Below are 72,089 nucleotides of genomic sequence, written 5' to 3'. Positions count from 1 at the left end.
GCTCAAAGACCTTGGACCACTATCCTACTTTCTTGGCATTGAAGTAGTGCCAAACCACAATGGCCTCCATCTAAATCAATCTAAATACATTTATGATCTACTTACAAAATACAAGTTTATCGACGCCAAACCAATCAACACACCTATGGCTACCTCTCCGCCTCTTACTCGGGAAGACCATCACTCCATTCATGATCACGCCACCTACCGTGCCATAGTTGGCAGCCTGCAATATCTGTCACTAACTCGGCCTGACATTGCATTCACCATAAACCGTCTTGCTCAATTTCTTCATCACCCTACCGTCACTCACTGGACTGCACTTAAAAGGCTCCTTCGCTACTTGCAAGGAACACAAACCTTTGGGATTCAATTATATCGCAACTCACCCTCCTGTCTTCATGCTTTTTGTGATGCAGATCATGCGCAGCGACAAAGACTCCTACATGTCAACCATCACTACATCATCTATCTTGGTCGAAATCCCATCTCGTGGTCGTCCAAAAAGCAACAAGGTCTCGCGCTCTCTACAACCGAGGTGAATTCCCGGCCGTCGATCTGTCACAACCGAGACACTCTGGCTTCGCAATCTACTAACCGAGCTTCATATCACTGTCACCAAACCTCCAGCTATCTTTTGTGATAATATCTCGGCAACTCTTTATGCTAAAAACCCCGTCTTTCACTCACGCATGAAACACATGGCCTTATCCTTCCACTTCGTCAAAGAACAACTGCAGCATGGTCAAGTACGAATTCAACACGTCGCAAGTAAAGATCAACTAGCAGATATCCTCACTAAACCGTTACACAAAGCTCAACATTTCGAATTAAGGTCCAAGATTGGTCTCACCTCACGGACGTCCATCTTGCGGGGGCGTATCAACCATATCTCTTCATCTAAAGAAAATAATATTCCACTCTCCAAGACATAATCTCATATCTACCCTTCCCTCCTATGCAAGTTATTGATCTCATAAATATTGTAATTATAGAAAAGATAGTTTGTAAATCAAAGTAAATATTCTAGGTCTCTCTTGTATGTAATGCTATATATATGCTTTCCCATATCAATGTAAAAACACAATTCATCAATACAATAAACCAAGTCTTATAGAATAGTCCATATCAACCACCCCTTGGGCCACATTTGGCCGTGTGTCCCCTCGGCATGTGTGCCATTGTTTGGTTCATTTATCTCATTTGTCCTTTTTAATTATTGCCGTTTTATTTCATTTGTAATTGTAATTTAATCGTATTGTAATTTTCACAATTATTTTAAGTCGTTGTAATTTATGCTTAAGAGTCAAGTTTGTCTTTTTTAGCTTATGTCAAAATGATTTTATAAAACCTTTGCTTTAGCTAGTTAAATTGAAGTATTTAACAAGTTAAATCGAAGCAAGTGCGCAAAATGATGAAGAGGCCAAGAATGAAGCTCATGTGAGCCGTGGCCCCTCCATTAGCATGGTTTTCTAAGCCTAGAATAGGCGTGTGTGTAAAGTGAGTCGTGTTTCATAGTTTAGTAATCGTAATTAGATCGAGTTGTATCTTTAATTCAATTGTTTGCACAACGAATCGACGATAATCGCAGGTTGTAATAGGTAGTTCCCCAATTGCTTCCCCTTCCCCCTAAGCCATGTCGTGAATGCTTGTTTAGTATATTTTCAAATCAACCTCACATGCTAAAACAACTTGGACAAAGTAGTTGTTTGAAGGGACAAAGCATCTCTGAAGACTTGAATATTGAACAAATAAGACCATAAGTTATCAGTTGAAGATTATAAGACCAATAACTAGTTTTATCCACTAATAAGGTTGCGTTTGGATCTGTTTTCACACTATGTTGGTTTAAATTGCATTGCAGAAGATGAACTGAAACCCTGTAGGGTTACTATTTTCAGCTATTAAACCAGATGAAATGAACTTCAGGGTTTGTCATGTAAAGAGAAGTTATATCAAATAAGATCTAAAGGCCTCCAAACCGGTATTGCTATGGCTGCTGTCCGTAATCCCTCTGCCAAAAGAACAATGCTTTCTATCCCAACTGAGATAATAACTGATGAGATCTTACCCAAATTACCCGTCAAATCACTTGCTCGCTTCAAATGCGTTTCCAAATCCTTCCACACTTTGATATCATCCCATGAATTCATCAACATTCACCTTCAACAATCCCTCTCGTCAAGCACGAACCGCCTGCTTATTCTTACTGGAAAAGGTGGCAGTGATCTCTACTCGTTCGACATAGACTCACCAGATTTCGACACCACTGTCATTAACATCCCTTTACCGCATACCCTAGACTATTGGTTGGACAATGGCGTTGTTTCCATTGTGGGTTCAGTTAATGGCTTGCTTTGCGTTGGAATACTACGTTACATTGACGGACCTGATGAATTTAAGCAAGTCGTCATCAACCCGTCTACAAGAGTATTTCGAGAAGTTCCGTACATAGACATACCTATATTGGGAAACGCGATTCGGGTTAGCTTTGGGTTTGGGTATGATGACATAAACGACGATTATAAAGTTGTCAGGGTTGTGGAAAATGCTATCCAATATGACCCTTATCAAGGGGACGAGTTATACAACCGGGAGGTGATGGTGTATAGTCTAAACAACAATACCTGGAAGTTGGTTGAGGATGTACATCGACCTATATATTCATTGCAGGTGTGTCATAATGGTGTTCTTATGAAGAATCATTTACTTCATTGGATTTTTTGGTGTTTAGATATGTACTACATTTATTGTTTTGATGTTCGATCTGATAAATGGGTTGACGAGGTGCCTTTGATGGACTTATTCACTGATCCCATGGCTGATTTTATCGAGGATAACGAACATGAGAGGGTTCATGTGGTAAACCTCGGTGTTCTTGATGGTTGTTTATGTATTACTGTAACACGCGCAATGTCTAATTTGTCTGATGTTGTATGGATGATGAAAGAGTATGGAGTGAAGGAGTCGTGGATTAAATTGTTTGAAATTTCTCGTTGTTCTCCTTGTTGTTGTAAACCTTGTTGTTACTACTTCGATGGCCCTTATGGTTTCCGCCGTGGCTCAAAACAAGAGGTTTTGGTTCGCAGACCACCTAAGATTGCTGGACTATTTTGGTTCAATATAGGATCCGAAGGCTATGGTAAAACTGAAGAAATAAGTGGGATTCCTGTTTTCGATCAAGCGTGTTTTTTTACTAGTAGTCTTGTTCCGATTCCTGGTAGTTTGCCGATTATATCGCCAGCTGATTAACAAGCAACGCCACGGTAAATGTTTCATGATTTATTCAGTTTTTTTTAATTTTATTTTCCTAATTTAGTTTGCTCAAGATTGAATCATCTAGATTGATTCATGACTGTCTTTATTGGCCGGACTTATAATCTGGCCTAACGTTTACTTGACTCGCTTTTGTCTTACTAGTCCTGCACCTGTACAGTTACATTCGTACTGTATGATTAAAGTAGAACATTCTGCTATAATGTAATGTGAGCCGATTAAAATCGACTTGTCTGAAGGAATACTTGAGATTTAACTAGTGCAGGATTATGGCGATTGTAATTTGGGTGAGATTGTTGTCAAAAGATTAAGCTAAAGCCATTCAAACCAAAAACCAAATAATATTTTCAATAGATTTTGAATTTATTTTGTAACATAAACCCCTTGCCATAAAATTTGGAGAGACGGTTTCTCACTAAGTTATTAAGAGACCATTTTGATCGTATACAAAATAGAGGTGTGATTGCATTAAAATTGAGTGCAAAGAGTTCCCTCCCTGTAAAGACATTTGTACAAGAGATCGGAACTGAAACATATCCATTTGGTCTTGGAGGCCACCACGTGCCTTTTATTTGGAAAAAAAGCTATCTGGAGTAATTTATTTTCTTATTTTTCTAGATAAATACTTAAATAGGTTGTACTCCGAAGCTTGGAGGATATAACAAGTTTCGATCCCGTCTTACTGAGTCTTTTACATACACAAAAGTAAGTAAGTAGTCTTCTCTATATTCCGACTTCGTCTCAATTGTTGAGAACGTTGTTTTATTTACTGGTGTCACAGGGTGAATACATTAGAAACTCTGTATTTCTGAGGTGAAGAAAAATATTATCCGCTCATAAAGTATGTACTCCTTTTGTCCGGTCATTTGTTGTCCTTTTTTATATTGGGGTGTCTTAGTGAGTTGTTGTACTTTCTATTTTAAGAATGTACTTGATGAATAATTTGATTATTCACACTCAATTTGTTTCACTTGTCATTTAGTAATTGGTCTCTTACTCTTTTCTTAGTCTTCGTGCCAAAATCAAGGGACAACAATTGACCGGGACGGAGGGAGTTTTTCAGTATCCCTTTTACAAGTTTTTAAATGTGACAGGTTTCACAAGGACCGGATTTTTGACTTCTAAGTTCTATGAGGTACTACAGTCCTTTTTGAGGGTTTAGATCCGTTTTACACTATACTGCTGTAAAACCGCCTTATACTGGATTAATTGAAATCTCTTACTACTACTACTTTCAGGGTTTGTCACATAAAGAGAAGTTATGGCTGCTGTTCGTAATCCTTGTACCAAAACAATAACGGTTTCCCTCCCAACTGAGATAATAACTGATGAGATTTTACCCAAATTACCCGCCAAATCACTCGTTCGCTTCAAATGTGTTTCCAAATCCTTCAACACTTTGATATCATCACCCGACTTCATCAACCTTCACCTTCAACAATCCCTCTCGTCAGGCGCAAATCGCCTTCTTATTCTCGCTAAAGAAGACAGCAGTGATCTGTACTCGTTCGACATAGACTCGTCTGACAGCAACACCACCGCCGTTAAAATCCCTTTACCGAGTACCCTAGACTATTGGTTGGAATATGGCATTGTTTCCATTGTTGGCTCATTCAATGGCTTGCTTTGCGTTGGACTAAAATGCGACATTGACGAAATTGAGGAATATAAGCAAGTTGTGATCAACCCGTCTACGGGAGTATTTCGGGAAGTTCCTTACAAATACACACCTTTGTTTGGAAACGAGTTTCGGGTTAGTTTTGGGTTTGGGTATGATGACATAAACGACGATTATAAACTTGTTAGGGTTGCGGAAAATGCTATCCACTATCACCCTTATCAAGGAGACGACTTATACAACCGAGAGGTGATGGTGTACATCGACCGTCAGATTCCTTGCAGTCGCGAGACGGTGTTGTTATGAATAATCATTTACTTCATTGGATTTTTTGGGGTTCATGGTGGGAGTACAGTATTTATTGTTTCGATCTTCGATCTGACAAATGGGCTGACCCGGTACCTTTGGTGGACTTATTTACTGATCCAATGGCCGACTTCAACGAGGAAGAGAAAAATATGAGGTTTATAGTGAGAAGTCTTGGTGTTCTTGATGGGTGTTTGTGTTTTACCGCGAGATCTAAGGTGTCTAATGTTGTATGGATGATGAAAGAGTATGGAGTGAAGGAGTCGTGGATTAAATTGGTTGAAATTTCTAGTTGTTTACAGTGCTGTCATAGTCCGCGTTGTTATTACTTCGATGGCAATTATGGTTTTCGTCAAGGCTCAAAACAAGAGGTTTTGGTTCGAAGACCGGGTAATATTGCTGCTGGTCTGTTTTGGCGCAATATTGGATCCGAAGCAAATGGCAAAACTGAAGAAATACGTGGGATTCCTGTTTTTGACCAAGCTTGTTTTTTTACTGGAAGTCTTGTTCCGATTCCTGGTAGTAAGCCTATTATGTCACCAGCGGATTAACAAGCAGCGTCCCGGTAAATGTTTGGTTATTTTCATAATGAGTAAAGTTTGCTTAAGGTTGAGATGTTGAATCATCTTAGATTAATCAAGTCTCTGTTTACAATATTACCAAATACTCCCTCCTATTCTAAATAACTCTCCCTATTTCTTTTTTCGTCTATTCACAATACTCTCCATATTTCCTTATTTGCCAAACGTTTATACTTATTTTAATTACCCCACCCCACCCCACAACAATACCCCACAATACTCACACTTTATCTTATTTTAATCACCTTACCCCACAACAATACTTATTTTAATCACCTTACCCCACAACAATACTTATTTTAATCACACAATACATTTCCTCTCTCCAATCTCCTACCCCACTACAATACTTTACCATATAATATTCCCTCCCTTAATTCCCGTGCCCTCCATAAAAGGGGAGGGTTATTAAGAATAGGAGGGACTATATAGTTTCCTAATCCCAGTATGGGAGACGGTCTCTCAAAGACTTACTGTTTCCGAACATTACCAAATATATAGTTTCCTAATCCCAATATAGGAGACGGTCTCCCAGATGACTTATTGTTTCCTTATAGCATTGAATCTCATATATAAGGAAAATGAACTTTGTTGACTAAACTTTGAGGTACGTCTCTTATACACCCATCATACACCAATGTCTTCCCTACCACAAGACATTATAACTCATGAGATCTTCTCCAAATTACCCGTCAAATCGTTACTACGCTTCAAGTGTGTTTCCAAATCCTTCTACGCCTTAATATCATCTCCCGCCGAAATTCACGTTCGTGAATCCCGCTCCTCGGACGAAAACCGCCATCTTATTCTCGCTGGTAAAGATTGTCGCAATCTCTATTCAATTGACATAGACTCGCCTGACTCGGTCACCACAATTCCCTTACCACGTACCCCAGATGAGTCGAAGCCACGCGATATTATAATTGTGGGCTCAATCGACGGCTTAATTTGCGTTGGACTAAGAGGAGGCGGAGGGACTTTTCCTACGTCTAAGCATGTCCTCATCAACCCTTCTACAAGGGTATTTCGGGAAATTCCTTACAAGCGTACAGCTAAGGTTCCATTCTTTGGGCATATTAGTGTCAGTTTTGGGTTCGGATTTGATGATTTAAACCGTGATTTTAAACTTGTCAGGATTACGGACGTACATGACAACAATGGACCATTAGGTACTGTCATTAAGCTTAGGGAGGTGATAGTTTATAGTTTAAATGAGAATACCTGGAAATTGGTAGAGATTGTAAAAAACCGTATCGATGAAATATTTATGGCAAGACCAAACGGTCTAAGGGAGAGACAAAACGGTGTTCTCGTAAAAAATCATCTACTACATTGGGTGTTTTTGGTTTCAAATAACTACTATCGAATTGGTTGTTTTGATACTCGGTCCGACAATTGGACTAGGGACGTTCCTTTGCCGAAGGAGTTATGTAAAGCTTGTAACAAGTTTGTTATGCGAAGCTTAGGAGTTATTAATGGGTGTTTGTGTTTCTCCATAGCTAATTCTCCATTGGAAGAAGTATGGATGATGAAAGACTATGAAGCAATGGAATCTTGGGTTAAGTTGTTTCATATTACTGATTATAATTACTCTTGTTTTTATCAATTCACCCAACCTTTTTTTTGTTTTCGTAGAGAATCAAAAGACGAGGTTTTGGGTACGAATATGAACGGGAAAGGACTATTCTGGTACGACATTGGACCAATAACATACAGTAAGAAAGAAAAAATTAAAAAAATTCCAGATTTTTTCGAAGGGTGCTTTTTTACGGGAAGCCTTGTTGAGATTCCAGGTGGTTGTCATATAAGTCGAGATAAGCTAAATGATTTATTTTATGAATTCTATTAATTAAACTCTGATGTTAAGATTATGGTAGAGATATCAAGATCAGTACTTGCTAGTGCAGGATTATTGTGATTATTGTAATTTAGGTGAGATTATTGTTGTCGGAAAATAAGGACATATCTTACGGATGAAGCCATTCAATCCAAGAACCGAACCAAACTTGTCACAATTTTTTACTTGATCGTTTTGTAACCGGGATATTTATATTAAGTGCTTACAGTACATCTCCCTGTTAGCAATTTAGCATATGTGACAATGTGAGTGCTAGTTGACAATCCTCATTAGTGTGGAAATATCACTCCAAATGACATTCTAACTAGGGGTGGGCACAATCCGGTCCGTACCGAAAAAATGGACCAGTCCGGTCACCGGAATTATAAATTCCAGTCCAAATGACATTCTAATTGTGAAACATGAAGTATTGCACACTGAAATGATAGGTGTGCAGGTTTATTTCATAATGAAATGATTTGATTGTACTTGTGACCTATTACATGCTTGTGTAATCTGAGTGAAATAAAATAGGCAAGATGAGGAAACTAGCCCTGACGGAGACAAATGGAGACCGGAGTTATATTCAGCATGTGTCATGTGGTTGACTAATCTCGTTACATTCAATGATCTCATTGCATGTTACAAAATATAACCGGTAATTATTAACAAATGTCGTCAATGATTTTTATACTGGTCCGTAAATTACTAACCGAACCGATTTCCTAGTTTAAACTCAGTAATGATTTTTTCACTTCTCATTCGGCTCACTTCAGCCCATTTTAGTTCAGTTTGGCCAAAGAGGGATTCTCATTACACCGCTACTTTCTTTCTTTCTTTTTATACCGGTCCGTAAATTACAAAATGGAGACTTCGCTGTAACCACCGCAGTCGCCTCCGACACCTACTGACCGCCACTCACCTCCGCCGCAGCGCCGGACCTGCCGATCCTCATTTCTTTAATTCTTCTTTCTGTCAAATTGAAGGTATGGCATTCAAATTGTTTTTTATTTTTCAATTTTGTTGTTTAAATTACTATATCTTTTGTTATTTACTAGATAGTTTTGAAATTTTTGAAGTTAGGGTTTGTGTAAATTGGGGATTTGTTGTAAAATTCGCAATTGAAGAAGATAAACAAATCAAATGGCTAGTGCAATCATCATGTTATCAAACAATTGATCTTGCTTAAAACCGTCTGAATTTAAAACCTCTCAGAACCTCCTTCTATTTCAATTCTACTTTAATCGGATGTAAGAGCCGTCTTAAGTTAAGACAGTCTTAAACAAGAAATGTGTTTAGTTGCTGTTAGTTTATTTTGCTCCAAAACTTGGTTTATTTAGCGGGAGAGAATTCGTATACACATAATTTCGTTGCTGTTAGTTTGATCACTTTATGCTAAATCTATCATTTTGTAAGTCAACAATTTACGAATTATTAAAAGGATGTGTTGTGTTTATTCTTCATTTCTTCTAGGTAGGAAATGTGTTTTGTTTATTCTTCTAGTTGGGAATTACTTAAGCTTTGTTTTACTTGGTCTTTGACTCAAAATGGTAGGGGAATGAATGTATTCTTGTAGCAGCTGTTCGTAATCAATGTACAAAAACCAATTTGTCACAAGTTTACCCTAAAACGGGTTTCAAATAATTAGTTTTATCCATTAATAAGGGCTGTGTTTGGTTCCGTTGCACAGATCAACTGAAAAATGAAAGACTGAGAGCCCGTAGGAATACTATTTTCAGTTTTTCACCCAGAACTGTACTCGGGGGTTTGTCTTTTTTTTTTTGGAAAGGAAGTGCATAAAATAAAGAGAAACGGTCAAAGTTCAGTTACATCACGGGGGCGGGTCGGGGGGAAGCGGCTCGATGGCCGACAGGAAGTCACTAGTACAAAGTTGTAATACAAAGGAAGGAGCAAAGTCCCAATTAAAACAACCATTACAATGAGTAGTATCCTTTAAAGCAGCTTTTGCAAGTGCATCGGCTACTCCATTTGCGGATCTTTTCTCAAACTGTAGCTTCACCGGGGGGAGGTCTCCAAAAGGTGCCTACACTCAAGGATAAGGTTAGCAAATTGACCACAGGGGGGGACCGTGCTCAAAATAGAGGTGATCGCATGTAAACAATCAGAAGCAATGATAAAGAAATCTATGGACTCAATACAAACCAAAAGACAATCCCTAATAGCAAGGACCTCACTAATAAGGGGATTAGGGGCAAGAAAAACGACGTGACCAACCCCGGACCCAAGAACCAATGTCATTCCTAACCACACACCCAAAACTAGCAAGAGAGGAGGAGGGGGAGAAAGCCGCGTCAACGTTGGCTTTGAGCCAACCAAGCGGGGGAAGGGCCCAACTACCGGGGTAGTGAGAGGCAGAGGGTGAGGTGATACCGGGGGGCAGTGGAGGAGGACAGTTGGCCGAGGCCCAGGAGGAGGCTTGACAGGAGATAGAATCGCAAAAAAGAGCGGAGGAGTTATGAGTAGCATTAGTGAAGGTAGTATCGCAACGCTGAGTCCAGAGCCGCCAAAGGGTGAAGGTGAAAAGAGATGACCAAGAGGGCTTAGAGGAGGAGCAATTCTCATGGATCCAAGGTTGGAGGTCAAGGGCAAAAAAAGAAGCATCAACGCCAAATTGAACCCAGACATCAGTGGCAAACCCACAGTCCCGGAGAATGTGGAGAGCGGTTTCATTGAGGGAGGGGTTAAAGCAAATGAGGCAGGAAGGAGAGGGGAGGATGGATCTCTTGAACAGGGTAAAATTATGGGGCAACTTGTCCCACCAGGCCAGCCAAAGGAAGGTTTTGATTTGGGGGGGGGGGGGGGGGGTAGGGAGGTCCCAAAGCCACTCCAAGGAGGGGGAAGGGGCCAGGTCCCGGTTGGGGTGGTCAAGGAGGGAGGAGTAGGCAGATCCAATCGAGAATTTGTTTTTAGGGGCGAGAGAGGTAGAAAGGATATCGGGTGAACAGGTGGAAGGGAGTGGGATGGTCAGGATAGTGGTTAGGATGTCATCGGGAAGAACGAAGTCCAGATTGTCAAGGGCCCAGCGGCCATTGGAAATGATAGAATTCAGCTTAGCATTATGAGATGTCGCATTGAGGGGCCCACAGATAAGCTCTCTGAGTGGGCCAAGAGTGGACCAACGATCGGTCCAGAGCCAGATGGAAGCACCGTCACCAATGGACCAAATGATGTGCGGCTGGAGCAGGGGAAGGCCGATACCAACATTTTTCCAAATGTGGGAGCCCTTGCGGAAGGAGGAGGTGTGAGGGGTCTTGTTGAGGGTCGGGTACTTGCTCAAAATTGCAAGAGAGGCAGGAGAGTTCTTGTTGAGGAAAATGTTCCAGCTCAACTTAGAAGAGTAGGCATCGTTAAGAGAGCGGGCGGCTTTGATGCCTAGGCCACCAAGGGACATAGGTTTTGTGACAAGGTTCCAGTTGGAGAGATGGAGCTTCTTTGAAGAAGAGCCCGACCTCAGGAAGGATCTAGTGGTCTTATCAATTTCCTCAAGAATGGAGGCAGGGAGCCGAATGCATTGCATAGAGTGGGAGGGGATAGCATTAAGAGTGGACTTGATAAGACAAAGTCTTCCTGCCATCGAAAGGAATTTGGTTTTCCAGTTAGACAATTTGGACTGGAGGGCATCAATAATGTGGCGGAGATCCGCTTTCTTGGGTTTGGTTCCCTTAAGGGGGAACCCAAGATAAGTACCAAGGTTAGAGGTGGCCTTAATATCTAGGGCACTCTCGAACATGTGGATGTTCTCAATGGAGGTGTTTTTGGAGAAGGAGATCTTGCTTTTTGAGAAGTTGACTTTTTGTCCCGAGGAAGAACAAAAATTGAAGAGGATGTCTTGGAGAGTACACAGGTTGCGTTCAGTTGCTCGTCCAAACAGAAGAATGTCATCAGCGAAAAGGAGATGGGAGAAAGAGGCACCACCTTTACCCAGGGGAAAGGGAGCCCAGTCGAGATCAAGGCAAGACTGATGGATGAGAGTGGAGAGGGCTTCCATACAGATAATGAAGAGGTAGGGGGATAGGGGGTCACCTTGTCGGATTCCTCTTGAAGGGGAGAAACTCTGAAGGAGGGTTCCATTTAGAGCTACTCTGGTGGTAGAGGAGGAGATACACTCCATGATGAGAGAGATGGTGTCAGAATCAACTTTGGCGTGAGAGAGACAGAGGTGGATGAAGTCCCATTCCAGGCGATCGAACGCCTTTTCTAAGTCGAGTTTGAGAGCAAACCATCCAGTTTTGCATTTGGAGGTATGCATAGAGTGGAGAATCTCGGAAGCAATAATGTAATTGCTATCAGTGTCACGCCCGGGGATCAAGCTACCTTGGTTGGGGGAGATCATGTGATGCATAAGAGGTTTAAGCCGGTTGACAATGATTTTAGTGATGATCTTGTAAGAGGTATTACAAAGGCTAATGGGGCGAAAGTTTTTAATGGTTTGAGGGGATGGGATCTTTGGAATGAGGGAGATGGCAGTTTGATTGATGCGTTCGGGGATGTGCTTGGTATGGAAGATGTTTTGAATGAAGGGGATAGTGTCTTTTTTGACAATGTGCCAGCACTTCTTGAAGAAGCCGGCATGGAAGCCGTCCGGTCCAGGGGCTTTTTTGGACCCTAGAGAGAACAAAGCTAGACGAATTTCATCTTCAGAAGGAATTGTAAAAAAAGTGATGGGAGGGTGAGGGTTGCGAGTGGCCCAAGTTGTAATACTCCGTATTTATGGTCTTGGGGGTACTCTATCGAGTAGCCCTTACTCTGTCGAGTAAGGGTATGTTGCAGAATAAAATAGTTTCTGACCTGTTGGGCACTCGATCGAGTAGCTCGGGCACTCGATCGAGTAGGGGGGTACTCGATCGAGTACCTTGGGTACTCGATCGAGCGCCCGGTTTTACGGGGGAGTTTTCGCGGGTTTTGTTAATTATGCGATTAGGGTATTTAAACCAATTCGTCTTTGTTTTAAAACACTTTTACCAAAACCTAAAACTTGTTTAAGAGAGAAAGCAGCAGTTCTTCTTCCTAATCGCATCCTTAACGATTCCCGGAGTTCAGACGGTCGATTCTCGTTGTTTTTGGTGTTGTTGGATTCCTTGCGTCGAGGGTAAGCTTCTAGCATAATTTTTATAATGTTTTGCTAGTTTTGGTCAAACCCTAATTTGGGGTTTGGGGATTTTATGAGTAGGAATTGAATGGTAGTCTTTATGTGTTATGTATGATAGGAGGAGAGTTCGTAGAGGAGCCGTTTTGAGACAGCTGTTTAGATCGTCTGCGTGTTTGCTTTCCAGGTAGGATTTCCTACTCGGTATTAGTCCCATAATGGGATATTGGTGATGTGCTGTAATTAGCTGATTGATATGATGATTGTAATTGTGATTGTGTTTGTGGTTGTGTTCGTTGATGGCTCTCGAGATGCGTTCTCGGCTGAGTGGGGTCACTTGCGGGAGTGATCTCACGCCCTAGTTTCGCCTTCTGTGGAACCCGCCACAGAAGGGATGTGCACATTAATGATACAAGGTTATCGCTCGTACGATGAGCGGGGCTTAGGTGGGAACGGCTGCGGTCCCCCAGCGGCGGCTGGTCCGGTGGACGATCGATGATTGAGACGGTTGGTTGGTGTGTGTGTGTGTGTGTGCGGTTCAAATTTGTCTGTTTGCCTTATTACTGTTGTCTATATTGATTGTGTGATTAGTACTGACCCCGGTGTTGTTTTGTAAAACCTGCGGGGATCCATTCGGGGATGGTGAGCAGATATTGAGCAGGTATAGAGATGGTACTGGATAGCTGGGGATGGCCACGACATGACGATAGAGTCTTCCGCTGTAGTTTAGTCTTTATTTACATTTCGATTGAGAAACAGGAGCAGTTTGAATAATGTATTGCACTTTCAGTTTGGTTTCGAGGATTGTATTCTTTCATTAAACTATTATAATAAATGTTGTTTCTATTTTGTCTATTTGATTATCATACCTCGGGCAACCGAGATGGTGATGTCTCCATACCTGAGTGGTCCTGGTAAGGCACTTGGAGTATGGGGTGTTACAAATGGTATCGGAGCGACGATCCCGAAACCCGTAACCAATGAACTTAATGAACATAGGGAGTCAATTAAAATGAACCCGGGGTAAAAGTTGTAGGAGCTAGTGCAAAGGCTTGGGAGACGTCCTAAAGTCGCTGGGGTCGCCCTACAAACTTTGAACCGGTCACATGGGGGAAATGTGTGTTGAGTCATGTGTGTGCTTAGTAACTTGTGCAACAAGGTGATGAAGTATGTTGATTGTTTGGTGTTGAAAATAGGAGGTTGAGCATGTGAAAGAAAATGATTATATGTTGAAACATGTTAATGAGATGATAACATGTTGAATGATTTATGATGTGGCTCTAATAACATGATGATTTGATTTTATTGATAAGTAGAATAGATGCGTAGCATATTGATTATGATATCATGCGATTTTTATAAAGTTAGCAATGCTAGTATGTGACGTAATATGCGGGTAGCCATTACGTATTAGTGGTACTTGATCGAGTAAGACTGACTCGATCGGATAGGTTTTTGGCGAAATTGAGTCCAGAATCGCGTTTTGGGGCACTCGATCGAGTAACTAGGGGTACTCGATCGAGTAGGGGGTCACTCGATCGAGTAGCCTATATACTCGATCGAGTGGGTTAGAGATCAGAAGGTCTGTTTGGTTCTGGAGTTTGGGTACTCGATCGAGTACATAGGGGCACTCGATCGAGTAACCCGTCACTCGATCGAGTGGGTTTGGATACTCGATCGAGTAGGTTCTGGGCAGCGAGTTTTCGTGTTTTGAAGTTTAGTACGCATGTTCATGTTTACCCTTTCTTGTATACGTATAGTTTCAAGATGCCGCCCAAGAAAAATGCCTTGTACGCTAGAGCAGAGCTTATGACTATGGATGACATCGTTAAGATGTTAGAGCACCAGGACGCTCTTCACGAGACCCAAGAAAGTGAACGAGGACAAGAATAAGGAAAAGGAGAAGGAAGTTGACCATGCTAAAGTCAGCCTTTATATTGCAAGGTTCAACCCAAAAGAGTACAAGGGAGTTGAGGAGCCTAACCTTCTCGATAGTTGGGTGAGGAGATGGAAAACATACTGGACTTAGTCCATTGTCCGGATGAGATGAGAGTGGACCAGCTGCATTTTATCCGAGGGAGGCAACAAGCAAGTGGTGGGATTCGGTGAAGGTGAGTGCTAAGGAGTTGTATACCAACCAAGGATTACCTGCTATACCTTGGGAGGAGTTTCGTAGGGCTGTGAGGAAGGAGTTCGTACCAGAACATGTGAGGAGTAAGTTGAGGGAGGAGTTCGACAAGTTTAAGATGACTTCGAGATGTCTGTGGCTGAATACTACGAGACAGTTCAATGAGAAATCTAGATATCTTGAGGACATGGGTTTGAGTGACGAGAATTTGGCTTTGAGGTTTGAGAGTGGACTAACCACGAAGATTATGGATAAGTTACCCGTGGGAGTCCTCACCGATGTGAAGGAGGCATATGAGAGGGCTGGGAGAGCCGAGAGACTAGTGGAGATGGCTCAGGAGAGGTCCGGTGGTGAGAAGAGGAAGTCGGAGAGCGAGGGTGGTGGCCAATCTAATTACAAGAAGGGCAACCACAATCGATCTAAGGGGTTTTCTTCTCGGATCCGGGTTTAGTCTTTGGAACTTCCTTTGGGAGAGGTCGTGGGAGTGTGAGCAACAAACGGGGAGTGACTCGCTTTAGTTGTGGTGGCGTAGGCCACAAGAGACATGAGTGCACGAGTGCACCGGATCTTTCCGGAGACTGCGCAGAGCTTTGCGAGCAACAGACCGGCGGGATCATGGCCAAACCGGGAAGTCGAGCTACCAGAGTGGAGGCAACCGCAACGGCGGTAATTCTTATCAGAAGACACCGATGAACAACAACAACAATCAAGGGTCGGTGCTAAGCCGACCGCATCAGCTAGTCTTGTCCGGGAGGTGGGCGGAAGACCGATGGCAAGTTGTTCATGATGGAGAAGAAGGCGGTGAGGAGGATGCGCACGTTATCACCGGTACATTCCTTGTTAATGGTATTCCTACGTTTGTTTTGTTTGATTCGGGGGCTTCTCAATCGTTTGTGTCTTCGAGTCATGTAAAGCAGTTGGGTTTGGGAGTATATGAGTCTGTTAAAGAGCAAGTATTCATACCTTCGGGTGAGTCTGTATCGTGTGGGAGGTTGTTTAGAGATGTATCTTTAATAGTTGGGCAAGACGATTTCCCTGTAGACTTGCTAGAGTTTCCTTTTAATGGTTTTGAGGTGATAGTTGGGATGGATTGGTTAGGAAAGTATAAGGCTAAGATAGACTGTCATCAAAAGAAAGTGTCCCTAAGAGGTCCTAAGGGTGTAAGTGTGTCTTATCGTGGGTTTCTAGTCAAACCCAAAGTTAAGTTGATTGCAATTGTCACCTTGAAGTCGTATCTGAGGAAGGGATGTCCTCTGATTTTGTGCCATGTGAGAGATGACCGGATAGAGAGCCCTGAGTTGACGAGATACCAAAGTGGTGGGAGAGTTTGCGAGATGTTTTTCCGAGGAGATTCCGGGGTTGCCACCGAAGAGGGAGATAGATTTCACCGTTGAGTTGAAGCCGGGGACGGGGCCAATCTCTAAGGCACCGTACCGTATGGGTCCTAAGGAGATGGAGGAGCTTAGGAAGCGAGTTGGATGATCGATAGATAAGGGATACATTAGGCCAAGTGTATCGCCTTGGGGAGCACCAGTTCTGTTCGTAAAGAAGAAAGATGGGAGTATGAGGCTGTGCATAGATTACCGGGAGTTGAACCGTGTGACGATAAAGAACAAGTATCCTTTGCCAAGGATAGATGACCTGTTTGATCAGTTGAGTGGTGCAACGGTCTTTTCTAAGATCGATTTGAGGTCGGGGTACCATCGAGGTAAAGATTAGAGATGTGGACATACCGAAGACAACTTTCACGTCGAGGTATGGCCATTATGAGTATGTGGTGATGCCATTTGGGTTGTCTAATGCGCCGGCGGTGTTTATGGACTTGATGAATAGGATCTTGACGCTTCTTGGATCGATTCGTAGTGGTGTTTATAGATGATATCCTAGTCTACTCTAAGACTAAGGAGGAGCATGAGGAGCATCTGAGGATCGTGTTGCAGACTTTGAGAGATCATGAGTTGTATGCTAAGTCGTCTAAGTGTGAGTTTTGGTTGGAGGAAGTTGCTTTTCCGGGCATGTAATTTCTAAAGATGGAGTAGTCATGGATCCTGCGAAGATTGAGGCAGTGACAAAATGGGAAGCACCAAAGAATGTTGCGGAGGTTAGAAGTTTCTTGGGTTTAGCTGGATACTACAGGCGGTTCGTGAAAGATTTCTCCAAGATAGCTAGACCGATGACAGCGTTGATGAGGAAAGAGAACAGGTTTCGTTGGGATGAGGGTTGTGAGACGGCGTTCCAAACATTAAAGGAGCGTTTGACCACGCTCTCTGTCTTAGCATTGCCTGAAGGAAGCGAGAATTTTGAGGTTTATACCGATGCCTCGAAGAATGGGTTGGGATGTGTGTTGATGCAGAATGGTAAAGTGATTGCCTATGCTTCTAGGCAGTTGAAGCCTTATGAGGAGAACTACCCTACTCATGACCTGGAGTTGGGTGCTGTGGTGTTTGCTCTCAAGATTTGGAGACATTACCTGTATGGAGCAATCTTTAAGGTATTTTCGGATCACAAGAGTCTCAAGTACATCTTCACGCAGAAGGAGTTGAACATGAGACAGAGGAGGTGGATGGAGTTGATTGGCGACTACGACATGGAAATCATCTACCATGAAGGGAAGGCCAATGTAGTTGCTGATGCTTTGAGTAGAAAGAGTGTACATTCCTTGTGTACAGCTCTATCTTTGATGAGGCTGAGGGATGAGGTAGCGAGCTTTGGGATTCATATGATGCAGAAAGGAGATGCTATGGGAGATATGACAGTGCACATGGAGTTTTATGATGATATTCGAGGTAAACAGGCTTTGGATCCTAAGATGGTGGAGTGGAGAGCTGGGGTGGAGAAAGGGACAGTGTCCCGCTTTTCCATTCATACAGATGGTAGCTTGAGGTTTGATGGTAGGTGGTGTGTCCCTAATGACGAGGAATTGAAAAAGACAATCATGACAGAAGCGCATTGCACACCATATTCAGTTCATCCGGGTGGAGACAAGCTTTACAAGGATTTGAAGAAAACGTTTTGGTGGCCTGGGATGAAGAAAGAGATTGCTGAGTTTGTGTCCCGTTGTTTGACATGCCAAAGGGTTAAAGGGGAACAGAGAAGACCACAAGGTAAGGTTCAGTCTTTGGAGGTGCCTGAGTGGAAGTGGGAATCCATTTCCATGGATTTCATTGTGGGTTTACCTAAGAGTCAACAAGGTAACAATATGATTTGGGTGATAGTGGATCGTTTGACCAAGTCAGCTCACTTTGTTCCAATGAAAGATACATGGACTAAGGCACAATTGGCTTTGGCCTATCGAAAGAACGTGCTGAAGTTACATGGAGTCCCTAAGGACATAGTGTCTGACAGAGATGCGAGGTTTATATCGAGGTTTTGGAAGGAGTTGCAGGAATCGTTGGGAACAGCTTTGAAGATGAGTACAGCATTTCATCCTGCGACAGATGGGCAGACTGAGAGAACAATCAAGACTTTGGAGGACATGTTGAGAGCTTGTGTGATGGATTTTGGTGGTAGCTGGGAGCAGAGGTTGGACTTGATAGAGTTTTCTTACAACAACATTATCACACCAAAGATAGGTATGGCACCGTTTGAGGCGTTGTATGGGAGGAGATGTAGGAGTCCGATCTGTTGGGACGATAGTCTTTGAGGCAGTGGTTTTAGGACCAGAGATGGTACATGAGATGGTAGAACAGATTAAGATGATCGAGAACGGATGAGAAGCGGCCAGGATCGACGAAGAGTTATGCGGATCTACATCGTCGGGACATCGAGTTTCGTGTTGGGGACAAGGTTCTTACGAAAGTGTCCCCTATGCGTGGAGTTATGAGGTTTGGGAAGAAAGGCAAGTTAAGTCAGAAGTTTATAGGGCCTTATGAGATCTTAGAGCGAGTTGGGGAAGTGGCTTATCGGTTGGCTTTACCGGCTGCATTGGAGAGGGTGCATAATGTGTTTCATGTATCGCAGCTGCGGAAGTATGTGAGTGACCCGTCACATGTTTTAGAGGCAGAGAGCTTAGAGCTGGATGAGTCTTTATCATATCTTGAGGTACCTAAGCAGATCCTAGACCGAAAAGTTAGAAAGACTAGGAGTGGTGAGACAGTTTTGCTTAAGATCCTGTGGTCCAACCACGAGACCGAGGAAGCTACATGGGAGGCCGAGGACATAATGAAAGAGCGCTACCCTTTCCTTTTTGATCAGGTATGTATGGTTACGGGGACGTAACCTTGTTTCTTTTAGGGGGGTAGGAGATGATCGCGAGAGTTTTTAGGATTCTATACACCTTTTATATGTTGTGTCGGGATGTTTGGCCTGGGGTTTGTATCATGTTTTTGTTTGATGGTTGAGTCGGGAATGTTGAGGGAGTACCTTTGTTTTTGTTGTGGTTTGAACTTCGGGGACGAAGTTCCTTTTAAGGAGGGAAGACTGTAATACTCCGTATTTATGGTCTTGGGGGTACTCTATCGAGTAGCCCTTACTCTGTCGAGTAAGGGTATGTTGCAGAATAAAATAGTTTCTGACCTGTTGGGCACTCGATCGAGTAGCTCGGGCACTCGATCGAGTAGGGAAATACTGATCGAGTACCTTGGGTACTCGATCGAGCGCCCGGTTTTTTACGGGGAGTTTTCGCGGGTTTTGTTAATTATGCGATTAGGGTATTTAAACCAATTCGTCTTTGTTTTAAAACACTTTTACCAAAACCTAAAACTTGTTTAAGAGAGAAAGCAGCAGTTCTTCTTCCTAATCGCATCCTTAACGATTCCCGGAGTTCAGACGGTCGATTCTCGTTGTTTTTCGTGTTGTTGGATTCCTTGCGTCGAGGGTAAGCTTCTAGCATAATTTTTATAATGTTTTGCTAGTTTTGGTCAAACCCTAATTTGGGGTTTGGGGATTTTATGAGTAGGAATTGAATGGTAGTCTTTATGTGTTATGTATGATAGGAGGAGAGTTCGTAGAGGAGCCGTTTTGAGACAGCTGTTTAGATCGTCTGCGTGTTTGCTTTCCAGGTAGGATTTCCTACTCGGTATTAGTCCCATAATGGGATATTGGTGATGTGCTGTAATTAGCTGATTGATATGATGATTGTAATTGTGATTGTGTTTGTGGTTGTGTTCGTTGATGGCTCTCGAGATGCGTTCTCGGCTGAGTGGGGTCACTTGCGGGAGTGATCTCACGCCCTAGTTTCGCCTTCATGGAACCCGCCACGAAGGGATGTGCACATTAATGATACAGGGTTATCGCTCGTACGATGAGCGGGGCTTAGGTGGGAACGGCTACGGTCCCCCATCGGCGGGCCGGTCCAAAGGACGGTCGTGATTGAGACGGTTGGTTGGTGTGTGTGTGTGTGTGTGGCGGTTCAAATTGTCTGTTTGCCTTATTACTTGTTGTCTATATTGATTGTGTGATTAGTACGACCCGGTGTTGTTTTGTAAACCTGCGGGGATCCATTCGGGGATGGTGAGCAGATATTGAGCGGTATAGAGATGGTACTGATAGTCAGGGATGGCCACGACATGACGATAGAGTCTTCCGCTGTAGTTTAGTCTTTATTTACATTTCATTGAGAAATGCATGGCAGTTTGAATAATGTATTGCACTTTCAGTTTGGTTTCGAGGATTGTATTCTTTCATTAAACTATTATAATAAATGTTGTTTCTATTTTGTCTATTTGATTATCATACCTCGGGCAACCGAGATGGTGATGTCTCCATACCTGAGTGGTCCTGGTAAGGCACTTGGAGTATGGGGGTGTTACACAAGTACCCGAGAGTTTCTCAGTGGAATAAAGTTTGGTAAAGAAGTTGGTAATATGGTTCGCAAGATTCTCGTGGCCGGTAATGGTCTGACCCACATCATCCACAAGAGAGATAATGCGATTGAAACTACGTCTCATAGTAACGGATTTCTGAAAGAAGGAAGTTATAACAAATGAGATCCGAAGGCCTCCAAACCATAGCTGCTATGGCTGCTGGTTCGTAATCCTTGTACCAAAACAACAGTTGTTTCTATCCCAACTGAGATTATAGATTTTAAAGTAGGAATACTATTTAAAGTAGTTTCCTAATCCGAGGAATACTATTTAAAGTAGTTTCTTAATCCGAGTAATACTAATTTCCTTATATAAAGAAAGTCTTGAACCTTGTCGACTAAACTTTGAGGCAGTCTCTGTTTACAATATTACCAAATATATAGTTTCCTAATCCCAGCATGGGAGACGGTCTCTCAGAAGACTTACAGTTTCCTTATAGCATTGAATCTCAATTCTCATATATAAAGAAAATCTTGAACCTTGTTGACTATTCTTTGAGGTACGTCTTTTATTCACCCATCATACAGCAATGTCTTCGCTACCAAAAGACATTATAATTCATGAGATCTTCTCCAAATTACCCGTCAAATCTTTACTACGCTTCAAGTGTGTTTCCAAATCCTTCTACGCCTTAATATCATCTCCTGAATTCGTCGAAATTCACCTTCGTGAATCCCGCTCCCCGGACGCAAATCGCCTTCTTATTCTCGCTGGTAAAGATTGTCGCAATCTCTATTCAATTGACATAGATTCGCCTGACTCGGTCACCACAATTCCCTTACCATGTACCCCAGACGAGTCGAGTCCACGTGAGGTTTCAATTGTGGGCTCAATCGACGGCTTAATTTGCGTAGGACTCAGACGAGGCAGATATAGTTTTCCTATGTCTAAGCATATCCTCATCAACCCTTCTACAAGGGTATTTCGAGAAATTCCTTACAAGCGTACACCTAAGGTTCCAATCTCTGGGAGTATTCAAGTCAATTTTGGGTTCGGGTTTGATGATTTAAACCGTGATTTTAAACTTGTCAAGATTACGGACGTACATGAAACACATGGACCATTAGGTACTGTCGTTAAGCTTAGGGAGGTGATAGTCTATAGTTTAAATGAGAATACCTGGAAATTGGTAGAGATTGTAAATGGCGGTATCGATTCATTATTTATGGAGAGACAAAACGGTGTTCTCATAAAAAATCATCTATTACATTGGGTGTTTTTGGATTCAAATCACAACTATCGAGTTGGTTGTTTTGATACTCGGTCCGACAATTGGGCTAAGGACGTTCCTTTGCCGAAGGAGTTATCTAAAGCTAGTAACAAGTTTCTTGCGCAAAGCTTAGGAGTTATTAATGGGTGTTTGTGTTTCTCACAAGCTAATTCTTCATTGGAAGAAGTATGGATGATGAAAGACTATGAAGCAAAGGAATCTTGGGTTAAGTTGTTTCATATTACTGATTATAATTACACTTGTTATTATCAATTCACCCAACCTTTTTTTTGTTTTCGTAGAGAATCAAAAGACGAGGTTTTGTGTAAGAATTTGGACGGAAAAGGACTATTTTGGTACGACATTGGACCAATAACATACGGTAAAAAAGAAAAAATTAAAGGAATTCCAGCTTTTTTCGAAGGGTGCTTTTTTACGGGAAGTCTTGTTGAAATTCCAGGTGGTTGTCATATCAGTCGAGATAAGTTAAATGATTATCCTTTATTTTTATGAATGCTATTAATTAAACTCTGATGTTATGTATCAAGATCCAATGTACTTCAAGACTTGCTAGAAAGGGGATTATTGCCATTGTAATTTAGATGAGATTGTTATTGTTGGAAAATAAAGGACATATCTTACGGATGAAGCCATTCAATCCAAGAACCGAACCAATCTTGTCACAATTTTTTACTTCGTCGTTTTGTAACCGGAATATTTATATTACGTGCTTACAGTTCATCTCCCTGTTAACAATTTAGCATATGTGACAATGTGAGTGCTAGTTGACAATCCTCATTAGTGTGGAAATACCACTCCAAATGACATTCTAACTAGGGGTGGGCATAATCCGGTCCGGAACAGAAAAATGAACCGGTCTGGTCATCGGAATTAAAAATTCCAGTCCGGTCACCGGTCCAATATTTCTAAAGATTCTGGTTTCCGGTCCGGTTCGGTCTCGGCCGGTTGCCCAGCCCTAATACTAACCTGTTGGTCCATGGAAAGGCATATTAAGCAATCCCTCTTTAAATGATCGGATTCAGTTTAATCGACCGGATACGAGTATCCGGTGACCGGTTCTATGCGAATTAACTCCTCAACTTCACGTTTTGTCGGCGGATGTAGGGGAGGGGGTAGCAGTGTAGCAGGGGCACTCCCCCATCCGTTGGCCAATGAAAATTCCGATATTTTGTTTTCTTTCTATTTTATGATTGCATTTGATGAGCAATTTTATTTTCACATCCAATTTGGTCCACTTGTCATCTTATAATTGTACCCCTCCTCTTTTCTTGGTCTTTGTGTCAAGGTTGTTGGACTCTTCTTGGTCATACCTCGCATATTAATGGCAAGCTTTATGTAGTTTCAAGAATAACGTCAGATTAACGTTCTACATCGTCACATCGATGATAGAGACCAAATGTATCACGGCCACATGAAGGACATTGTTTACAAAGAAGTTTTCATAATTTACCAAATTAAGATGTCGTATTATATATTTTGCATGGAGTTTTTAAGGATAAGTAGTCAAAGACTATTTCGGTAAAAAAATAGATGGTGCTAAAACAATAAGAACGGTAACTCTATAATCCAACTATATCTCTGAATGTTAGTATACAACTGACATAGTTAAATAACAAATGCCACAACGCTTTCGTTGCGTTTTTATTATAGGAACTCATGATTAATCTGTCTTCATCTAAATCAACCCCCGAAATTTTGGTTGCTTCCATTTTTAGCATAGTTTGACTTTTTGTTAAATTTAATAGTTTTCTATTACCAGACCATGGTAATGTATATAATAACGTTTCTGCGGTGCTATAAAATATATACTACTAACTGACATTATTATACTAACTTGGTAACCCAACTATTTTAAAAAATGACATAAACTACTAACTGATGTTGTCACAATAATACTACTAGGTGCTCGTGCATTCTATGTAATAGAATGAGAGATATTGGGTGATGTTTATAATGAGCAAATACTCTTAAGCGTAAATAGTCAAGGTATAATTATGTTGTAAGAGATCTACTATTTCCTCTCAACGCACTAAATATATATAATTATGATACCTGCTGTTTTTTGTAACATCATTCAGTTTTACGTAGTTGTAAAATAATTTGCAAAACTCATAAAGATATGTCTCCGTTATTAAGGATTCATATTGATGAGCTCTACCATGTTTATAGAGAAAGCGTTTTGTATTTAATTAAAAATTGGTTGTGCCTGTAAAAATTTAAAAGCTAGCGACATGCTATAACTATGTCACTTGATGTTATACTAATCGTTGGCAAAACGTTTATGCTAAAATCACTAATAATTCATTTGTTATCATCTATACCAAATTACCAATCACGAATTTTGTTTCCATCAATGATAACATAGTATGACTTTTTTTATCAACTTAAGAATATATTTTTACAGATAATCCTAATGGGAGTCCCGTGCATCGCACGGGCTTTCCAACTAGTTAAATATTAATAAAGGAGATGAGTGAAGTTTTGTTATTGAAGAGAGGTAGGAATAATTATGATTAAATATTAATAAAGGATATGGTGGGGTTTGATGATTAGAGAGAGGTATGAGTATAATATTAATAAAAAATTTCCCAAAAAGGAAAGGAGAAGAAAATCTGAATAATCGTTTTAGAAAATCAATATATATATATATATATAAAAGAGGCTTTTTTCAGGCAATTTTAGAGACTCAAACTTTTCTAAAACACTTGAAATAAAATATACATAAATAAAAAAAAGTCACTAAATAAAAAATCAAAGGATAATTTTAGTATATATTCGGTATGAATTTTATTGGAACCTAAACTCAAAAAAGTAATAATATATGATTAATACTCAATATCTATCTATATCTACCTAGGAAAAAAAGATAATATATATAATATTTCTACATAAAAATAGATTAAAAAAATGCAAATAAAACAAGATAGAGTTTACGACTTTATGAGAAAATAAACGTGATATAGAAGTCTAATATGATTAAATATCTGTCTTATAAATTACACCAATCTCTAATGCTATATATATAGTTATATACACGTCTTCATCAATGTTTCACTTAATTTTTATTTTCTTCTGCTCATGATATTTTTCCTGATTGAATTATTTGGTTTTACTTTTTTGCAGCACAATTACGTTTAATTACATAGTGTGGACTAAGTGCATTCTGATGATTGTGTAGTCTCTTTACGAATTAAAGGTAACAATTATCATTATCATTTACCTTTCTTAAAACATATATAGAGGTTTAATATTGCTTGACAATATTAGGTTATTAATATGTCTAAAGTTAATGCTCAGCCAGAATTCTCAAGGTGGAAAGCAAAGGACTCTGCTGCTAAATCCACGACATCTTGAATCCTAAGCCGAGTGCCCTGTTGCCCAACAACTACTGCTGCTAATGTTCCCACGTCTTTCAAATCTGATACTCCTCGTAATATTCCATACAAAAACCCACAAGCATAGGCATCTCCTGCTTCACAGGTGTCTACTGGTACACAAGGTGATGGAGGGATATATATATATAGCTTCCCCTCTAACTCCAATGTAGGAGCCACTGGGCCCATCCGTCACAGACACGAGAGGGACAAAATGGCTGTTTTTCAGTCATACTTTAGGCACTCGCTTGGTCATGAGAATCGTTTAGTTAGGGTGAATCCTAGGGAAGATGAGCACTGTTAACTCGATCATATTCCAGATGCTATTTCTTCATGTCCCCATTGATACTATAGCTCATATTGATACATTGCAAACTTAGAGGCTATCATGGTTAAGAGGTCAATAATTTATTATTATGAATGGTCTATGAGAACTATAATCAGTGTCCAAGTATGTTCATATCACAAAATAATATTATAATATTGTTACAATTTCCACAAGAGTACAATGATAGATGAAATAAACAAGTATCGAGTTGTATTAGAAATCAAAGCTTCTTAATCCCATGCCGCCTTTTGCTAACAAAGTGATTTATAAGTTGCGCTGCTATATTGATATGACAATAACTTAAAAAAACACAAATTCTCATTTAAGATAGGTATATTCGTCTCAAGTTTAAGACGGATCAAATAATATGAATAAGATAATATTAAACAGAATGCATAGAAAAAACAACAAATTTTTCTTATATACAAAAGTGGGATGATATTTACAGCACTCACAATAGACTCTCTTCTAAAAGGACATCCTCTCTATTGTGAAAATTAAATTATATTGTATGTCCTCTTACTTAGAAGAAGATGGGTCTTTCTCTAATCTATATATCTATCTATATTAATAAAGGAAGCTTTTTTCGAGTGATTTCGTAGACTCCAACTTTTTAAAACTACCTAAACTAATTATTAATAAAATTATAACTATAGATAATAATTCAATATGTAAAATTGATTATGTATATCAAAAAAGAAATATTTTTATCATCACGGGTTAATATATCATTGTCATTATCCAACCATATAGTAATTGTACAGCTTATCAAATTCTATTATTATTTTTTTAATTTAAAAACGTATTTGATTAGAACTAGAAATAATAGTGTATATAAACCCCATGAATGTATGCTTTTTAATGTCCTCCATCCACCCCGTCCCCATAACTTAATTGTGCGTGACCTTATTTTTTGTTTTAACGTATTCCGTTTGCTTTGTTACACCGTATATTTTTATGTTGTGAGATCTAATTTTGTGCTTTTTAAAATTTTACAGAAAACTGCGAAGGTTAAACAATGAGAATTGAATCATTTTACTCCGTTGTATCGTATTGATGTTATTGACGGATTTGACGGTAAGCCAATAATTATATATACCATATATACCTTTTTAGAACATCTTTATAATTTCATTAACTTATTTATTACAGAGTACATGTTATCATGCATGTGAAGAACTTCCCACCATTCCGTTAAAATACTATGTACTGAGTAATAAATATTTGACGTTAGATAAGAATTTTATCATTGATTTTGACCATCTCACATTATAAGACTGTTTTAAACAATAATTATTGATAGTATATTTGTGTGAGTCAGGTTAATCGATGATAATGCTGACGATAATTTCTCCATTGAAGTTTGATTTTCCATTATAGAGACCTTAGTTATTTGTACATATAAAGAGAAATTGAAATATAATAGACCATCATAGATTTATACGAGGAGTATAATATAGGTAAGAGTTTGGCTAAACATATTTATTAATATAACACCAAATAATGCGTTCGTTTCAAATAACTATGCCCACGCTCACAAAGTCACAACAAAATACTCCGTATGATCTACGCACTAACCAACTGTATATTAGAGTCTAATAAATACTTTGACAATTTGATCATATGTTTTGATGTTTTTGACAATATTTACACCAAATGTATTGCATCTCATGCCAATATAAGATGTCTCAAACTTAATAGGCCAAAATACGTACTACGAAAATCAAAACCCAATTTAATAGGCCAAAAATACACTCTTTGTCAGTATATGCAAAATAACACAAAAGAAAAAACTCAAAAAAAATATGAAGTGATCTAAATTATAAATAAGGATGTATCCCTCCATCCACTTTTATTATCCTACTTTTCCTTTTAAGAAGGATTGACAAATAGGATAAAATTACTACTTCACCTCTTTAATTAAGAAGAAGAGGGACAATATAATTTTGATAGGGTGAATGGTATTTAAAAACTTAGGGGTATTAGTAGTAAAAAAAAAAAAAAGAGGACAATAAAAATAGGATAAAGGGAGTATAAAGTAAGTCGGTATTTTCGTTTTGAAGAAGCACATTTCTTTTACCAGGTCAAAATTGTTTATGCCTTCTATATCTAAGCGTACAATTGTACAAATAAATAGGGTAGACAAATGCTAAAAAACGAGTTATGGTGCAACATCATATAAATTATGCTGTTATAGAAACAATGGGATTTTGTTTGATTTTGTAAGGGGTGCGGCTTATAGGCATTTAATAGTGGTCGATTAGGGATGAAAATCGGCCTTAGTGCTTCTACGGTGCCGATAATGTCGTCCGTATGTATATGTGTCAATGGTGCCAGATTATCAATAATTTTGGATATGTAAATAATTTATTTGGATTTTCTCCATTATAGTTGCGATCATGAAAAATTGAAAACACGTTTTTAGATACTACAGTATATATATTTATACTTGACAGAGCATTACAAATTGGCCCGTGCATCGCACGGGCATTAAATCTAGTCTATCTATATTAATAAAGGAAGCTTTTTCCGAGCGATTACGGAGAGTCCAACTTTCTAAAACTACCTAAATTAATTATTAATGCAATTATACTTAGAGAGAATAATTAGATATATAATAATTATATACCAATCGTAGAAGCACTCAAATACGGAAGGTGCTACGGTTACACTTGGTGTATAGAATCTTCTATACACCACCAATTAAAATGTAACATGTAGAGGAATCTATTTGTAATTAGGGAGGGAATTGTGTAGATGTTTGGATGGAAAAATTTCATCATGGAGGGAAGATGAAAAAGATGGAGGGAAACTAAGAGGGAAAATAGTTAAGAATTTTATTAATTTTGGTAATGTGAATAATAATTATATTTGCTATGATTAAATAATATTATATCTTAACAAAATATTTTTCCATATCTTTTAAAAATTCACTCTAACAATCAATTACGTAAAATTTTATCAGATTAATTTTTCATGAAATGACATTATATAATCTATTTTTGAACAATAATTTTGTCAGTTTAGTTTCGCATTACGAATTAATCATTTCCGTTTACTGTAATCCATCAAATTAATGCTTTATTTCAATTTCTTTAGATTTTAATTAGGGGTCAGGTTTTTCGTGGTTGTTTCGTGGTGGCAAAACCGTTGCTTTGGGTCATCCACGGTCGATTCTGACCGAAGGGCAACGTGATAGTCGTAACCAGGCTAAAGCCTTCGGCATGATAGATCGTCGGCGCCGGAGATGTTAACGGCAGAGAGGTGTTCACGGAATCACGACAGGTAGTTGAAGGCTTGAAGCTAGGCATGGATGAATGATGTTAGAGATAATGGAAAAAAAGGAATTAATTAGACAATAAAAATAATAATATTTACCAAATTTGTTAAAAAAATTCATAATAAATTTTAAAAGTTCAAATTTCAAATTTTAATTGACTCCCAAAATGTACAAAATAAAAGTTAAAAAAGATTCTATCTCAATCCTCACAGTTGCCACATGTCACGATGTTATACGCAGTGTATAGAAGATTTTATACACTGAGTGTAACCGTAGCCTTTTCGCTCAAATACGTATTAATACATTCCTAACAATACTAAAATTTTCAAATTTGAAGGATTATAAATATAGCAAGTTTAGAATTACCCAAACTCTACAGCTAATGTTTATCCACCCGCATAGAAATTGTATACATAATGAAATTCTCTTATTATCTTTTATATATTATATGTAAGGTTAGTTGATGGGAACTACACAATGATTAGTGTATATAAGCTGTCGGACCATTAAACTTTGAACGTCCCCCATCCCTAAAACTTGAGCATGACCCTAATTTTTAATGTAATGCATCAGGTAGTTTTTGTCATCCAGAATATATTTTACTGTAAGATCTAATTTTTGTAATTTTTTTGATTTTTCAGGAAATAATGAAGGTAGTCATTTGAACATCAAAATTGAATCAATGCGACATCGTCAACAATAAGATTGGTATTTTTTTCTCTCTATTACCATGTTGTCCCCCTACCTTTTAATTTTACGGTGTTGATCTGTGAGATTATCTAATACTCTTTTTATCTTATCCATGTAGGTAATGGTGATGACAAGATTAATTATGAAGTTACTGATGCAACTCTTCAATCCCGATGATTGATAGGTCGTAAAATACCAAAACACGTGAGATTATTAAGATGGAGAAAATCACACTTGGTATGTAGATATATGATGATGATGATGATGATAAGCAATTTTTGATAGGTTGGATTTCTTGGTAATTTATTCACTCTACTCTATTACGTAAACATATACATTAGAGAAATAATTTCATTATCTTTTAACCTAAAACATTGTCCATCATATTCAACGCCTGCCCAAAATAGGTGATGATTAGCGTTTTCAACAATAGCATATTGTTGAAGGACCAAAAATTGATGAGTAGAGATCATCTGTCTCACTTTTATGTCTCATCTTATGTCTCATTCTCTTAAGATCGTGACACATCACACTTGAAATAATAAAAGTGGTAATATTATATCTGCACACTTGAAATAATAAAAGTGGTAATATTATATCTGTAAGTCCTAACGTGTCATTAGGAGAAGTAATGGGACACAAGATGAGATATAAAATAGGACAGAGGATCTGCTCTGAAAATTGATGATAATAGCCAGAGAAGGCCAGGTGAGACTTTGCAAATGCAGGGGGAAGCAATAACTGAACACTAATCCTTGCAAATTAAACAGATTTACGGAGTAAAATGGAGTAACGCTTTTACAGGAAGTCTTGGTAGGATGTCATTTACTATTAGGTGATCAGGAATTACTGCGAGTCTTGCAACCTTATATGGTCGAACCATTATTATGATACAGGATGCACTATTCAAGGCCTAAATACAATGGGATTAGCTCACAAACTAATAAAAAACTCAACTTTGAATTTGAGTACAAGACGGAATCAACATGCAGTACTCCGATTTTAAATGGGATTAGCTCACAAACTAAAAAGAGCAACTTTGAATTTGAGTATAAGACGGAACCAACATGAAATATTCCGATTTTAAATGAGATTAGCAGTTTTAAATGAGATTAGCAGTTAGCTCATAAACTAATAAGAGCTACTTTGAATTTGAGTATAAGACGGAACCAACATGAAATATTCCGATTTTAAACGAGATTAGCAGTTAGCTCACAAACTAATAAGAGCTACTTTGAATTTGACTATAAGACGGAACCAACATGCAATATTTAAGATCAGAGTTAGCTCACAAGGATTTTTTATTTTGGTAAAAGTGTATTAAGGATTGAGATACCAAGATGTCATTTTTTTCTTTAGTTTTCATTGTATTTTTATAATGGTTTTTAACAAGTATTGTGTAATGGTTCTTATGTATGAATCTTCTTTGAGAACAAGAGTTAGCTCAAGCGATAAGTGCTCTCTTACCGAAGTTTGGGGTTCGTTTCTAATCCGCGACATTGTACGCTTATTTGAACCACAAAAAAAAAAAAAATCTATAAACCCTGTTTTTTAGGAAAAAGTAAAAAATAAAATCATAATAAACAAGCTAATATTTATAAAATGAGTTCGCATTGCACAAGTACACTTCTAAAAATCTTAACCAAGTGACATCTAATCTTAACCAAGTGACGGATACGTGCCGTCTTCAATGAGATTTTGTGTTTCATTTAATGTTTTAAGATGTTAGGCAAGTTTGAAAGAAGGTGATCGCCATATGGATGTGGAATATATGCTCATCAAATTTAAATGCATCTATTCTTAAAAAAAGAGTGGTGTTAGAGGATATACTTTAGTCACTAAGCAATTTAGTACTTTAAAATTTGAATCTCATACGTGAGGGTACTCACTTACCACATACTCCCTCTATCCCGGTCAATTGTGATACAAAGACCAAGAAAATAGGTGGGAGTCAATTACTAAATGACAAATGCAACAAATTGTATGTCAATGATCAAATTGCTCATCAAATTCATTCTCAAAATAGAAAAGACAACAATTGACTGAGATACCCTCAAAATATAAAAGGATAACAAATGACCGGCATAGAGGGAGTAAATTTTATATCCATGTGTTTGTAAATAATAAAATAGTTATCTCAATTCCACTTGAATACTCACTTCCAATAACTATACTTTGAGATTATTTGATTTTGATAATATTACAGAAGCGAAGTTACACTCGAGAACAAGTGAAGATTCCAAACACCCACACTTATGGAAGTATAAGAGTTTAAAAAAAGTCTTCGTAAAGACTCGAAAACTTGAGTCTTACCTTGAAAAGTGGGTTAGCATGCTATCAGAAGCCGTAAATATATGTGGTTTGAAGCCAAATAAATTATGGACTTTCTATATCTTACAATATCGATGAATTAAACATATGAAATTGTTTAATTACATACAGTGGCGAAGCTAAACTCGATAACAAGTGAGGTCACAATTATGTAAATAAGTCTCTGTAAATATTCAAACTCGGACCTTCACTTTGAAAAGTGGGACGATTACTAATCAAAATTTTGAAATAGATTTGTTTCGAGCAAAAACATTATGGAGTAATTCTTTTAGTTTAAAGCATGATTTTTTTTTAAAAAAATGCAAATCACCAAGCAATCATTTTTTTTATAATATATTATGATGCTAGACTTAAAGAAAAATTAAATAAAAGGATATTATTTCTAGGCCCGTGCATCGCACGGGCATTAAATCTAGTATATATATAAAAGAGAGTTTTTTCGAGCGATCTGAGAGCGTCCACATCATCAAAAATCAATTTAGGAAAGTATAATTTTTGATGTAAAAAATAAAGTGGAAAATCTTTTAATTATTATAATATGTATATTTCCTAAATTATATTCAAGTGATATTTCCAATTTTTATATCAAACTTTTACATTTCATTTGGCAAAAAAATATCGTTAAAAAAATTATGAAAATAATATAATTAGCTTTGTGTTAAAAAATGCTATCATTAGAGTATAAATTTCATATTATTTGCACATGTTAAAGATGGTGTACTTCTTAATACGTAAAATTGTATAATTTTTAGTATGTTTTGTCCCACATTGGAAAATAAGTAGCTGTGGTGAATATACTACATATAAATAGTAGAATTGTCCCACATCGAAAGATTAGTATAAGGTGATGTGATCCTATGATTATAAATAGGATGCATATTTGGAACTTATGTATCCATCAAAATTTGTTGAGTCTCATAAATAATGTTTTAAAGAGCTCTTAAGATTTTCTATCGTTATCTACGATATGATATAAAAATAAAGTGGAAATCGTTGGGAATTACTCGGGAAAGAGTTAAGAATATGAACAAGAAAATCAAAAAATAACTAAAGGTTGAACAAGAAAATCAAAAAATAAAAGGTTTTACTAATGGTTGTCTTCTGAATGCAGTAATAGAGCTTTAATGAGTCGTTATATGTACGATGTAGAGATCCATATCTAACGATCGAGACTAAGTGGTTTTTACCTTCAAAGAAAAATAATATGTATACAATAGTGGTTTTTTAAGAAGAGACATGTATTTCTTGGTATGTTATATCTTTCACATTGAAAAATAATGTAGGCATTATGAACATACTACATCTAAATAATTAAATTATGTATCTCACATTGAAATAATAGTATACGGTAGGGTGATTCTATAAATATAAATAGGAGGCATCCTTGAAACTTAGGTATTAATCCAAAATTTTTTTGATATAAAAGATATAGACTTTTTAGTATGTTATATGTCTCACATTGAAAAATAATGTAGGTGTTGTGAATATATTATGTATAAATAATAGAAATGTCCCATATATATATACATTTTCTATATTATATTAAAGTGACGTTTATTATTTTGATATAAAAACTTTATATTTCATTTGAAAAAAAATATCGTATGAAAATTATATAATTAGATTGTGACAAAAAAATGTTATCATTAGAGTGTATATTGTATTGTATCGTATTTTCTCATTATTAAATCGGGTTGATCTCAAAGTAGGTACAAAAAAAATTGTGTACTTAGTAGTTAGTATGTTATTTGTCCTACATTGAAAAGTAACGTAAGTGTGGTGAATATACTATGTATAAATATTAAAATTGTTCCACATCGGAAGATTACCGTAAGGCATGGTTTTTTTTTTTTTGGTCTAAACCATCCGGTAATCCGAACCACATTGGGCCGACTAATCCGAATTTCGGGGCGTGTCCAAGGATTACGGTATTTAAACCCCTCCCAATCGCAGTTGTGGGGGATCGATCCGCAAACCTCCCTACCAAACGCAGCCCCATGCTACCACTGCGCCAACCAACGATTGGTACCGTAAGGCATGATGATCTTATGATTATAAATAGAAGTCATAACCCAAAATCTTTTGATTCCCTTAAGCATTGTCAGAGATAACTCTTAAAAGAGTTTATATTACTGTTTTTACAATAATGATTTCTAACCTAAGTTAATGTTTGGAAAATCTTTTAGTTATTATAATATATATTATGTATTTCTTATTTTATATTCAAGTGATGTTTCTAATTTTCATATAAAAACTTTTAAATTTCATTTGACAAAATAATGTCGGTAAAAAAATTATGAAAATAATATTATTAGATTCATGGTAAGAAATGCTATCATTAGAGTATATATAGATTTCATATAATTTGCACATATTAAAGATGGTGTATTTCATAGTATGTTATATCTCCCACATTGAAAAATAATATAGGTGTGATAAATATACTACATATAAAAAATAGAATTTTCCCACATCAAAATATAGCATAAGGTGGGTGATTCTATGAGCATCCTTGGAACTTACGCATCAACCCAAAATCTTTTGAGTCGCTTAAGTATTGTCTTGGAGAGCTCTTAAAAATTTATATCATTATATTTTCTACCTATAGAATTTATATGTCCCATATTGAAAAATAATGTAGGTGTGGTAAATCCGTAAATATACAATGTTTAAATAATATAATTAGAATTGTGTTAAAAAATATTCTATCATTAGAGTATAGGTTCTTATCATTTGCACATATTTTAATTATGATAAAAAAATAGAAAACAAACGTCAATGGTAGCATGTGTAATCTATCAAAGTTCAAGGTTACCATGAGAAATTTCCAATATTATAATGATATAGTTAATTAAATTTGCATTTAAAAGAGAGATATTCGTACCAATAAAACAATAAAGGGGGTATTATTTTTTAATTGTTATTTTATTGCCACGCCATCAAACTTAACGTCCATTTAACAGCCTTTACATTAGAGGGTACCATGGGCAAAAAAATGGAACCTCAAGGGTACCATGGGCAGATTTTTAAAAGTAGGGGTAACATGGAAAATCTAACAAAACTAAGGGGTACTACGGGAAATTTCCGTATCTCAATTATTTTAATTTTTTTTTTTTGAAGAAAAACAACGTACAAATATTAATGGAGAGTACTTGATCATATTATTAAATTTAAATATAACTATTAGATATAATGAGTAGCAATTGTTCGTATTCGGTATTCGGGATCTGGTTGGATGTCGAACTAAGTGAAAAAAGATGGTGTAATTCTGAGTATGTTATTTGTCCCACATTGAAAAATAATACAGGTTTGATAAATATATGTTACGTATAAATATTAGAATTGTCCCACATCAGAAAAAAAATCCAATTTTTGTGAATATATTACTTATAAATAGTAGAATTGTCCCACATCGAAAGATTAATATAAGGTAGGGTGATTATATAATTATAAATAAGAGTTAACCCACGTATATATTAATCTTTTTTTTTGTTTAAAGAGATATTTTAATAATATGTAAACAAATCATTAGACATATAATGTAAACACTAAACGCTTATAACTTTTTTTTTTTTTTGCATTATAAATAAGTTAATTACCCCGTTGCAACGCACGGGCATTCAAACTAGTTTTAGAGGAAAATAGACATACGCCCTTGTGCCCTTCAAATAATATTTAATTGTCATGTTCAATATTAAATTAATTTTGTTGATTTGTAAATTATTAAACAAATATTAAATGACTTATAATATTAAATATAAAATATAAATAAAATAAGAAAAGTAATATAAGAAGATCTCTTTATTGTGAGAGAAAAATAAATGTAGAGGAATAGTGGAAAATGAGGTGAATCAAAGAGGGTGTGAGATGTCAAAAAATTAGAAGGGATTTGAAAATAAAAGAAATGAGATCTTCCTCTCTATTGTGGGTGCTCTTAACTTATATTATGACGGATACATCCGTTTTAAGGGAGACTTATTAATACTTAAAAGTAGCCCTCATTGAAAGTAGTTTTGAAGATACATTGAAGAGTCTTATTTTTTCAAACCATCATCTAATATAGATTTTAAATCAATTTTATTGATAATGCAATAGATATACAACTTTCACGTATCATTCAAAATGATATTAAAAGATCTAAACAATTAGAGGAAGGACAAATTTGAAACCCGTGCAACGCACGGGTACAAAATCTAGTAAGGAATAAAATAGTAGATGGAAGAGGGTAATAATAATAATAATAATAATAATAATAATAATAATAATACGGAAAGGTTTCTAGGTTATTATTTTGGCCGAAACCTACATATACTCAAGTCAATAAGTCTCCACGCTCATTCACGGCTTCACGCCCATTCACGAAGCTAAGTAAGTCTCCACGCTCAAGTATTGGAAAGGTACACACAAACTTCTCCCTGCTTTAATCTTCTTCTTTCTTTTTCTAGTCTCCTCGGTCTTTATTTATTTTTCTGTCTCTTACATACAATTTAAGAAATATTCTTGTGTTTTGCGGGAGAACTGTCCTCCTCACACCTAAAAGTTGTCCACCAAATAAAATATTATAAAGATTTAGGCATAAGGTGTACCGTCCTCCCGAATGACACCTGAATTTTTCACAATTTAATTCCTAGCATAAAAGGTGTGATTATGATATCGGACTAATCTGATTTCATATACCGGCCAAGTATGAGGGATATTTAGTTGGCACATCTCTTCTTCATATACCCTTAATATATCTATAATATTGATTATAATTTATAATCTGTATCCCTCAGTCCCCTTGTCACATCTCTTCTTCAAATATAATCCGCATTAATCAACTTACACACCAAGTAGATGCTATTATTTTATATACACTGCCATCGTGTAGGTGTCTTAAGGGTGAGAAGATTGTTGGACAAATGCATGTTGTTATGCTCCTTTTTAGAGTTACAATTAGTCGGGTTCCAAGTCTTATACCGCTTGTCAGTGTAGTTATATGCTTATGAGTTATGTTAGTCAGACTCGGTTCGAAGGGTTGAACAAAAACGGGTCCGTACTAGACCTGGCAAAAGCAACCCGACCCAAAAAATTGACCCGAGACCCGAAGTGACCCGATAGTGACATGAAAACCCGATTTGGCCCGACCCGACCCGAACTTTCTTGACTCGTACTGCCCGACCCGAAAAGGGTTGAACAAAAACGGGTCCGTACTAGACCTGGCAAAAGCAACCCGACCCGAAAAATTGACCCGAGACCCGAAGTGACCCGATAGTGACATGAAAACCCGATTTGGCCCGACCCGACCCGAACTTTCTTGACTCGTACTGCCCGACCCGAAAATGACCCGATCCGAAACCACCAAACCCGAAAATGACCCGACAAAATATAACTCTAATTGAAATGAAAAGACTTGAAATGACTATTTCTCTATTATTCATTGACCCGAAATTGACCTGACCCGAAACAACCCGACCCACTTGACCCGAAACAGACCCGACAACAACCCGAAACAGACCCGAAAAGACCCGTTCCGACCCGAATTAACCTGAACTCAACGAGAGACCCGAATTAACCCGACCCGAACCGTACCCGACCCGTTTTGCCAGGTCTACCGTACCTAAGTGTAGGACTCGGCTATTTTATGAGAATTTGTCAAATTTCTGGTCTAAAATGAAGTGTCGGAGTTTCAATATCATTGTCCAGCTTCAAGTGTCGGACACGGATACACGAGTTCATATGAAGTGTCAAAGTAACATCAGTTATATGGTTGTAACTGTAATTAGTTCGTTACTACATAATCGAGAAAGGCGTCTTCATTCGATGACCTTTAAAGTTCAAACTCGGTGCTATCTTTTGTTTTCTAGAATGCAGTTGTGATAATTATTGAGCAAATTTATTCATTTCTGGCCTACAAGTGAATAATAACGTTTGAGCATTATTATTTTTTAGCAATCTAAATGAAGAAATTGAAAAACACAAAGATAAGACGGGTTGATTGGTCTCGACTCCAGGATGATTTATTGAGGCGAATTGTTGAGAATTACATGGCAACAGTTGAAGATTATGTCATGTTCTCTTCTGTTTGTCGATCTTGGTACTCGGTTGCTTGTGATTCGGATACGTCCAAACTAAGGAAAAAGTGGACTCGCCAAATGCCGTTGCTAATGCTAACCGATGGCAACACTGAAATATATGATATTATGAAAAAGTATAGGAGTTACTATGCCTATAAATCGTTGAATAGCTATGATGTGCGACGATTATTTAATGTTAAAGACTATGTCAAGGATTATGATTTGGAGATACACCGATATCCTCATAGTGATGAAGATAACGAAAATAATAATAATAATAATAATAATAATAATAATAATAATAATAATAATAATAATAATAATGGTGAAGAGACGAAGAATGCTACAAGATGTATGCTGAACCTGAGTGGTGGGAAGAATAAATGCTACAAAGCAAGTCTCCCTGAAGCCTATGGGAGGTCTTGTTGGGGATCGCGTTATGGTTGGATTGTGACCTTAGGTTGTGATCGACAAATGTGCTTGTTAAACCCTCTTACCAAAGCTACCCTCCCCCTCCCTTCCCAAAAGACCTTCCCCTTTCCATGGAAGGGAGCGAGTGGAAAAACTATTCGATTGACGTTTATGGAACGAGCAGTCTTACTTCTAGTGCCTCGAGACGATGGTTGTCATAGTCATATAAGCCGCGACTCACCTTGTTCCGCTACTGATCACAATGATGGCATTTGGCTTGTGGTGGTACTACACCATGATATTCTTGCATCTATTGCCAAGCCAGGGGATTCCTCATGGACACCAATTCTTAGGCCATCCCGCCGTGATAGCGACTTTTGTTACTTGGAGGGCGTCACATATTGCACTCATTTGAGATCGCTACTATTTGTCGACAATAATATGAAGGTTTATATTTGCGACCTTCGTGACATGGAACGTCCTCAAGTTCTGATACCATATTTTAAGGGTCGAAAACTTTGGATGGAAAGACCGTCAATCCGGTCAGATAAAATCTACTTTGTTGAGTTGGGTGGCGAAACGCTTATACTTGCACGCTACATTATGCCAAGGACGGATGTTGGTTACCACAAAGATTTTAAAATTGAAGATTATGGTGAATTTGAGAGTCACTTGACTTTCAATTTTAGGGTTCATAAGATTAAGTTTGAGACCACCAAAAAATTAAAAGAAATGCATGATTTGGGTAACGTTGCATTGTTTGTGGGTGATAATGCTGCTATTTCTGTGTCTAGTACGGAGGTTGGTTGTGAAGCTAATTGCGTATATTTTTGCGATGATTATCGAGTTCCACCTACAAACAGGTTCAAAGGGCATGATATGGGTATATTTAAGATGGATGATAGAACAATTCTCCCTTTGTACGATGGACATAGATCAAATTCCTCTTATTGTTGTCCTTTTTGGTTTTGTCCATCCCTTTAGATTCTACATAATGTACATTTTGATGATTTGTTTACTATCAATACTTTTTTATTCTCCTATAATAACACTGTTATATGGTGTACATCGACTTTATAATACTCAACTAATTTAAATATTTTGAAATTTACGGGTCTATCTATGGCGAACATTCGTACGATTTGTTGTATGACACCTTTCAAATGCATCTAATGTAATGAATGTGGAGAATTTCTGCGGGATTTCGGCATTCAAAAACTATGGCTTTTAAAGCATGAGATAATATGGAGTCGAAATGTACCCAACTCGTTTTTGAGTAAAAGTATTTATTCTCTCTACAATTCTCGTCCTATTATGTACAATGTCACAACGTACAATGACAATGGATTATTTCACTTATCCTGGTATACAAAGTTTTGTAATGGATATGGATACATATATTTTACACACTATTTATGTGTATGTCAGGCTCTAGTAGTACTAGAGTATCATATACGGAGTACTTATTTTGTATTAATACTTCATCTGTCTCGGTCATTTGTTTATCTTTAATTTTGTGACAAAGACCTAAAAGATGAGAGAACCAATTACTCCCTCCGTCCCGGTCAATTGTTGTCCTTTGGTTTTGGCACAAAGACCAAGGAAAGAGGAAGGAGCCAATTACTAAATGACAAATGAAACAAATTGAGTGTGAATGATCAAATTGCTCATCAAATTCATTCTTAAAATAGAAAGGATAACAAATGATTCAGACACCCCAATATGGAAAAAGACAACATATGACCGGGACAGATGGAGTATTTGATTACAAGTAGACCAAAGTGGGTGTGGAGTATTTGATTACGTGTTTCTCGAGTTTTGAACTGCTACTGTTGTCGTCCATTTATCTCTGTTTTTAAGTCGTTTTTACTTCTGTTCTTTTGCTAAAGTTTCAAAATTCGGAGTCCAAGAATTTCAGAACATCTTTCGAAATCGATTTCGGTTGAGAAACGAAGTCACAATCTTCATTTGAAAATGGCTGCACGAAGTGCCTTTTACGCGAGAATTTGTTTTTGATTTTCGAAATTAATTTTGTTAAATAGTTTCGATATTTGTTTTACAATCGACGAAGGCGCGCCTTCTAAGAAACACTTGCATATGAGATCCTGAGTGGTGTCCAAGTCTACATGTAAGTTGAGGGTGCACAAAATCCCGAATCAATCCTCCATTTTGCTCGTGTTTGTTAATACACGCCAAGGATCCCTTTTTATTTGTTTTTTTATCGTCTTTTATTTATCGTCTCATGTTAGTTAATATGTTTCATAATTATGATGCTAATGATGTTTAATCGCTATTTAGAATAAATAGCTTGTCAATCATATGTTTTTTTTTCAATTTATGACGATAACATGTTTAACTAGAATAATTGCATGTTTAAATTGTAAAATGAATCAACTTGCTTTAAATTGATTAAAATGAAATTTTAATTAGTTTAGTTATATTCACATGTTTTAATGACTCGTTTTATTTTAGCTATGAAATAGTTAGAATTAAATTGCATGTTTAGTTCGTTTTATTCAATTTATGATGTAGACACGTTGTTATATCATTTATCGTTGTTAAATCACAACTTGGCTAAATTAATAATATGTAGAATGCATGCTAAATGAATTAGACATTCATAGGTCATACAAAACCCGACATGGGATTTAAATGAATTTCTTTAAAAGTTTAATTGAAATTCATCTATTCTTTCGGCAATTTCTTATTACTTGAATTGCGCGTGCTTAGCATCCGATTCATGACACTCGATGACTAGAATAGTTCATATCAACCACCCCTTGGGCCACATTTGGCCGTGTGTCCCCTCGGCATGTGTGCCATTGTTTGGTTCATTTATCTCATTTGTCCTTTTTAATTATTGCCGTTTTATTTCATTTGTAATTGTAATTTAATCGTATTGTAATTTTCACAATTATTTTAAGTCGTTGTAATTTATGCTTAAGAGTCAAGTTTGTCTTTTTTAGCTTATGTCAAAATGATTTTATAAAACCTTTGCTTTAGCTAGTTAAATTGAAGTATTTAACAAGTTAAATCGAAGCAAGTGCGCAAAATGATGAAGAGGCCAAGAATGAAGCTCATGTGCGCCGTGGCCCCTCCATTAGCATGGTTTTCTAAGCCTAGAATAGGCGTGTGTGTAAAGTGAGTCGTGTTTCATAGTTTAGTAATCGTAATTAGATCGAGTTGTATCTTTAATTCAATTGTTTGCACAACGAATCGACGATAATCGTCTGGGTTGTAATAGGTAGTTCCCCAATTGCTTCCCCTTCCCCCTAAGCCATGTCGTGAATGCTTGTTTAGTATATTTTCAAATCAACCTCACATGCTAAAACAACTTGGACAAAGTAGTTGTTTGAAGGGACAAAGCATCTCTGAAGACTTGAATATTGAACAAATAAGACCATAAGTTATCAGTTGAAGATTATAAGACCAATAACTAGTTTTATCCACTAATAAGGTTGCGTTTGGATCTGTTTTCACACTATGTTGGTTTAAATTGCATTGCAGAAGATGAACTGAAACCCTGTAGGGTTACTATTTTCAGTTATTAAACCAGATGAAATGAACTTCAGGGTTTGTCATGTAAAGAGAAGTTATATCAAATAAGATCTAAAGGCCTCCAAACCGGTACTGCTATGGCTGCTGTTCGTAATCCCTCTGCCAAAAGAACAATGATTTCTATCCCAACTGAGATAATAACTGATGAGATCTTACCCAAATTACCCGTCAATTCACTTGCCCGCTTCAAATGCGTTTCCAAATCCTTCAACACTTTGATATCATCCCCTGAATTCATCAACATTCACCTTCAACAATCCCTCTCGTCAAGCACGAACCGCCTGCTTATTCTTGCTGAAGAAAATGGCAGTGATCTCTACTCGTTAGACATCGACTCGCCAGATTACGACACCACTGTCATTAACATCCCTTTGCCGCATACCCTAGACTATTGGTTGGACAATGGCGTTGTTTCCATTGTGGGTTCAGTTAATGGCTTGCTCTGCGTTGGAATACTACGTTACATTGACGGACCTGATGAATTTAAGCAAGTCGTCATCAACCCGTCTACAAGAGTATTTCGAGAAGTTCCGTACATAGACATACCTATATTGGGAAACGCGATTCGGGTTAGCTTTGGGTTTGGTTATGATGACATAAACGATGATTATAAAGTTGTCAGGGTTGTGGAAAATGCTATCCAATATGACCCTTATCAAGGGGATGAGTTATACAACCGGGAGGTGATGGTGTATAGTCTAAATGACAATACCTGGAAGTTGGTTGAGGATGTACATCGACCTATATATTCGTTGCGGGTGCGTCATAATGGTGTTCTTATGAAGAATCATTTACTTCATTCGATTTTTTGGTGTTTAGATATGTACTACATTTATTGTTTCGATGTTCAATCTGACAAATGGGTTGACGAGGTGCCTTTGATGGACTTATTCACTGATCCCATGGCTGATTTTATCGAGGATAACGAACATGAGAGGGTTCATGTGGTAAACCTCGGTGTTCTTGATGGTTGTTTATGTATTACTGTAACACGCGCAATGTCTAATTTGTCTGATGTTGTATGGATGATGAAAGAGTATGGAGTGAAGGAGTCGTGGATTAAATTGTTTGAAATTTCTCGTTGTTCTCCTTGTTGTTGTAAACCTTGTTGTTACTACTTCGATGGCCCTTATGGTTTCCGCCAAGGCTCAAAACAAGAGGTTTTGGTTCGCAGACCACTTAAGATTGCTGGACTATTTTGGTTCAATATAGGATCCGAAGGCTATGGTAAAACTGAAGAAATAAGTGGGATTCCTGTTTTCGATCAAGCGTGCTTTTTTACTGGTAGTCTTGTTCCGATTCCTGGTAGTAAGCTGATTATATCGCCAGCTGATTAACAAGCAACGTCACGGTAAATGTTTCATGATTTGTTCAGTTTTTTTATATTTTATTTTCCTAATGTAGTTTGCTCAAGATTGAATCATCTAGATTGATTCAAGACCGTCTTTATTGGTCGGACTATAATCTGGCCTAACGTTTACTTAACTCGCTTTTGTCTTACGAGTCCTGCGCCTGTACAGTTACATTCGTACTGTGTGATTAAATTAGAACATTCTGCTATAATGTAATGTGAGCCGATTAAAATCGACTTGTCTGAAGGAATACTTGAGATTTAACTAGTGCAGGGTTATGGCGATTGTAATTTGTGTGAGATTGTTGTCAATAGATTTTGAATTTATTTTGTAACATAAACCCCTTGCCCTAATACTTTGGAGAGACGGTCTCTTACTAAGTTATTAAGAGACCTCGTATACAAAATAGAAGTGTGATTGCATTTAAAGACATTTGTACACGAGATCGGAACTGAAACATATCCATTTGGTCTTGGAGGCCACCACGTTTACTTATAATAATAAAGTTGTAATATTTGGTGCTTATCTTGCATGAATGGCTACGTGCCTTTTATTTGGAAAAAAAGCTATCTGGAGTAATTTTCTTATTTTTCTAGATAATAAATACTTAAATACTAGCTTGTACTCCGAAGCTTGGAGGATATAACAAGTTTCGATCCCGTCTTACTCAGTCTTTTACATACACAAAAGTAAGTTAAGTCTTCTCTATATTCCGACTTCGTCTCAATTGTTGGGAACGTTGTTTTATTTACTGGTGAATACATTAGAAACTCTGTATTTCCGAGGTGAAGAAAAATATTATCCGCTCATAAAGTATGTACTCCCTCTATCCCGGTCATTTGTTGTCTTTTTCCATATTGGGGTGTCTCAGTGAGTTGTTGTCCTTTCTATTTTAAGAATGAACTTGATGAATAATTTGTTCATTCACACTCAATTTGTTCCGCTTGTCATTTAGTAATTGGTTTGTTCCTCTTTCCTTGGTCTTTGTGCTAAAACCAAGGGACAACAATTGACCGGAAAGGCGGGAGTTTTTCAGTATCCCGTTTTTTACAAGTTTTTAAATGTGACAGGTCTCACAAGGACCGGATTTTTGACTTCTAAGTTCTATCTATGAAGTACTAGAGTCCTTTCGGTGTTTAGATCTGTTTTACACTATACTCTGTAAAACCGCCTTACACAAGATTAACTGAAGTCTCTTAGGACTGCTATTTTCAGGGTTTGTCACATAAAGAGAAGTTATGGCTGCTGTTCGTAATCCTTGTACCAAAATAACAATGGTTTCCCTCCCAACTGAGATTATAACTGATGAGATTTTACCCAAATTACCCGCCAAATCACTCGTTCGCTTCAAATGTGTTTCCAAATCCTTCAACACTTTGATATCATCCCCCAAATTCATCAACCTTCACCTTCAACAATCCCTCTCGTCAAGCGTAAACCGCCTTCTTATTCTCGCTAAAGAAGACCGCAGTGATCTCTACTCAATCGACATAGACTCGTCCGACTGCGACACCACCGCCGTTAAAATTCCCTTACCGAGTACCCTAGACTATTGGTTGGAATATGGCAGTGTTTCTATTATTGGCTCATTCAATGGCTTGCTTTGCGTTGGACTAAAACGTGACATTGACGAATTTGAGGAATATAAGCAAGTCGTGATCAATCCGTCTACGGGAGTATTTCGGGAAGTTCCTTACAAATACACACCTTTGTTTGGAAACGAGTTTCGGGTTAGTTTTGGGTTTGGGTATGATGACATAAACGACGATTATAAACTTGTTAGGGTTGCGGAAAATGCTATCCACTATCACCCTTATCAAGGAGACGAGTTATACAACCGGGAGGTGATGGTATATTCTCTAAATGACAATACCTGGAAGTTGGTTGAGAATGTACATCGACCGACAGATTCCTTGCAGACGCTAAACGGCGTTGTTATGAATAATCATTTACTTCATTGGATTTTTTGGGGTTCGTGGTGGGAGTACAGTATTTATTGTTTCGATCTTCGATCTGAGAAATGGGTTGACCCGGTACCTTTGGTGGACTTATTCACTGATCCAATGGCCGATTTCAACGAGGAAGAGAAAAATATGAGGTTTATAGTGAGAAGTCTTGGTGTTCTTGATGGGTGTTTGTGTTTTACCGCGAGATCTAAGGTGTCTAATGTTGTATGGATGATGAAAGAGTATGGAGTGAAGGAGTCGTGGATTAAATTGGTTGAAATTTCTAGTTGTTTACATTGCTGTCATAGTCCGTGTTGTTATTATTTCGATGGCAATTATGGTTTTCGTCAAGGCTCAAAACTAGAGGTTTTGGTTCGAAGACCGTGTAATATTGCTGGCTTTGCTGCTGGTCTGTTTTGGCGCAATATTGGATCCGAAGCAAATGGCAAAACTGAAGAAATACGTGGGATTCCTGTTTCTGATCAAGCTTGTTTTTTTACTGGAAGTCTTGTTCCGATTCCTGGTAGTAAGCCGATTATATCACCAACGGATTAACAACCAGCGCCCCGGTAAATGTTTGGTGATTTTTACAGAATTTTAATTTTCATAATGAGTAAAGTTTGCTTAAGGTTGAATCATCTAGATTAATCAAGTCTCTGTTTACAATATTACCAAATATATAATTTCCTAATCCCAGTATGGGAGACGGTCTCTTAGAAGACTGACTGTTTCCTAACATTACCAAATATATAGTTTCTTAATCCCCGTAAGGGAGACGGTCCCTCAGAAGACTTACTGTTTCCTAACATTACCAAATATATAGTTTCCTAATCCCAGTATGAAAGACGGCCTCTCAGGTGAAAATCTCATATATAAAGAAGATCTTGAACCCTGTTGACTAAACTTTGAGGTACGTCTCTTATACACCCATCATACAGCAATGTCTTCCCTACCACAAGACATTATAACTCATGAGATCTTCTCCAAATTACCCGTCAAATCGTTACTACGCTTCAAGTGTGTTTCCAAATCCTTCTACACCTTAATATCATCTCCCGAATTCACCGAAATTCACGTTCGTGAATCCCGCTCCTCGGACGAAAACCGCCATCTTATCCTCGCTGGTAAAGATTGTCGCAATCTCTATTCAATTGACATAGACTCGCCTGACTCGGTCACCACAATTCCCTTACCACAATTCCCAGACGAGTCGAGTCCACGTGAGGTTTCAATAGTGGGCTCAATCGACGGCTTAATTTGCGTAGGACTCAGAGGAGGCAGACATACTTTTCCTACGTCTAAGCATGTCCTCATCAACCCTTCTACAAGGGTATTTCGGGAAATTCCTTACAACCGTACACTACCTAAAGCTCCATTCTGTAGGAATATTTTGGTCAGTTTTGGGTTCGGGTTTGATGATTTAAACCGTGATTTTAAACTTGTCAGGATTACGGACTTACTTGGCGAACGTGGACCATTAGGTCCTGTCATTAGGGAGGTTATAGTTTATAGTTTAAATGAGAATACCTGGAAATTGGTAGAGATTGTAAATGACCATATCGGTACAATATTTATGGAAAGACCAACCGATCTAACGGAGAGACAAAACGGTGTTCTCGTAAAAAATCATCTACTACATTGGGTGTTTTTGGTTTCAAATAACTACTATCGAATTGGTTGTTTTGATACTCGGTCCGACAATTGGACTAGGGACGTTCCTTTGCCGAAGGAGTTATGTAAAGCTACCAGCAAGTTTCGTGTACGAAGCTTAGGAGTTATTAATGGCTGCTTGTGTTTATCCACAACTACAGCTGTATTGGAAGAAGTATGGATGATGAAAGACTATGAAACAAAGGAATCTTGGGTTAAGTTGTTTTGTATTGATCAATTTGATTATTCTTCTTATTATCATTTCTCCCCACCTTTTTTTTGTTTTCGTAGAGAATCAAAAGATGAGGTTTTGGGTACCAATATGAACGGGAAAGGACTATTCTGGTACGACATCGGACCAATAACATACGGTAAGAAAGAAAAAATTAAAAGAATTCCAGCTTTTTTCGAAGGGTGCTTTTTTACGGGAAGCCTTGTTGAAATTCCAGGTGGTTGTCATATCAGTCGAGATAAGCTAAATGATTTATTTTATGAATGCTAGTAATTAAACTTCTCAACTTCACGTTTTGTTGGCGGATGTAGGGGAGGGGGGTAGCACTGTAGCAGAGGCACTCTCCCCTCCGTTGGCCAATGAAAATTCCGATATTTTTTTTTTTCAAGTTTACTTTATGTCATTATTACTGATAGCCCACTCTGAAACCCCAACAGATATAGGAAATTCAATAATAGTTTTTTGCATCAAATTGGTAATGGAAAACTACAATGACGAAGTAATGTACAATATATAGATTATACATTAGAGGTAGTATATATTTGATACTTATATGTAAAATAGAAGTGTGATTGCATTTAAGTGAAGTGCAATACTTATATGTGAGTGCTAGTTACACTTGACAGTCCTCATTAATTTGGTAATACCACTCCAAACTCTGGCTGGCACAGAACTAATCCCTATCTAAATGGCCTGATAGATCGGATTCAGGTTTGGGTAATACACTAATACCTATAACGATTAGGTAAAATTTTTTTGCTCTTTGTTTCGACTTCAAGATCAACTTTGATGCTTACGAGTAGTCGGGTTCATGTGAAGTACGATCCTTATTATTCTGCACCATATAAACTACGTTTCAATCATCTGGTGATGCCGAGGTGAGTCTTAGACCTGAGTTTCTTAACCCATGTACATGGAGATGGGTTTTCGACATAGGCTTCCTCGATGGAGACAAATGGAGACTGGAGTTATATTCAGCATGTGCCATGTGGTTGACTAATCACGTTACGTTGAATCTTTTATGATGTTACAAAATATAATCGGTAATTTTTACACTGGTCAATAATTTTTAACAAAATGTTATCAATAATTTTTATACTAGTCCGTAAATTACTGACCGAACAAGTAATTACAAGTATTTTATAATTCGGTCGGTATTTTTACGATGTTACCGAACCGATTTCCTAGTTTAAGCTCAGTCATGGTTTTAGCCAATTTCAGTTCAGTTCGGCCCATTATAGATTCTCATTACATATTTACACCGCTGCTACTTTCATTCTTTCTTAATGCTCTGTAAAACTAAAATGGAGACTTCGCTGTAACGGCCGCAATCGCCTTCGACACCTACTCACCGCCACTCACCTCCTCCGCCGTACCGCCGCACTGCCGTACCACCGGACCTGCCGATCCTCATTTCTTTAATTCTTCTTTCTGTCAAATTGTAGGTTTGACATTCAATTGTTTTTTTATTTTTCAATTTTTTTGTTTAATTTACTTTATCTATTGTTATTTACTTCCATTTTTATGTAGTATTGGTTAATTATTGATATTATTAGACAGTTTCGAAAATTTTCAAGTTAGGGTTTGTGTAAATTGGGGATTTCTTGTGAAATTCGCAATTGCATAAGATATACAAATCAAATGGCTAGTGCAATCATCATGTTATCAAACAATTGATCTTGCTTAAAACCGTCTTAATTTGAAACCTCTTAGAACCTCCTTCTATTTCAATTCTACTTTAATCGGATGTAAGAGCCGTCTTAAGTTAAGACAGTCTTAAACAAGAAATGTGTTTAGTTGCTGTTAGTTTATTTAGCGGGAGAGAATCCGTATACACATAATTCCGTTGCTGTTAGTTTGATCACTTTATGCTAAATCTAGCATTTTTTAAGTCGACAACTAGTTTTGTGACCCGTGAAAATCACGGGTTTTATTGTTTTTGTTCTTTTATTTTTGAGGTATTGTTCATGAATGCGTTATTCGGCTTGTTTGTCTTCTTGCTTATTATCTTGGAGATATGTTGGTAGGATATCTAAGCAAGGCAATAAAGAAGGTCCTGCCACAGGTCTTGAGGATAAGATATATTATATCGAAGGAGGTTTGGGAATTTATTATATTAGAATAGTTGGAACTTGTTGGAAATCACAAACTCTTTATTGAACAATGACACCAAAACCCATGAATCCCTCATTTTAAAGAACATACGGATGTCCATTATCTGATTTCGAAGGCTGGTATTGCATATAGATTAAATGGGAAATTGTATTGTCTTGTGTTTCATTAGAGCACTTTAAACAACTTATTCTCAACGCCTAGAATCAAAAGTCAACACAAATTATGGAAAAACGTAAAATTGCATTCAAACAGTGGAATATTAAGTTTGCAAACTACTCTTATTTTGCTACGGTCCTCATTGTCTTTGTCTTTTTACTGATTGTTGTCTTGTTGTGTTAATCACTGTCGGTCCCCTTTCTATTTTTGTTCCCTGCTTTGTTTTTTACGGTGTTTAGATTGTCTCTGGATTTCGAGGGCGCTTGACTTTGTCACGGTGGTTATTCAGTTCACTCAACTTTGACGGTTTTTGGTATTCTAGTACTTGATATATTGTTTTTAGTGTTGTTTTGGTGCGTTCTAAGAACCTTGGTCCCATTTTTATCCGGCAAAGAAACAAAAGGTTGGACACTTGAACATCTAATTCTATTCCTTATTACCTAATGTATTCTAATGAAAAAGGAAATGTAAAATAAAGTAAAAATGTAAAATATATAAATGAATGGATAATAATGATATTTTATAACTGAATTTTACATATTGTCTTTAGTCAATTAGAGACGATATGAATAATGCGTAGAAAGCGTTATGTTAAAATACAACTTATGTTTATCTTACTAATTAGGCTAAAATTACAAGTTTATTTTCTTAAATGCAAAGGGATTTGTTAAACTATTTCAGCAAATAATACATTTATAATACTTGTCGATTTGTCGGTCTTGCAACATCGTCCTTGTAAATTCAATTGATTTCCAACGTATTGAGAAAAATAATATTGAAATGATTTTTGTATAACGAAAGACCTAAGTGATATACTTAAATTATTAGCAAGGAGTTGATGACATGTGACTTATACAAATAAAATTTTAGAATAAATACGCATTCAATATTTTTTAAAATAAATTTTATGTGAGCAATTTTTGCGACGATACACGAGAAATATATCTGTTCAACAATGACATCATTGTAATTTCATTTCTATATTTCTTGTCAATTAGAGTCATCTCTATATCTCTTGTTATTGGTGAACTTTTATGTGAGAATTTTAACGCCTATCCCAATGAATCCCAAAGAAATAAGGATGCACAATTTGTATTATTATACTTCCATTTTTTTAATTATCACCTCATTTGATTGTGCTCAATAACTAAGATTAGGAAAAAGTTTGCAATTGGTGGAGTAATGTGATAATTTTACCCTTAAACGATGACATTTATTTTATAATTTTTAAAAAAGTTATAAAAAACATTTGGTAAAAAGCACGTCCCAAAGTAGAAATTAAAGAAAAAAGAGTGATAATATAAAAATAGACAAAAAAGAGAAGTGACGTGATAATTAAAAAAGTTTCTTAACAATTGATTATGAGAAAAGAAAAATATATACAAATCATTATAAAAAAAATAAACATTTCTCGAAAAAATATTGGGAGTGCTAGAAGAAAATATTTGATGGAGAACAAAAAATGATTTAAAGGCTTGAAAGCATTCAAAGTTGAAACATTGAATTGGAGAATGATCATCGGATTCCAATAAAAAACCATGCAAAATATTTACCTTGATCCACATTAAAAGATCTAATTTAGATCCTTGGAGCATATAACTTCAACACTTCCATTAAGACATTTGATTTATAATCTGTTTGTTGACTAAGATATTTGATTTATAACCTGATTGACAAAATACAAGTTGAAGAGTACACGGAAAACTAATAAAGTGCACGAAAGGGTGTGAGACAATTTAGTACAATTTATTAAATTTGTCAATTAATATTCCAAGGGTTGGAATATATAATGTAACATGCCACTAATAATTAGATATTCTTACTAAAATTTGATATTGCGCATACCCCATAATAATAATTAAAAAAAAGGAAAACTCAACAAAAATGAAAAATATATTCAAGTCAAAAGATAATTGCAAAGAAGTTCTATAACCATTATTTCCAGATTTCATGCCATGTTTTTGATATGCGAGTATGTCATCCTCCTGCAATTTTAATAAAAACACAACAATAATAATTAAATATGATTCTAACTCTTAATTAATTCAAAACATAATAAGAATAAAAAAGTTAAATAATTCAATTGGTTATATATGCATACTTTACCCACCAACTTTTTGGATGAAAATGACAAAAAAGGATTGTTGTAATATTTATATAAGAAATTTTTTGTAATTAATTATCTAATTAATTTCAAGAATTTATTTGAGAGAAGAATGTTGTTTTGTGAACTAAGGGGGAGATAAAAAATTATGGTGAAATAAATACAAAGTATAATAATTGTGAGGAAAAACCAAAAGATCGACCATCTATTAAATAGAAGAAATAAAAATTAAATGAATAGATAGATTAATACCAAATTTATGAGAGGAAAATAAAGAGTTTGTATTAATTTGTTTTTGTGTTTGCAACTAATATTTGTTATTTTGTTTGTATTTTATAAGTATGTAACATATAGTATTAAGAGATTACTTTTAGTTAGATAATCAAGTAATTAATATAATTGAATTATTATTAACCAATAGAAAAATTACACATAAATAATAATTAAATATGATTCTAACTCTTACTTAATTCAAAACATAATAAGAATAAAAAATTTAAATAATTCAATTGGTTATATATGCATACTTTACCTACCAACTTTTTGGATAAAAATGAAAAAGAGGATTGTTGTAATATTTATGTAAGAAAATTTATATAATTAATTATCTAATTAATTTCAAGAATTTATTTGAGAGAAGAAGAATGTTTTGTGAACTAAGGGGGAGATAAAAAATTATGGTGAAATAAATACAAACTATAATAATTTTGAGGAAAAACCAAAAGACCATTTATTAAATAAAAGAAATAAAAATTAAATGAATAGGTAGATTGATACAAATTTATGAGAAAAAAAATAAAGAATTTATATTAATTTGTTTTTGTGTTTGCAATTAATATTTTTTATTTTGTTTGTATTTTATAAGTATGTAACATATGGTATTTAGAGATTACTTTTAGTTAGATAATCAAGTAATTAATATAATTGAATTATTATTAACCAATAGAAAAATTACACGTGGATTAAAATTAAATGCTTTAAGTAGGCTTTTAACTATATTGTATAGATTTTCATTATTAGGAAAATTTAATATAGACATAAATATAGAGTAATGAGAAATGAAATATAAAAGGTCTACTTTTTTTTTTTTATTTACAAAATACACATTGCATGAGAATTGTTTATAGAGTTATCTTACCAACTAAAAAATGGTAGATATTTTGTCTTCCCTTTTATTTATAAAATCATATTTATAGATTACATATATATTCAATTTAATGAAATTGAGCAAGTTTATTGCAATAATATTTAAGAAGGAGTTGTAAATATAAATAATTTAAAATTAGAGTGATGTAAATTTTTATTTTTTGTTTAACCAATTGTAGTTTTAAAAATTAAAATGTCAATGTTTAATGTTAAGTATGTTATTATTTGTCCTTAATATTTACAAATTATTTATTATTTCATAAACGGCGTAAAATTAGAATAATGTGATATTTATTTACTACTTAAAATATTCTAAGAATAAACGTAGAAAATTAAAATTTAGTATGAATTTTGATTCTTAATTGTTTTTTAATTTATCTAGAAATTAAAAAGGCCAAAATTTAATGTTTGTTATGCTAATTTGTTTTTTATGTAAATATTTTTTAATTTGTGTATCGTTTTAAATGGATCATTATACGCACATGAATTACCCTCTTAATTAAACACGTCATACTACATGGAGGATTGTTGACGTGGAATTTTGGTAATGCAAGGTGACATTTAGTAATATGAGGTGGCATTGTCTACGTGGCTTTTAAGGTTTACCCTTTTAATAATATTTATAGATTTACGAAATTATTAAAAGGATGTGTTGTGTTTATTCTTCATTTCTTCTAGGTAGGAATTGTGTTTTGTTTATTCTTCTAGTTGGGAATTACTTAAGCTTTGTTTTACTTGGTCTTTGACTCAAAATGGTAGGGGAATGAATGTATTCTTGTAGCAGCTGTTCGTAATCCATGTACAAAAACCAATTTGTCACAAGTTTACTCTAAAACGGGTTTCAAATAATTAGTTTTATCCATTAATAAGGGCTGTGTTTGGTTCCGTTGCACAGATCAACTGAAAAATGAAAGACTGAGAGCCCGTAGGAATACTATTTTCAGTTTTTCACCCAGAACTGTACTCGGGGGTTTGTCACGTAAAGAGAAGTTATAACAAATGAGATCCGAAGGCCTCCAAACCATAGCTGCTATGGCTGCTGTTCGTAATCCTTGTACCAAAACAACAGTTGTTGTTTCTATCCCAACTGAGATTATAGATTTTAAAGTAGGAATACTATTTAAAGTAGTTTCCTAATCCGAGGAATACTATTTAAAGTAGTTTCTTAACCCGAGTAATACTAATTTCCTTATATAAAGAATGTCTTGAACCTTGTCGACTAAACTTTGAGGTGGTCTCTGTTTACAATATTACCAAATATATAGTTTCCTAATCCCAGTATGGGAGACGGTCTCTCAGAAGACTTATAGTTTCCTTATAGCATTGAATCTCATATATAAAGAAAATCTTGAACCTTGTTGACTAAACTTTGAGGTACGTCTTTTATTCACCCATCATACAGCAATGTCTTCGCTACCAAAAGACATTATAATTCATGAGATCTTTTCCAAATTACCCGTCAAATCGTTATTACGCTTCAAGTGTGTTCGATTTCGAGTATTGAATTTTTACTATTCAAGGTTGATGCCCCCCCCTTTCTTCCTTAGCTAGTATTGGGTGTGTGCTCAGGAATGACATGGGCTCGTGGGTGCGGGGTTGGTCTAGACGGCTTCTTTCCCCTAACCCCTTTGTCGGTGAGGTCTTAGCCATTAGAGAGGGTTTGAGGGCCGGTCTTGCGTCCATGAATCGTTTTATTATTGCCTCTGATTGCCTTAATGCAGTTACCACTATTTTGAGCAAGGCTCCGCCTTGTGGCCAATTTGTTAATGTTATCCTTGAGTGTAGGGATCTCTTGGAAAGCTCTCCCCGCTTGAAGATCGTCTTTGAGAAAAGATCAGCTAATGGAGTTGCGGACGCCCTCGCTAAGGCCGGTTTAGTTGATACTAGCTCCCCCCCCGATGTACTTGTACTTCCGTTTTTTATGCACTCTTTTCTCAAAAAAAAAAAAAAGAATTTTTACTATTGGGTGATTTCTTCTCGGGATACAAAACTAGTTAAAACATTCTCAAAAAATAAAACTTAACGACTAAATTAACATTAACATTGAAAATAAATCATTTAGCTTATCTCAGCTAATATGACGACCACCTGGAATTTGAACAAGGCTTTCGATAATAAAGCACCCTTTAACAAAAGCTGGAATCCTTTTAACTTTTCTTATCCTACCGTAAGTTATTGGTCCGATGTCGTACCAGAATAGCCCTTTCCCGTTCAATTTCGGAACCAAAACCTCATATTTTGATTCTCTACTAGAACAAAAAACAGTTTGGCTGAATTGAAATAAACGAGATCTAAGAAATTGATCAGTAATATGAAACAATTTAACCCAAGGTTCCTTTGCTCCATACTCTTTCAACATCCATACAACTGTGCCTGTGTATAAACACAAGCAGCCATTAATAACTCTTAAGCTTAGCATACGAGACTTTTTATTATCTTCAAATAACTCCTCCCTCAAAGGGATGTGCCTAACCCATTTTTCGGACCGAGTATCAAAACAACCAATTCGATATAAATCTATTTATATTTATCTTCCAAAACACGAACTCGTGAGAACTCCATCCTACTAATGTTTTAAGTTTTCATGGCGGATTCGGGTAATCTTGCTACCAAAACAACAATGTCTTCGCTACCAAAAGACATTATAACCCATGAGATCTTTGCTAAATTACCCGCCAAATTGTTACTACGCTTCAAGTGTGTTTCCAAATCTTACAACGCCTTAATATCATCCCCTGAATTCGTCCAACTTCACCTTCACGAAACCCGCTCCTCCGATGCAAATCGCCTCCTTTTTCTCGCTGGCGCAGACAATCGTATTCTCTACTCAATCGACATAGACACGCCTGATGACTCGATCACCAAAATTCCCTACCGCCTACCCCAGATGAGGGAAGGCCACAAAATGTTTCAATTGTTGGCTCAGTTGACGGCTTGATTTGCGTAGTACTCGGAGCACGTACAGGGAGTTTTTCTCAATCTAAGTATATCATCGTCAACCCTTCGGTCAAGTTTTGAATTCGGACAATATTCCGTCAAGTTTTGGATTCGGGTTTGATGATTTAAAAGAAGATATTCCGTCAAGTTTTGGATTCGGGTTTGATGATTTAAAAGAAGATATTCCGTCAAGTTTTGGATTCGGGTTTGATGATTTAAAAGAAGATATTCGGTCAAGTTTTGGATCTAGGTTTGTTGATTTAAAAGAAGATATTCGGTCAAGTTTTGGATTTGGGTTTGATGATTTAAAAGAAGATATTCGGTCAAGTTTTGGATTCGGGTCTGATAATTTAAAAGAAGATATTCGATCAAGTTTTGGATTCGGGTTTGATGATTTAAACGATGATTATAAACTTGTCACGGTAACGGATCACGTGGTACGTTTTAATCTACTATTCAATAATGACGTTGCTTATAATTATAGGGAGGTGATGGTCTATAGTTTAAACTAGAGTAGATGGAAACTTGTGGAGCACGTAAATAACCAAATAGATTCAGTAATGGAGAGACAAAACGGTGTTCTTTTAAAAAAACATCTACTACATTGGTTGTTTTCGGATTCAAAACACTCTCGAATTGGTTGTTTTGATACTCGGTCCGACAAATGGGTTAGGGGCGTTCCTTTGATGCAGTTAATTGAATATAATAATAATAATAATAATAATAATAATAATAATAATAATAAGGATGCGGGGGCTCGGGTGGCCGCTTACATTTTTACTAGACTTAGCTTTGATTACTCTCCTTTTTTATGCTTTCGTAGAGAATCGAAATACGAGGTTTTGGTTGCGAATTTGGACGAGGAAGGGCTATTTTGGTTCGATATCGGACAAAAAACATACGGTACCATAAAATCGTTTAAAAGGATTCCGGCTTTAGTTGAAGGATGCCTTTTTACGGAAAGCCTTGTTCAAATTCCAGGTGGTCGTCCTATCAGTCAAGATAAGCTAAATGATTTATTTTCAATATATTTAAATTGATCTAGTGGTTAATTAAGTTTTATTTTTTGAGTGTTTTATGTTTTAGTTAGTTTTGTATCCCGTGAAATTACGAAAGAGTAAAAATTTAATACTCTAATTTAAGCGTACATGATAAAACAGTTTTGGAGTTTTTGTGTTTTATATATGCTTGTATGGTTGTTACTTACGAAGTACTCCCTCTGTCCCGGTCATTTGTTGTCCTTTTCCATATTGGGGTGTCTCAGTCATTTGTTGTCCTTTCTATTTTAAGAATGAACTTGATGAGTAATTTGATCATTCTCATTCAATTTGTTCCACTTGTCATTTAGTTATTGACCCTCTCCTCTTTCCTTGGTCTTTGTGCCAAAACAAAAGGACAACAATTGACCGGGACGGAGGGAGTACTTTATTATGTGGATATATTATAATCTCTAGGTTAATCTCATTGTGGTTGCATTAGTTTGGTCATACGTGAAAGCAAGCCCATCTGGGTTGTGGGGGATTCGAGTTCATGTTCTTATATAAGAAGAGTAATGGTGGATGCGGGACGGAAAAGCAAGACGTATTTGGGAATTGGATGGGTGGTCTTTACTGAAAGTCTTGTTCAAATCCAGTGCTCTCTATTTCCATGATTCACTTTTTTATAATATGTATTTAATTTGTTTAAAGTCGGGTTAGGATTCCACATTTGATTAGATTTTTTAATTTGAATATGGAAATTTTTTATTAATTTCCTTAATTATTTTGTACATCTATTCAGGAAAAGCTTAGTTTTAGTAAACTTTTATAATGTTATGAGAATAATATATAAACTCTCATATATACCCTAAAATCTTAACCCTTAAGATATTATTATTAGTGAAACTCTTAAATCTATTTGTATTTATCTTTCGAAACACAAACAACTCCTCCTACTAAGTAATGTTTTATTAAGTTGTCATGGCGAATTCGGCTAATCTTGCTACCAAAACAACAATGTCTTCACTACCATTACCAACAGACATTATAACACATGAGATCTTTGCTAAATTACCCGTCAAATCGTTATTACGCTTCAAGTGTGTTTCCAAATCCTTCAACGCCTTAATATCATCCCCAGAATTCATCCAACTTCACCTTCACGAATCCCGCTCCTCGGACACAAATCACCTCGGCCTTATTCTCGCTGATGAAGACAGGCTTAAGCTCTACTCAATCGACCTAGACTCACCAGACTCATCGGTCACCACAATTCCCTTACCGCGTACCCCAGATTTGTGGAAGTCACCCGTTGTTTCAATTGTGGGCTCGATTAACGGCTTAATTTGCGTAAGGTTAGTAATAGACATAAGAGGTTTTGATCCTTATAAGCATATCCTCATCAACCCTTGTACAAGGGTATTTCGGGAAATTCCTCGTTGCAAGCGCACACCTATGGCTAAGGTTTTTGGTAGTTTTCAGTCCAGTTTTGGGTTCGGATTTGATGATTTAAACGTTGATTTTAAACTTGTCTGGATTGTTGACTTTCTTAGACAAGCTAATTACTTGTTTGATCCAGTTGATCCAGTTAACGTTACGGGTAGGGAGGTGATCGTCTATAGTTTAAATGAGAATACCTGGAAATTGACGGACACTGTAAAAGAGCCTAAAGATTCGGTAAGGACACAAAACGGTGCTCTCATAAAAAACCATCTACTACATTGGATATTTTCGGGTTCAAATTACCGCTATGGCTATCGAATTGGCTGTTTCGATATTCAGTCCGACAAATGGACTAGGGACGTTCCTTTGATGCAGTTAATTGAACATAATAATAGTAAAAATAATAAGTTTTGTGTGCGAAGCTTAGGAGTTATTAATGGGTGTTTGAGTTTATCAACGATTACTTCGTCATCGAAAGTTCTATGGATATTGAAAGATTATGAAGCAAAGGAATCTTGGGTTAAGTTGTTTCATATTAATCAATTTCTTACCTCTCATTTTTTTGATTTCATCCAACCTTCTTTTTGTTTTCGTAGAAAATCAAAATACGAGGTTTTGATTCCGAAATTTCACCGGCAAGAGCTATTTTGGTACGACATCGGACAAGGAACATACGATAGCTTAAAACCAGTTATTAAGATTCCGGGTTTTGTTAGCGGGTGCTTTTTTAGGGAAAGCCTTGTTCAAATTCCAGGTGGTCATCATATCAGCCAAGATATATAAGCTACATGATTTATTTTTAATGTTAATGATAATTTAGTCATTAAGTTTTACTTTTTGAATGTTTTAATTAATAATTAATGAAATTATTTTAATTCGATGTATGGCTTTTTTTTTTGTAGCGGGAAATCTTGTTTCTATCGTATTGCTTATGAAGTTATACTCTAGTAAAGATACTAGGTACCATGTTTTTATATTGGTCGTTAGTCACAATTAGGGTTGTTAATGAGACGAGACAACTCGCGAGCAACTCGAGCTCTGATCGGTTAAAGCTCGGCGCAAGCTCAGGCTTAGGCTTGGACACGGCTCGAGAGCTTAATGAGTCAAGCCGAGCTAACGTTTGGATCTGCTCGAAAAGTTCGCGAACGGCTCGAATTTTTTTAATTAGATAAGATATAACTCATATTTTATAACACAATATTTTGTCATGATTATATATTTGTATCACACATATAAAAAATGTCTCATTGATTTTCCAATATTTGTATATAACATTTTCGAGCCTTATTATTGAAAATATCCAGATAGAAAAAATGAAAATTCAACAATTGTATATAGGCTCGAGTTGAGCTCGAACGAACTCGCGATAAAGGTCGCAAACTTGATAACGAGCTCAAGTTTTACTTTATGAGCACAAGCCGAGCAATTCTGGTTAGAGTAAATAGGTTGGGTTCGATCAACTTATGTGAGACCGAGGAGCGAACCTAAATGAATTTGGTTCGAATTATTCGATCCAGGCCAAATAGCCACGTCCAGCCCATTTTTCCCATCCGACCCTAAAGTTGCATATTAGAAAGTTAAATTTTGACGGAAAAATTATTAAATTTGGTAAACCTACATAAACTGTTTAATATCCGTATATAAAAGTGTTTGTGTTGTACAACAATTAAACTTCGTGGTACAAATTTTCAACAATGGCTTCTCTCCCGGTAGAAATTATAACTCATAAGAACTCGTAAATTATATTTCAAATTATTTCATCCATCTCAAAATTATTTTTCAGTAATTTTTTTTTCTTTACTTTGCTATAATATAATACTAGTTTTACACCCGTGCAAAAAAATGCACGGGTCGTAACAACAGATGTTAAGTGTTCAATATCGTAATAATATAAATTGTCCATAGAGACGGTATTGAATTTAATCGGACCTCTTATTTATTATTGTAACCACATATAATGAATTGAGCTTCTTTATTTAAATGTTAAATTCAAATGACGGTATTGAAATTGTAAATATGATATTGTAGATGCCTGATTACTAAATAAATGTTTTTGTCTCATAATAATGCTTTGTAAGACTTCTGGTTTTTTTTAAGATAAAAAAATTAGTGCTGGTACTTTTTTATAATCATTAAAATCTTTACCATGTGTATTTTTTTTTTAACATTATAATTATATGAATCTTTTTCAAATTTTGCTAAATTTTGTATATTTCTTAACATTATGAATTATAATTATATGAATGTGCTTTAATTCTTATCGAGACTTGCATTTTTTTTTTGTATAGGAATGTTATTTGGGTACCTATCAATAAGAAAACGAGTACAAATAATTTGTAATTTTATTCATTTTCTATTTTTTTTAATTGTTTTCGTTCAGATGTATTCCTAACATTTTAGGAAAATATATATGTATAATATGTATATGTAATTATAAAAAAAGTTAAAACTAAAATTAAAATATCGTAAACTCAGTAGTTTGAAAAGGAGTAAAAGAAAAGCAAATCAAATGAAATATAGGAGAGAGGGTAATTAAATGTGTAGGATGAACATGGGGGGTCCTACCTTAATTTTTTTTCTATTTAATCCTTAAAAATCATAGACCAATAGGAGAGTTTTAGAGCAAGTACAATGGTAAGCAATTACCTTGTAGCTTGACAAATCCAAATCACATTTTAAGCAATAATTTTGTAGCTTGACAAATTCATTCCAATGGTTTAGCTAGTTTATGAAAAAAATCAAACCTAATTAAATTTTAATAAAATTAAAATTATGAAAATAAACTAATTTGTCATTGGTTGATATGATATTGTGGGACCATTTAAGCAACTAGTTTAATGAGGCTTGTTGCTTAAGACAAGCTAATCTAGTTGGACATCTCCAATGGTGTAGCAACTAGCTTGCAATTTTAAGAAATTGCAAGCAAGTCCCTAAGCTACACCATTGGACTTGCCCTTATTGGCTTCAGCTTTTATAGATAAAGGATGTCTTTAATTTGTTTTAAAGTCTGTTTACCCAAATTTGAATATGGAAAGTTTTTATTAATTTCCATAATTATTTTGTACATCTATTTAGGAAACACTTGGTTTTAGTAAACTTTTATAATGTTATGAGAATAATATATAAACTCGCTGTTATATATACCCTAAAATCTTATTATTGAAACTCGTAAATCTATTTGTATTTGTATTTGTATTCGTGTAATCTTGCTACCAAAACAACAATGTCTTCGCTACCAACAGACACTATAACCCATGAGATCATTCCCAAATTACCCGCGAAATCGTTACTACGCTTCAAGTGTGTTTCCAAATCCTACAACGCCTTAATATCATCCCCTGAATTCATCCAACTTCACCTTCACGAATCCGGCTTCTCCTCGGACACAAATCACCTCGGCCTTATTCTAGTTGGTAAATACGGACGAAATCTATACTCAATCGACTTAGACTCATCTCATGAATCGGTCACCACAATTCCCTTACCGCGTATCCTAGACGAGTCTAAGCCAGACAATGTTTCAATTGTGGGCTCCGTCGACGGCTTGGTTTGCGTAGTACTCGGAACACGCTTACGGAATTTTTTGTAAATCTGAGTATATCATTGTCAACCCTTGTACGAGAGTATCTCGAGAGATTCCTTACACGAGCACACATTCGGAGAATGTAATATCAAAATTTGGATTCGGGTTTGATGAATTAAACGATGATTATAAACTTGTCACGGTAACGGACGTGGAACGTTGTTGTCAAGTATTACGTAAATACGTTGCGTACAGGGAGGTGATGGTCTATAGTTTAAACCAGAATACATGGAAACTCGCGGAGCGTGTAAATAAACCTATAGATTCATTAAGGGTGACACAAAACGGTGCTCTCATAAAAAACCATCTACTACATTGGTTGTTTTCGGATTCAAAACACTGTCGAATTGGTTGTTTTGATACTCGGTCCGACAAATGGGTTAGGGACGTTCCTTTGATGCAGTTAATAATGGCTACTTGTGAGCGAAGCTTAGGTGTTATTTGTTTTGGTAAAAATTTACCGAGTTATTAATTTAATTAGTGAGTGATAGTGATTAATCTATGGCCAACGACGGAATGAATGCGACGAATTTAATGTACGAATGAACAACGAAATAAGAGAGTGACACGAGGAATTTTTGGTGACGCGGAAAACCCGGTGTGGAAACAACCGCGGAGGGAGTCGGAATCCCACCAACTTTGCACTATAATCGAGACGGAATTATGCAAGTAAGGAAATACAAGACGTATTTTGCTAGCGAATTATTGCTAAGAGTAGACGGTATATTGAATAGTAGAGTGTTTGTGTGTGGAATGAGATGCCCCTCTAATTGTGACTTGCTTCCCTTTATATAGTTGTTGTCTTGCTAGGGTTAAGTCCACAATGTTTTCCTGCCTCTGCTCCTGGATTCCTGTGTCTGCTCATGTAAAGTAGGGGGTAGTTGCTTGATAATAGGAGGTGGTTGGTTGACTTTTCCACCCCTTTTGTGTGTGAGGTACCAAACACAAATGTGTTTGTTTATCTTTTAATCCAATGGTCCCTACTTGTCCATCTCATCAATCCCCTTACTTTTTCATCCGCCAATGAAAAGATGCCACATCATCATGGATAAAAAAGTGCTATTTTTATCCCCAACATTATTAACGGCTGCTTGTGTTTATCGACAACTACTACGTCATCGGGAATTCTATGTATGTTGAAAGACTATGAAGCAAAGGAATCTTGGATTAAGTTGTATCATATTACTCCATTTAGCTCTCATTATTTTCATTTCACCCAACCTTTTTTTTGCTTTCGTAGAGAATCAAAATACGAGGCTTTGGTAGCGTATTTTGACCGGGAAAGGCTATTTCGGTATGACATCGGACCAACATATGGTGGGATAAAATCAGCTACAAGGATTCCGTCTTTTGTTAGAGGGTGCCTTTTTACGGAAAGTCTTGTTCAAATTCCAGGTGGTCGTTATATCAACCAAGATAAACTAGCTAAATGATTTATTTTCAATAATGCTTGAACTAGTTTTGTATCTCGTGAAATCACCGAAGAGAAAAAATTCAATACTCTAAAATGAACATGATAAAACAGTTTGAAAATTTTATGCTTGTATATGGTTGTTACATACTTGATACTTTACAGATGTTATAAGCCTTCTTCTCTTATATGCTAATTTATTCTCATTGTTGTTGCATTAATTTGGTGAAAAGACATTTTGCATTTGCACTTTAATCTCGTCTGTGTTTTGTTGGGATTTTAGCCTCATACAGATATACAGTTTTACTCTATCATTATAGGCTTTATAGTTTATAGCAAATCTTAATGTTGACGAGTTTGAACCTGAGGTACAAGTAAAAACACTTGCTTAGTGACTTTCATCCCCCGACGTACTATACAACTTTTTATTTTTGACAACGAGAAAGATTGTTTTACATTTGTTGTGTGGAAGCAATACGGAGTAGATGCAAAAATAAAAGACACAAAGATTTAACGTGGTTCACTATCAATGCGATAGCTACATCCACCAGGGCGAGGGAGAATAATTCACTATGTCGGGAGAATTACAGATTACAAAAGATGAGCACAGAGTTTTTCTAGATCTGCCTCTTAAAACTCTCAATATGTTTGCCTCACAAATCTCTACTTAAAAAAATAACTAGGTTAAAGTAGTGTTTATATATATATATATTAAACTATCCTAACAAAGATTATTCTAATTAAGAAATATAATTAATTAATACAAAAATATTGTCCAACTAAACTTAGGAAACCAAAGACATGATAACGTCAATTTCCATACAAAAGAAGTCAACTCTAATAGCTTGTCATGCAGCAATATCATACGGCGTTCTGATTTCATCAGAATTCCCAGCGACCCGCAGATGTGTCGCCCGTATTTTACCTCCTTTTCTTTAGTCTAATTTATCTCACCGTCGACATATTCTGTAAGTGACATACGAGTGACATACTAACAATTCTCCACCTTGACTCGGACAGTCGCATTTAGCAAACGACTTCCAAACCACTCGACCACTATACAAGTCACTCCTAAGTAAACTTGTATCTGCCATGTTCCAGCAAATGAGCGCTTACACTAGAACACCATAAACTCCACCTGAGTCTATTACCATCCAATATACCCTGGACTGGGTCTGCCATCCAATTAGCCCTGGACAAAGGTCTGCGTCCATTTTGTTGGGATTCATTAATCTCATTTGTTTACATATTGAATATGTGAATAATTAATTTAGTCATAAAATTATTCAAGATCTTATGCATGCAAAACTTAAAACAAGAGTAAAGAAAATCGGATCCTTACATTGTTGACTCGGCAAAATGGGCACTAGCAAGGTCACCTACCTTGCTAGATCTTGAGCTTTCCTTAGTGGATGAGCAACATTCAAGTGTAGAATCTCTCCCCAAGGATTGTACCAAAGCAACACCCTTAATAGATTTTATTAACATAAGACTAGTATTAATAAAATCCTTCCTTAAAATGACACAAATAAATTGTTATTTTTCTCTTGAAATTTCGGTTCAAGAGGGAGTAATGTGTGAGTTTATTTTTGCTCTTAAGCTTTTTATCAAAAACTAGAGAGAATAAAAATTTGAGACTAGAATGAATAATGAATCAAGGAAGAGAAAACTCTTTCTTTTCTCTTATGGGTGGCTGAAATTATGGCCTTGGGTAGCATGCCCAATGCTTTTCATTTTTGCTCTTCACAAGAGACTAGGCATGCAACCCTAGTTTTAGGTTGATCTTCTCAAGATGTTTAGCCTTGTAAGGCTATGGCTTAGGGTTATCATTGTGTTGGTTGAATAAAATAAATTAAACAACACAAACCCTTAATGCCCCTCCTAATTTCGGTTACCATGTAAAATGGTGGTCCATTTTATTTTTGTCATTTGTCAATTGTGACATATGTGACATGTTAGTACCAGGGGCGAACCCAGAAATAAAGTTTTGGGATAGCGAATTTTTTTTGATGTTGTTTTACACTTATGTTACGGTGCATATTTAAAAAAATTGGGGTGACAAAAGTCGATAATCTTAATCATTTTTTGGGAATTTGGGGTAGCGAGTGCTACCCTTTGCTACTATGTAGGTTCCCCCATGCATGTTACATGACATGTTACATTATAATGCATTTTTAACATATTAAAAATCATCATATTAATAAATATGTCACATACAAAAATAAATAGTAATTCACAATTACTTGTACCAAAATGGGTCATAGGATTATAAATCACATCTACATGTGGTTATAATAAATTATTCATTCTATTTTTAATTATTTCATAAACAATAAATTAATCTAAGTAATAAAACAATTCGATTACTTAGACCGAATCTTATTTAATCAAATTACAATAAGAAACGTAATTTTACTCACAAAATCACTCGTCAATTTTAAGGAATTTAATTAACCCGTATCAGCATACGATTAATTAAATAATCAATTAAGAGCATTACCCTATAGGTATGACCTTAGAGGATCAGGTGGTGTTATATTTATGCTTTGCATTTTGTTTATATGTTTGCATGCATCGCTAAATCGCCATAACTAAACATGCATTTTATTCAATCGAGTCATCGACGGTGTCAATTATAATTATCGTAGTTCACCGCTTTAGTTCACTTAAAACGTGATAGATAATAAATTGACATGACCTCTCACTAAATTAATAATTGAGAAATAGCCTTACCAAATAGTAGAAACCATGAATCCCAATTTCATAAGGGAGTTAATCCGGCTTCACCATAATACAAACCTTGTTACGTTGGGTAAGTGGGTAGTAAAATGTTATTACATCGAAATTTGGATTGAGATCAACGGAAGTATTCGTGACCGTAGTCGCATGTGTTCCGGGTTAAAGATAAATATTAGAGTAATTTTATCGACCGAGAGTTCTAGAAGTAGAATCGATTATATAGCTAAAAGTTTGAGTAAGAGCATGAATAATTAGTGGAAAAAGATGAATAATTGTTGCATGATAGTTGGTTTACGATGTTGGTTGGAATTGTTGGAAAAGTATATGAGAATGATGAATGATGTGGTGGAAAAAGGAAGTAGTTCATATATGATAATATGTGATGAATAATGTATTGCAGGATGAATGATTTATAATGTGGCAATCTTAGTAACATGAGATTAAGCGATGTGATATGGTTATACATGATTTTGTTTCGTAAAGTTATATAATAAAGCTATATACTATATGCATGCGTTAGATAAAGTGTATGATGGATGATGGATAATGTTGCTTAAAAATATGATTTCATGATTTAAGCATGTTTATATGACTGAAGTGGATTTTTATAATGTTGATATATTTTTTGGTTCAACGAAGCGCGCACTTAGTCTCATTACAATAAGGGGAGGGGGAATCGAACCCGAGACCTATTGTCCAGGATACCTCCGTCTTAACCACTAGACTAAGACATCTTCGGTGTCATAATGTTGATATGTTAGTAACACATAAATGGAATTTTATGTTATATATATTGTCATTGTTTTTACGTAAGGTTATAGAATAAAAGCATGCGGGCATTACATGAATGGTAAGTTGAATAATGTATGTGCATGATGGAAGTTGTTGTTTGGTTTTGTAAATAGTAACATGTGGTTAGGGATACTGGTTTTATGAGTATTGAGTTGTTTTTGTTTACCTTGTTGTTGTTTAAGTTGGTTGGAAGTAAAAAATCGAATAGTTATGTCGTCTGATTACAGCAAAGTTGTCTTTAAACTGTTATAACTTGAGATGTATAAATGATTTTGATGTGATTCCAATTGGAGGTGATAACTTGTTCTGTTACGATTCTAACGATAAGTCACACGCCCAAAATGACCAAGAAACGAGTGAGATATGACCGTTTTACGAAAATTAGACAGTGTTGAAAAATGCGTAGGGTACTCGATCGAGTGGCCCTCACTCGATCGAGTGCACCTCTTGTTACTCGATCGAGTATTCCTGGTAATTTGTTTTAGGTTCTTCTAGCCTTCACCTACTCGATCGAGTAACTCACTTACTCGATCGAGTGGGCTGTACTTGATCTAGTGACCCATGTTTTGGGTCATATGCTTATCTTTTGACTTCGTTGCATATTATGTTTAATTCAAAGGTGTTATTTTGCTTCTTTATGCATTGTTTTACATGTATATTGATTCTAATGCGTAAGTTACCTAATCTTGTGATGTAAGGAGTGGCGCCTGTGGTAAGTATGAGTTCGGTGGAACGACATGAGTTATATGTGTTGTGATAGATAGTGGAAAAAAAAATCGGTATGGTTTATTGAGGCATGGAGCATGTTTTGTGAGATGAGATGAGTGATAAGATTGTGTGTTGAGTGATGTAAAAGTAAGTGAATGTGGGCAAGGCATGATGTAAGTCTAAGAAACGTGAGAATGAAAAGATTGGAAGGAAGGATGTGAATAGTAGCAACTTGAGATTCGTAAAGGATTATGGAGGGAGATGGTTAGGAACTGTGTTGGTTAAGAATATATGTAAGGAAAGGTCGTTGTAGATGGATGGAGAAGAGAGGTATATAGTGAACTTAGCGGAGACATGTTGCGACGTGGATTTGCAGATAGTGAGTGAGTTTGGGGAATCTGTGTTATCAAGAGGTGAAATTAATGTGTGATTTCCTTGGGCAATTAATGGTATAAAATGAATTTTGATTTCTAGAGATGTAAAAAGGGAGATGCAATTGTTTGAACAGTAAACGTTGATTCTATAGATGGATTAGTGGCAAGGGTGAGTGATAGCATAATAAGAGAATATCTATGGTAAGAAAGAGTGAGATGATATCGATATGAAATAAGGGGATTTGAGTTTTGGAGTAATGAAAAGGTAACCGGAGCACTAAAGAGTTAGATAGAAGTAATAAGAAATTGAACTATTAATTGATATGGTTGAGTGTAAAGATAAAAGAAGGATAAAAATAAGCTGAGAAAATGTTGACCGGAGTTATGTGATATAGAGGTAAGGAGTCGTCGAGATGTGTGATGCTATCATGAGGATGTTAGTTAATGGTTATATAGGAGTTTCAGGACAACATGATTAGTCATGAGTTTTGAGGAATTAAGGGAGTAAGAGGTTGATAGAGTATCTGCACGATATGAGATTTTGATGGAGAGTTAGATGACGATACAGTTAAGGATAGTATTGGAAAGAATGTTGAGGTAATTTTCTTGATAGGTTGATGTTCTTTATTTGGGAAATTAACCGAAGATAGGAAAGAAACCGTGATGTTTAGAGATGAGTGTAAGAGGCTTGATGTCCAAACGACGGTAGTGTTGAGGTGTTGTCACTAGTGGTTACGGGTGATGATAGATAAGAAAGATATCAATTCTAATGAGGTTGATTTTGTAGAGGCCGGATTGAAATGTGTGGTTGTAAGGAAGTATAAAATGTGGTTAGATGAGGCGGGTGCTAATAGTTGAATAGTAATGGTATGGTTATACATGGCATGAGATGATGGTTATGCGAATGGGGGAATATGTTATGAGGGACATATGAGTTAAGTTCGGGCGAGAGGTAACCTTTATCGGGTGGTAACTTACGTGATCAGGATTGACTGGTTGGATGTCATTACGGGTCTAATATGTATATAAATATTTTTGTGAGGTTCTGACCTCACGGGAAGGGGTATGGTGTGAAAGTCGTACCAGACCCTCTTTCTTTTTCTCCCTATTTTTCAATCACGCGTCCGAGCTCATTTCAGGAATCAACCTGTTCGATTTCAGGAATCAACCTGTTCGATTTCAGCCTCAAATAACGAGCTTTAACACATTTTTCACGATAATCCGAGTTTCGGCGAATGCTGGTTTGTGGCACACCGGCACCTCCAAATGTCTTCCGTTGGTGCTAAAACTTTGCGTGGCTGCTTTATCTGACCCGAGGAACTTTCTATATGATTTTCGGAGAATTTTATTCCAGGACCCCGGAATCTCGAAAAACTGTGTATTATACACTTCAATTTCAGCCGTTCGGATGGTCGTACCGGACCCTGTTTCTTTTTCTCCCTGTTTTTCAATCACGCGTCCGAGCTCATTTGAGGAATCAACCTGTTCGATTTCAGGAATCAACCTGTTCGATTTCAACCTCAAATAACGAGCTTTAACACATTTTTCACGATAATCCGAGTTTCGGCGAATGCTGGTTTGTGGCACACCGGCACCCCCAAATGTCTTCCGTTGGTGCTCAAACTTTGCGTTTCCGCTTTATCTGACTCGAGTAACTTTCTATGTGATTTCCGGAGAATTTTGTTCCGGGACCCCGGAATCCCGAAAAAACCGTGTATTTATACACTTCAATTTCAGCCGTTCGGAAGGTCGTACCGGACCCTGTTTCTTTTTCTCCCTGTTTTTCAATCACGCGTCCGAGCTCATTTCAGGAATCAACCTGTTCGATTTCAGGAATCAACCTGTTCGATTTCAGCCTCAAATAACGAGCTTTAACACATTTTTCACGATAATCCTAGTTTCGGCGAATGCTGGTTTGTGGCTCACCGGCACCCCCAAATGTCTTCCGTTGGTGCTCAAACTTTGCGTGGACGCTTTATCTGACCCGAGGAACTTTCTATGTGATTTCCGTAGAATTTTGTTCCGGGACCCGAATCCCCAAAACCGTGTATTATACGATTCAATTTCGTAGTTCGGAAGGTCGTACCGGACCTGTTTCTTTTTCTCCCTGTTTTTCAATCACGCGTCCGAGCTCATTTCAGGAATCAACTTTGTTCGATTTCAGGAATCAACCTGTTCGATTTCAGCCTCAAATAACGAGCTTTAACACATTTTTCACAATAATCCGAGTTTCGGCGAATGCTGATTTGTGGCACACCGGCACCCCCAAATATCTTCCGTTGGTGTTCAAACTTTGCGTGGCCGCTTTATCTGACCCGAGGAACTTTCTATGCGATTTCCGGAGATTTTTGTTCCGGGACCCCGAAATCCCGAAAAACCGTGTATTTATACACTTCAATTTCAGCCGTTCGGAAGGTCGTACCGGACCCTGTTTCTTTTTCTCCCTGTTTTTCAATCACGCGTCCGAGCTCATTTCAGGAATCAACCTGTTCGATTTCAGCCTCAAATAACGAGCTTTAACACATTTTTCACAATAATCCGAGTTTCGGCGAATGCTGGTGTGAGGCACACCGGCACCCCCAAATGTCTTCCGTTGGTGCTCAAACTTTGCGTGGCCGCTTTATCTGACCCGTGGAACTTTCTATGTGATTTCCGGATAATTTTTTTACGGGATCCCGGAATCCCGAAATACCGTTTATTATACACTTCAATTTCAGCCGTTCGGAATGTCGTACCGGACCCTGTTTCTTTTTCTCCCTGTTTTTTAATCACGCGTCCGAGCTCATTTCAGGAATCAACCTGTTCGATATCAGGAATCAACCTGTTCGATTTCAGCCTCAAATAACGAGCTTTAACACATTTTTCACGATAATCCGAGTTTCGGCGAATGCTGGTTTGTGACACACCGTCGCCCCCAAATGTCTTCCGTTGGTGCTCAAACTTTGCGTGGCCCCTTTATCTGACCCGAGGAACTTTCTATGTGATTTCCGGAGAATTTTATTCCGACCCCGGAATCCCGAAAAACCGTGTATTATACAGTTCAATTTCAACCGTTCGGAAGGTCATACCGGACCCTGTTTCTTTTTCTCCCTGTTTTTCAATCACGTGTCCGAACTCATTTCAGAAATCAACCTGTTCGATATCAGCCTCAAATAACGAGCTTCACCACATTTTCACGATAATCCGAGTTTCGGCGAATGCTGGTTTGTGGCACACCGGCACCCCCAAATGTCTTCCGTTGGTGCTCAAACTTTGCGTGGCCGCTTTATCTGACTCGAGGAACTTTCTATGTGATTTATGGAGAATTTTTTCCCGGGACCCCGGAATCCCGAAAAACCGTGTATTATACACTTTAATTTCAGCCGTTCGAAATGTCGTACCGGAACCTGTTTCTTTTTCTCCCTGTTTTTTAATCACGCGTCCGAGCCCATTTCAGGAATCAACCTGTTCGATATCAGGAATCAACCTGTTCGATTTCAGCCTCAAATAACGAGCTTTAACACATTTTTCACAATAATCCGAGTTTCGGCGAATCCTGGTTTGTGGCACACCGGCACCCCCAAATATCTTCCGTTGGTGCTCAAACTTTGCGTGGCCGCTTTATCTGACCCGAGGAACTTTCTATTTGATTTCCGGAGAATTTTATTCCGGGACCCCGGAATCCCGAAAAACCGTGTATTTATACACTTCAATTTCAGCCGTTCGGAAGGTCGTACCAAACCCAATTTCTTTTTCTCCCTGTTTTTCAATCACGCGTCCGAGCACATTTCAGGAATCAACCTGTTCGATTCCAGGAATCAACCTGTTTGATTTCCGCCTCAAATAACGAGTTTTAACACATTTTTCACGATAATCCGAGTTTCGGCGAATGCTTGTTTCTGGCACACCGGCACCCCCAAATGTCTTCCGTTAGTGCTCAAACTTTTCGTGGCTGCTTTATCTGACCCAAGGAACTTTCTATGTGATTTCCGGAGAATTTTATTCCGGGACCCCGGAATCCCGAAAAAGCGTTTATTATACACTTCAATTTCAGCCGTTCGGAAGGTCGTACCGGACCCTGTTTCTTTTTCTCCCTAATTTTCAATCACGCGTCCGAACTCATTTCAGGAATCAACCTGTTCGTTTCCAGGAATCAACCTGTTCGATTTCAGCCTCAAATAACGAGCTTTAACACATTTTTCACGATAATCCAAGTTTCAGCGAATGCTGGTTTGTGACACACCGGCACCCCCAAATGTCTTCCGTTGGTTCTCAAACTTTGTGTGGCCGCTTTATCTGACCTGAGGAACTTTCCATGTGATTTCCGGAGAATTTTGTTCCGGGATCCCGGAATTCCGAAAAACCGTGTATTATACACTTAAATTTCAGCCGTTCGGAAGGTCGTAGCGGACCCTATTCCTTTTTCTCCCTGTTTTTCAATCACGCGTCCGAGCTCATTTCCGGAACCAACCTGTTCGATTTTAGCCTCAAATAACGAGCTTTAACACAATTTTCACGATAATCCGAGT

At 36.7% G+C, this 72,089-nt stretch overlaps 6 protein-coding genes across 7 annotated transcripts; all 6 read left to right on the top strand.

Moving 5' to 3' along the window:
* The first annotated feature begins 1,869 nt into the window (after window positions 1-1,869).
* LOC141652738 (F-box protein CPR1-like) lies at window positions 1,870-5,876 on the top strand. The gene is made up of 2 exons (XM_074460332.1): window positions 1,870-3,266; window positions 4,515-5,876. The coding sequence occupies exon 1, from the start codon at window positions 1,993-1,995 to the stop codon at window positions 3,250-3,252; it is 1,260 nt and encodes a 419-aa protein (XP_074316433.1). The 5' UTR covers window positions 1,870-1,992; the 3' UTR covers window positions 3,253-3,266; window positions 4,515-5,876.
* Window positions 4,538-5,200, top strand: LOC141650992 (F-box protein CPR1-like). Its single transcript, XM_074458723.1, has one exon. The coding sequence runs from the start codon at window positions 4,538-4,540 to the stop codon at window positions 5,198-5,200; it is 663 nt and encodes a 220-aa protein (XP_074314824.1).
* Window positions 5,877-21,186: 15,310 nt separating the features above from the next.
* Window positions 21,187-22,380, top strand: LOC141650991 (F-box protein CPR1-like). Its single transcript, XM_074458722.1, has one exon. The coding sequence runs from the start codon at window positions 21,187-21,189 to the stop codon at window positions 22,378-22,380; it is 1,194 nt and encodes a 397-aa protein (XP_074314823.1).
* Window positions 22,381-38,529: 16,149 nt separating this feature from the next.
* On the top strand, window positions 38,530-39,342 carry LOC141650990 (uncharacterized). Its single transcript, XM_074458721.1, has one exon. The coding sequence runs from the start codon at window positions 38,530-38,532 to the stop codon at window positions 39,340-39,342; it is 813 nt and encodes a 270-aa protein (XP_074314822.1).
* Window positions 39,343-41,853: 2,511 nt separating this feature from the next.
* On the top strand, window positions 41,854-45,886 carry LOC141652737 (F-box protein CPR1-like). Of its 2 annotated transcripts, none has more exons than XM_074460330.1 (2): window positions 41,854-44,085; window positions 44,297-45,886. In XM_074460330.1, the coding sequence occupies exon 2, from the start codon at window positions 44,507-44,509 to the stop codon at window positions 45,767-45,769; it is 1,263 nt and encodes a 420-aa protein (XP_074316431.1). In that variant the 5' UTR covers window positions 41,854-44,085; window positions 44,297-44,506; the 3' UTR covers window positions 45,770-45,886. Both variants share the same exon structure in this region, with proteins under 2 accessions (XP_074316431.1, XP_074316432.1).
* Window positions 45,887-57,512: 11,626 nt separating this feature from the next.
* Window positions 57,513-58,757, top strand: LOC141650989 (F-box protein At4g22390-like). The gene has a single exon (XM_074458720.1). The coding sequence runs from the start codon at window positions 57,513-57,515 to the stop codon at window positions 58,755-58,757; it is 1,245 nt and encodes a 414-aa protein (XP_074314821.1).
* Window positions 58,758-72,089: the final 13,332 nt, after the last annotated feature.

Source organism: Silene latifolia, chromosome 4, assembly GCF_048544455.1.
Source record: "Silene latifolia isolate original U9 population chromosome 4, ASM4854445v1, whole genome shotgun sequence".
Lineage (NCBI taxonomy): Eukaryota > Viridiplantae > Streptophyta > Magnoliopsida > Caryophyllales > Caryophyllaceae > Silene > Silene latifolia.
The sequence above is the reverse complement of the archived record's forward strand: the minus strand, read 5'-3'. Positions and strand labels throughout refer to the sequence as shown.

Bases quoted from the DNA above. Each gene is read 5' to 3' on its own strand.
- LOC141652738 (XM_074460332.1), top strand. From the start codon at position 1,993: ATGGCTGCTGTCCGTAATCCCTCTGCCAAAAGAACAATGCTTTCTATC.
- LOC141650992 (XM_074458723.1), top strand. From the start codon at position 4,538: ATGGCTGCTGTTCGTAATCCTTGTACCAAAACAATAACGGTTTCCCTC.
- LOC141650991 (XM_074458722.1), top strand. From the start codon at position 21,187: ATGTCTTCGCTACCAAAAGACATTATAATTCATGAGATCTTCTCCAAA.
- LOC141650990 (XM_074458721.1), top strand. From the start codon at position 38,530: ATGGAACGAGCAGTCTTACTTCTAGTGCCTCGAGACGATGGTTGTCAT.
- LOC141652737 (XM_074460330.1), top strand. From the start codon at position 44,507: ATGGCTGCTGTTCGTAATCCTTGTACCAAAATAACAATGGTTTCCCTC.
- LOC141650989 (XM_074458720.1), top strand. From the start codon at position 57,513: ATGGCGAATTCGGCTAATCTTGCTACCAAAACAACAATGTCTTCACTA.